Below are 72,089 nucleotides of genomic sequence, written 5' to 3' on the forward strand. Positions count from 1 at the left end.
TACTGCACTTCTTTGAATCTGTAGTTTTTAGCGTGATTATATTGTACTTTACAACGTGTTTATCTTTCTGAGTCTGGGTTATCTCTCTTAGGATTTTTTTTTCTAGTTCCATCCATTTGACTGAAATTTTCATTTTTGGTTATGTATATAACATTTTTCCCTTACAACCTTTTTGGCTCAGGGCTTTTTTTGGTGGGGGGCGGATTTTTAATGACTTCATGAATTTCCTTAGTGTTTATAGGACTATTCAGATAGTTTAACTGATCTTGATTTAGCTTTGGTAATTGATATCTGTATAAAAAATCATTCATTTCATTTAGATTTTCCAATTTAGTGTAGTACAGGCTTTCGAAGTAAGACCTAATGATTCATTGAATTTCTTCAGTGTCCATTGTCATCCTGGGTTTTAGTTGGGTCTCTTGACAATACCATATGCGTGGCCTTTTTGTTAATGTAGCCTGATAAATACCATCTGTGTTTGAAACATTCCCATCCATTGAAATTTAATATAATTGCTGGTATGTAAGGGATTAAGAACATCCTTGGTAATTTTTCTTGTAGCTCTATTTATTCTCCTCCTTTGCTTCTTTTTATATTAGTTTTCTTTTTATTCTAATATCACATACTCATTTCTATTCCTTATGAAATTACTATAGCACTTCCAATATATGTCTAATGATACTTTTACCTCACTACTGTTTGGAACAAGTACATTTTACACTTTAGTTCTGTTTATTATCTGTCTCCAGGCATTTATGCAGTTGATTCTATAATTCTTTATACATTTGTAACTCTGTGGGTACTAATTGTTTTGTGACATCAGTCTTCTTTAAATTTTTTCCACAGGCTTGCTTACATTTTGTAGCTCCTTCTTGGGTCAGTTTTGTTTAGCCTTATGACTTCTTAGTTAAGATTGGCTGGCTGTATTTTCTGTTTTTATTTATGAATGTTTTTCATTTTTATTTTTTAAAATATGAATGTATGAAGTATACATGCATGCATGTGTGCGTACACATGCATGGGCATGCATGTGATCTTGAGAACTTTTAGTTCTGTTCTTTAACTGTGAACTTCAGGAATCAAACCAAACTCAGGTTGTCAGTCTTGTGCTGCATACACTTTTAACTAATTGAGCCATTTCACTTGGGCCCTGAAATTCATCTTTTTAAAAATTTTATATATGGGTACTGTATATACAACCACTGAAATTCATTATTTTTCTTTTTAATTTGATACATGGGTACTGTGTTTACAGTTCCTAAGATTTCATTCTTGATAGATATTTTCCCCAGAGTGGAATTATAAGCTGCCAATTATTCTCTGTTTTTTTGAGATACCCAGCTTTTATGGTCCCCCCCCACCTCCTTTTTTTTTTTTTCAAGAATAAAGCCTTCAGCCTACCATTTGTTTTTTAAAAGCAGCTTCTTCCCCATAAGGGTGCTTTTACAAATTTCTTTCTTCTATGGGTTTTTCAACCAGTAATTTATTAAAATTTTTAAGTATGAGGTTTGACATCTTTTGTCGTTTTTGGAATCTTTTCAGTCATATACATAATGCTTCCTAATTCCTGGGATTTCAGTGACCTGTGGACTACTCGACCATCAAACTATATGCTATTTATATTACCCATCCCTTCCCTTCATTCTGAAACCCTTTCCGCAGTCTTTGAGTTCACACTTGTAAGTGATAATATCTATCACCCATTAAATGATCTTTAATTAATTTTTGCAGTTTTAGTAACAGTCACTTTTCCTTTAAAAAAATCTATAGTCATTTGGTGTGTGTCATTATTTGTGACAATCAAGCTCCATCCACGTATATGGTCAATATCCCCAAGATTATATTCCATAATAATGCCATAGACTTGTTACCTTCCACATTATGTCTGCACGGAGATTTACTTCTTAAAAGCTTTCCTTGTTAGGTATAAAATAATGGCTGTACTTTGCTACATTTTATGGTTTTTATGTTTGGTGCTGAGATTGGGGGGTAATGAGTATAGCAAACATAATTTAAAACTTGTACCCTGATAGAGCTCTATTAACCATAGCTCCTGTGAATCTGTTCTGGATTGTTTTGTTGTTGCATTGGTGATGGTGGTGACGGTGGTTGTGGTTCTTATGGTTTGTTCATCTCTGCTTAGTTTTCTTTAATTTTATTCTGGACATTGTATTTGAAAAATAATTTTAGAAATCATTTGAAACCAAACGTGATACATTTTCAGAAACATGTGCATGGGGGTGGGGGCTGTTGGGGCAAATTTGCTTTTGCCAGTCCAGGTATTGCTTAATAAAATTTCAGGTGGGGTTTTTGTTGTTTCTTTTGGTAGTAGTGGTGGTATTAGGGATTGAACTTAAGGCCTCTACATGCTAGGTAAGCATTCTAATGCTCAGTCAGATGACTCAAGACCACATTATATTCAGTGATTGATTACTGATTTATATTTATTTCTAAAATGCTGGTTCCATGCTGAAGGTGGGAAAAGAGTATCCACCATCCAAATGGATGTGGCCTGTCAGGTTGTCAGGTAAAGTTTAAATTCCCTACTTTCCTAGATCTCAAAGGACTTCCCTGATAGATCTTTGAGCCTTTAACAAAAAGGACTTTAAAAATGTATTGTCTAACTCTATTAATTGTCTGTGGTGGGAGGGTTGATTTAAATAACCCAGTGTCTTATACATAAAAAGGCTTTTGGTATGAGTCTTCATTGACAGAATTTACTTATGTCAATGACTTTGTTTTCTTCAAGACTTCAGGCTATTTTCATAGTTGTATATAAGCTTTATTTTAGATAGCTGTACATACATGTATAATTATGTAACTTTTACTCAAAGGTTACCATATTCTGTGTATATATATAAGTAAATTATTTCCTGACTATTCAGCAAGAGTTTTGAGTCCTTTTAACACTAGCAATTTCTAGTCCTTAGCAATAAATAAGTTTGTTATTTTAATGTTGTAGCTAAATGCAGTGTCTGGAATGATTATCTTTGGAATGTGAAATTCTTCTGGATTGCTGTTGAAATTGGAGTGCCTAATAGCAACTAATTTTTATTACTTTTATGGAGAAGAGTCATGTCCTGTTTCCCATTGACCATGACTTGTTAGTGTACCTATATGTGGGAATAATAGACATCTCCTGGTCAAAACAAAACACAGAAGGAAACTCTGGGAGTCTTAGGTTTGCATGACATTCAATTCCTGCACTTCTAAGATATGAGTATGCTGTCTTCTCCAATTTTGTACTGATGTTCTTTTCGTGAAATATTTTCATTATCCCTGTTTAAGGATTCTTTGGGGGACAATGCATATTAAGGAGTGGTCTCCCATGTTCCACTCACAAATCACTTACAGTTTTTAAACTCTTGAAGGAACTCTTGACTTGTACCAAATCCCTTTGAATATACTGGTTTGTTCCTGTTTATTCTTTTAATTATCCATGCTTTTTGTCGTATACTTTGGGGTTATTTTTCTTCAGCAAACTTACTTTTCTGAATACATTTCTCCCTTTTATAAGCTTCATTCTCAACATACAAAGTGTGCACATTTCACTAGCTCAAGAGAATAAGGGTATGGAGTTTATGCTTGTGTGCTTCATCACTTACTACAAGTTTATTTGAGAATTCCATCCATAACTACACTTACTTTCATCATCCCCCCTCCCTCTGCCCTTTCAACTCCTCCATCAAATTCTTGACCACTTTTATAATTAGTGTTGTGGTTTGGAGCTGACCACTTAGAATTGGGGACTCATTCTGTAGAAATCTCATTTTGCTTCCTTCAGCAGCCATTGACTGCCTATAGCAGTTCATCTTGGGGTGAGTTTGCAGATTTTATACAGGCAACCATATTGCTGGGAGTTTATAGGTACCACCACATCCCTGTCCTGTCCAAAAGACACTTTGTAGCAGATCATCCTGGGTCCCCAGGTTCTTAGAGTTTCTCTCTGTCTCTTCTTCAGTGTTTCCTGAGCTGTAGGTTTAGATGTCCTACAGATATCTCATTTGGGGCTGAGTATGCCATGGTCACTTACTCTCTTCATTTTTGCCAGGTTTTGGACAGTTAACATAGCCTCTGCCAACTGAATTTAAAAAAAGAAGGGCTTTGATGAGGCATCAATGAGAGCTGTTTTTATCTTGGGGTAAGGATAAGTATTTAAAAGGCAGTTGAAAACTAGATTACTTAAGTAGTAGTAGCTTCCCCTCTAGGGCTTGTGAACTCTCCAGTCAGAGGTTGCGCTAGGTTGACAGTCCCATACTTGAATTTTTTTCAATTGAGTGGGTTTGGGTTACAATTAGACAGTTGTTGATTACTCCTTAGAGACAAATGACTCATTTCATTTCTAACAAATATATAAACGTACTAGCTTGTTTTTTTTTTTCTGCTTCTAGCTGTTTCTCTGTATTCTGAATGAAATAATTAAAATAATCCTTTTTCCTCCTATATTTTTCTTTTCTTTATTGATTGAGTCATGGTCTTTCTATGTGGCCCAGGCTGATCTTGAATGCGATTTTATCCTTTGCTTAACCTCCCAAGTACTTGAATTGTGTGGACCATCACACTCAGTTAAATCATTATCTTTTAGATATTAGTTGAAATGTGTTACTTTTTTCTTGAGTATAGTGATTCTTAGTTGATTTCATTTAACTTTATGAACATACACAAATTAAAAAGTTCAGCACACTTCTAATTGCTGTAGTTGACAACATATTGCTGTATTTGTTTTTCCCCATTGCTTTTTCTTTTTTTTCAAACACTGAAAGCATAAACAAGATGTAATTGCACTCCAAAGTTAATGTGCCTCATAACATTTTTTTATGTAACTGCAATGACATTATCATACAACATACCTAATAATACCCTAGCAGCAAAGGCAACACTTAGTCCATGTGAAAGTTTCCCCAGTTAAGCCTCTTTGCAGTTTTTTGTGATCTCTATCAGCTCTCTTTCCCCATTCTGGTGAAAGGTTAGTTTGTTCTTTTATCCTTTGTATTTCAAATGGGCTGGAAATTATCTATCTGCTTTAATTAGGTTCAGCTTATATTTTTGGAGGTGTGGCAAGAGCACTTGCTGTCATTTTATGTAGCATCATACCAGAGAGCACATAATATATAATTTGGTCACTTCTGTAATTATTAGCTTTTTTTTCTCTGTGGGAATCCTTATTCTGCTTCTCAGGTGCTAGTTGCTTCAAAATCTCTTGTCAGTTTTGTATTGTTAAAACACACACACACACACACATCCTAGTTTGGGGATCTGCTTTCATCTTTAATGCTTTGTATTGTTTCACTAAAATTTATGATAAAGCAATTTTCTTCTTTCTGAAAGAAGTTAAAAGTCATTCTCAGAATGCTAGATTAGTGATTTTGTAGGTTACACAGAAGTATCTAGTCTCCTAGTTCTGAGTGAGTTATCCTATTCTATTGAGATTGAATGCCATTAAAACAAAACCAGAAAGAAAAGACCAGACCATGTACCTATTTCATGCTGATGCCCTGTAGTTAAGGTATGGTGCTCAGTTGAGCTGTGGGAATGCAAAGTCCTGTAATTTATTGGAGACTAAATCAGACTCACTATGGAGTCATTTAAATTTTAAAGACCCAGGGCCTTAAAAGATCCCCAGCACAGTTTTGTAATCAAATGCATTAAATTTTAATGACTACTTTATCTGGGAAGCTGCAGGGACCCCCTGATGGTTTATTCTTCTTGCTAGCTTTCTCTGGAGCCAAACTCTCAGCACAGCATTTTGCCTTTGCAATTTGGACCTGTTCCTTAGGCCCTAGAGGTGACTGATGGGAGCAACCTATCTCAAGAAGCCAAGGGAATGTTTTTTCTTCAGTGTTGATTAAATGTAAACTTAATTCAATGAAATTTCATGTAGTCAAATGACCATTTACATTTTCATGACCTTTCATTTCATTGTGTACAGTTATCATTTATTCATGTTCCCTTTTAAGCCTTTCACTGTTTTTAATCTTACCTCTTTGGTCATTCTTCCGTTTATAGGACAGTGGTGCCAGCATTTTCTTCAAGTTATTCGCCCTGAATTATAGCATGTCTAACCTTACAAGGTGTTGTAGATGAAGTTTTGCCAATTGAGAAATTGAAGGTAAGACATTTGTATAACTTTGTTGAAAGTGGATCTTTATTGCTCTTAACATATTTCATCTTTATACTGATCCCCATAATTAATCCTCCCCCATTATGCATTTAAAGGCTAAGCTAGGTGATATGTGCCTATAGTTCCAGCTACTTGAGATACTCAGTTAGTATCCTTTGAATGCACAAGATGAAATAATCACATCAAAACTAAGCCAAACTAAGCAACCTGTAGAGCAAGGATAACAAAAGAAAAAGATGCCCACGTGACTTCTTTTATTTAAATTCCAGCCTTATACCCTAAGCAGCTGTTACTGCCTGTTTAGTAGTAAAAATTATAAGTTCTTTGGATAATTCATTTAGTGTTAGATACTAATCTGGCCCATGGCTCAGATCTCTATTGGTTGCAACTATTAGAATATTGAAGACCTACCCCAAGCATTAACTGTATACATACGTACATACATACATATCTTCTAAATTCTCACATCTTGTTCTATAACAAAATTGAACAAACAGTAATGCCAATATCTTAAACAACGGTATCAATTTTTAGTTGTATTGTAGCCATAATTCTGGCTTTGAATCTGGTAAATCTGAATCAGTTGATTATATAATGCTATCAGCTTTCATTACTACATATCTTATCTTTTTCCCTTTGAGAATTTTCCTACTCTTTTAAACGTATTTCCTCGTGTGTGTGTGTGTGTGTGTGTGTGTGTGTGTGTGTGTGTCTTGCGAATTAAACACTGAAGCTTGTTTAATACAAAACTGCCCTTTCCCCTTCTTCCCTTCAGTTATTTTTAGTAAACCATGAGTTTTGATTGTGCTTGAGCTCAGGGATTCTTTCTCATCTTCACTATTATGATATTGAGGTAGATGATCCCTTGTCATCAGGGGTTGTCCTGTATACTGTGGGATGTTCAGGAGCACTCCTGGCCTCTGCCTGACAGATTCTAGCACACTCCTTATTATGATAACTAAAGGTAGCTCTAGACATCAAATGTCTGTATAATAAAAGTATTTTACATACATGTCTGCACAGACAAATGTCTGCATGCCACGGAGCACATAAAGAGGCCAGAAAACAAGTTTCAGGAATCAGTTCTCTCCTGTGGGTACAAGGCTTGTGTAACAAGAGCTTTTTACTACTGAGCCATCTCACCAGCCTTCCAAATGTCTTTTGCAGGGCAGAACAACTGATGTAGATGATATATTAGAGCCTTCCAGCTTTATGATTATGTTGTTTTTATTTAAAAGAGAGCAGGACCTACTCTGTAGGTGCCGCTTCAATGCCATTTCTTCCATGAAGCTTTCTGCAGCTCTCTTTTCCTTTGTCTTACCATAAGCAAAGTTTTCTCTATTTCTTCCAGTGTGTTTTCTTAATCTGAGGATTTGGGATTTCTGTATTTTTCATTTCAGTTTTTCTTAAATGAACAACTATTTAGGAATATTAGATTAAAAATTGTTAAATAAATGGTTTTAAATACTGTTTTTTGTTGACTTTTCAAATCTATCCACTAGAAGATTTCCAGAGAACTTGATTCTGGATTAAGAAGACCAATAACTCATTTTAAAAATTTGTAGATATATTATAAGACTCTTTATGTATATTTGAAATAGCTAGATAGGAACACTTTTGGGCTGTATTTGAAAGTCACAGAAATTAATAGCATAAGCTGTTTCAGTTTTCATGTAGACATTTTATCACACTTTTATTGTGTGTATATGTGTGCATGTGTGCCAAAGCATGCATGTGGAAGGTGAGAGTACAGCTTGGAGAAGTCTGTTCTCTTATTCTTCCCTGTGGGTCCTAGGGATTGAATGCAGGTTGTCAGGCATGATGCAAAGCACTTTTGATTACTGAGCCAATGTCACTGGTCCAAAGAGGTTTTTTTTTAATCAACTAGAAAGCTTCTAGTTATTAAAAAAAAAAAAAGCAAACAGGGATAGCAGTAAATATTTAAGTAACCTAGAATATTTATCACACTCTAGGCCAATTATTAAATCTTCCAATAATGAGAAACACATTTAAGTGTGTGTGTGTATGTACACACACATAGTAGAAACCAGTTTTTTACTTAGTATTTATCCGTATGCATTGAACTTCATTATGTTTCAGTTATCTTTGTTTTATCTTAAAGAATAGCCATTGTCTAGTACTTTCATCTAATATAGAAATCGGTCATGACCCCTAGGATTTGAAAAGCACAAGTAATACATATGGAGATTATCTGCCTCTAGTGTATGTCACTAACAGGTTGTCTTGTCATTCTTTTGAAATAATGTCATTTAGGAATTAAGCCAACGAAGACATTAGGATACTTTAACCAGAGCATATGAAATTTCCAACTACTTTGAATTCCTATATTTTGACATTTCTACCAAGTATTTATAAATTTTAAGAATGTATAAATTATTTTACCCAAAATAGCTTGTCTTTATTATGTTCAAGAATTATATTAATAAAACTTAGGAGAGAATAAAAACTTAACAGATATATTATGTGAAGTTCTAAAAGTGGTACCAAACACTTCGTGATTTTTATAGGCATTTAAAGGGGGAGAATACTATATTTATTGAAGTTCCTGGTAGAGTAGCATGATGTGGGCTGGATTTTGTGTTATATCAGAGGTTATTGCACATGGTAGAAATAGCAGTAAGTTGGATGGTGAATACTTGTACCTCATACTTAAAGATCATTTTTATTCAAGATAAAGTGAGAAGTTTTAAAATTATATATTAAAGCTCTGGAAATATAAATGGGATATGATATTTTAGTTCTATATTTATGAAATAAAGTATTCTCAGGAGATTAATTAGAAACTTGCATGTACAATAACTGTGATAGAACCTGACATTTACTCTAACATGATGATATTAACCTTGGATTACTAGGTTTACTGAGAATGCAGATACTTTCTAAATTACAGAAAGTGTTCACTATCAAAATAAGTGAATAAGGTTACTATTCTCAATATAAATCCTTCTTTGTAGAACAGAAACATGCAATAGCATTTTCAAATTAAATAATTTACTTACACAATTAAAAACTATTTGTATATCATAGGCCCAGGTTTAATCCTTTCTTGTCTAAATAGAATGAGAGTTTAGGATTATAAGTTACAGCCAGGTGTGACAAAGCCTCAAAATAGGCAGTAGACTATGCCTTTGTCTTTTAAAACTGCAGTTTCTTCTATGGAACACTGTAGAATTTAATTACTTTAGAGAAAAATTATCTAAAATGATGAGTCAGCTTGTGATGATACTTGGCAAAGAGCCACATGCTCTAGTCTAATATCATGTCTGCCAGTCTTGTAAGTCACCGTACATTTTCAGTTGAGAAACTAATAGCAAAAGGGTATCTTTATATTTTCTCAGATTCCTAGACAACTGAAAAGAAGGTCATTTCAGAGCTGGAGGTGTGACTAAAAAAACTCCTGTTCCAGGACTCATAGACCATATTGAGGTATATTTTTTTTCTCCAGTTTTAAATAGACTTTAATTTTTAAGAACAAATTTATTTCACAGAGGAATTGAGAATATAGCACAGAGTTTCCATATATTATACCTTATATTCAGTTTTTGCTATTATTAATAGCATATATTAGCATGGTGTCTTTGTTATAATTAATGACCCATTATCATTAATACCTGTAGTTTTCACTTTATTCACTTTTCCTTGGTTTTTAATGAGGTGTGTTTTTTTCTTTGTGTTTTAAGCTTCCATACAGGAAAATGTATAACTTTTGGCTGTTATATTTCCTTGGATTTCTTTCGCTGTCACACTTTTTCAGACTCTCCTTTTTCTCTTTGAGACCATGGCAGTTTTTAGGGGAACATGCTGATCAGGTACTTTGTAGGGTATTCCTCAGATGTTTTGCTCATGACAAGACTGGGGTTATGATTTTTTTTTTAGAGGAAGGCTCTAAAGATAAAGTGCCATTTGATATTCTTTTCAAATCATATCCAGACTGCATGCTATCAGTATGGTTTATCACTGCTCATATTGACCTTGATTCACCTGGCTGAGAAAGTATTTTCCATGTTTCTCTGCTATAAGGCCAAACTTTTGTCTTCATCTTGTTCTGTATTTTTGCTCCTTGGAGAAGAAGTAGTGTATACATTACACATAAGAAGAGGGAAGTTATGTTACATCCACTTCGAAAGAAAATGATCTACATAAACCATTTAGAATTCTTATGCATGGGAGATACAGCTCCCCCCTTCCCAATTATTTTAACATTTTCTTTTATCAGTGTGGGATTATTTAGTTTATACTCTGGCTATAATCTAACACTACTTTATTTTGATGTCCTAGTTATTTTAGCTGTGGTCATTGGGAGTCCGTTCAGTTTTCTCCTGTGTTACTTAGATGTGACTCTATCATTATGAGACTTTTGTTTGTTTGTTTTTTTGAGTACTTTTTTATTTTCCAGCACTACAAAATGCTTCAAGCTCATCATGTATAATCCCTGATCTAATTCTAGAATCATCTATTCCTCTAATGGGTTGTGATTCGGTCTGTTAGAGAATGCTACTAGAAACTTAGCTTGTATCTAGATAAGTGGTTTTCTTTTTTTTTCCATTTTTTTATTGGATATTTTATTTACACTTCAGATGCCATCCCCTTTCCCCATTCCTCCCCCCTTAGGAAACCCCTATCCCATGCCCCCTTTTCCTTTTTGCACTTATACATTTTTTTAAAAAATGTTAATCAAAGACTTTATAAGTTTGGTATTGCTCAATCAGAGGTGTAACCCACTACCCAACCTAGATATATCAACTATCTTTGACTGGTGGAGATACATGAACATCTGCCTCCCTGTCTCCCCCCTCTTTCTCTCTCTTATTACCTAGCTTCTCCTCTCCTTCTTCTCCTCCTCTCCTTACTCCTTCTCTTCCTCTCAGTACTCCTCCCACCTTAGCTCCTCCTACATATCACCCTTCCTGTTCAAATGAAACTTTTCTCTCAAAATACAATTAGAGCATAATTATGCCAGTGAAGTACAAGATAGTCCTAATACCCAGTCCATCATTTTGTTGACTAACCAGAACCTCTGTCATCTATCCTAACTAAAACACTTAGTTCTGAACCTGGCTTTTTCCTTGGCTTTAGGATGAATGTCAGCTGCCGACCATCCACTCAAATCTTTTCTCTCAAGGTAAATAGCCAGGATTGGCTATGAGGCTATAACTTTTCAACCCCATCAGAAATCCAGAATGACTGAGTTAACTATAATTGTGGGAAGCACAAAGCATAGCTTCTAAAACTTAGCTAATTTATAGAGACCACTGAACACCTGGAAAGCCCCCATACTACTGAACGTTGGAACATCTGTTTTTCTGCCTTCTGGCCCAGGATCATCTGACAGACCTTAGTGCTGCAGAATTATTAAGGGCTGATTACTCTGTCTAGGCAGATATAATCAGTCGACTATTCTGCAAGTGTGTCCTTTTCTGGACAGTAATTTGTCTGTAGATGGAAAGAGGCAATTCTTGTCTAGTGGCTGTCTCACCACAACTGGAGTAACTCCAAAGACGCTCAATTTCTTCTTAGAATTCAATACAGGAAGCTGTCAGGAGCAGACAGGTCTCTAATCAAAATGAACATTAATACAGAAATTTTGTCACGTTAATTCTGTGGATTTCTGATGTTTTGAAAATCAACTATCCATGTAAGGTAATCTGGACTGTTGCCTGTTAACTCCACTCAGCTATTTCTAAATAAAACATAGAAAACACCCTTATAATAAACTCCAAGCCATGAATTTGCTATAGTCCTAGATAAGTGGTTTTCAACCTTCCTAATGCTGAGACCCTTTAATACAGTTCCTTGGGTTGTATTGAAAACCCAACTATATATTTATTTTGTTGCTGCTTCATTACTGTAATTTTGCTGTTGTTATAAATTGTAACATAAATATCTGTGTTTTCCAATGGACTTGAAAGGGTCATTAGACACCCAAATGAGTGCAAGCAACCCTCTGAGAACCACTGTTCTAGATTTTCCTGGCTACAATTTTGTGGATATATTTTACTACACACACACACACACACACACACACACACACACACACACACAGAGAGAGAGAGAGAGAGAGAGAGAGAGAGAGAGAGAGAGAGAGAGAGAGAAGCTTATGTTTCAGTATTTCAGCATATAGGTTACATATAACAAACACTAATTACTTGGGAATGTTTTAAAATTAGATTTAACATGAATATGCTTTTATTTGTTTCTAGGGCTATATTTAACTTGAAATGTTTTTGTTGATTATTTTAATGGAAATACCATTTGAGTTTCATTTCTTTTACAAATATAATAAAATATGGGCCATGTGCCACAAATCTGTGACTATTTGAAATTAGTTTTCACTATAATGAAAATCCTATACGATGCTTATTTTAAAAATTATCAGAGGTTCCTTTTAGGAGAAACAAGTGATTATTTTCCTATCTGTTTTTACATATGTGTGCAAAAAGTCCTGAAATTGGAGATATGTCTTTGAAACATCTGCTTTTTTAAATTCCTCCAGTAGTGGATACTTCCTGTTTCCATTTAATATGAAAAGTTCAGTCTAGTACAAGTACTCCTGTTTAAAAGAAATATTTATTTTAAATTTTCCTTTAAGAGTTAAGGCATCATCAGAATCTTACCAGATAGCAAGACAGGAAACCAGTGGCTAAGAGCATAACTTCTACTTACATCCTCTGTGACTTGTTAACTATGTATTTGCCTCTGTGCCTCAATTTTCCCCAAGTATAAAGTCCCTCATGGGAGGGACTTAAACGAGGTAAAGGACTTTATATGATGCTTGGTATATAGATAAAATTTAATAACTACTATTTAAATTAAACCTCCAGAGCAGCATGAAAGTGAATGAAAGTTCAAAGGCAGTATGCTAGTATATATACTTGAGTTTTGTTTAGTAGTTATTACTTGGTCAAAACAGTCAAGAAAATGAGTGAATCTTAGCTGGGTACAATAGCACATTCTTGATACCAGGACTCAGGAGGTGGAGGCTGGAGCATTAGTTCTGGGCTTACCATAACAGCAGAGTAAGTTAAAAAACCAGCCCAGGTTACTGGGTCACATGAAAACCTGCCTCACAGAAAAAGGAAAAGAGAAAAATATGTGATTCGTTCATTTTCAAAACACCTTAAAAGTCCTCTCACAACAAAGCATATTTTTCTTCAAACCTAGGAAATGCTGCTTCACCAGTCAATACTGTCAGCCAGGGTATTCTCTAGTGGTCTTTTACTGCTACTGACATTTGTTGATGGGAAAGGCCACTGTGCTGAACGGCTCCTCTATCCTGAGACAGTCTTGATATAATGAATCAGATTATAATATACCATTAGACATGCTAAACTGATTTTGTCTTTATAACACATTTCAGGTACCACAACTCCAGAAGGTATGCAAATAGATGAACCAAAGACAGAACTCTTATTTGTGGCTTCTAGTGAGCAGAGCTGGAGTGGATTTGCTCTTTCTAAATAAGTGGTTTCAGACAGTTATTTCCTATAGTTGCCAGATAGTCTGACTTTGAAAATTTCAATGTTGACTGACCTTTTTGTGTGAATTATCCTATTTTAAAATATCATTTACCTCTATAAAACATTGTCAAGACCAAACCTAGGACATCTATAAGCTGGATTTGGCCCCCAGACAATTGGTTTGCAACCTCTGGTATAATTATTTTAGGAAGTAAACTAAGGTCTGCCAGAGGTAGAACACTGAGCCATAATGGTATAATCCTGTATCTTTGCTGAGCTTAGAAAAGCCTGGAGAAACCAAACACTTAGGTATCAATGTCATTTTTTAGACTATGTGGAATTGTGGTTTAGCAGAGCTATGGGGGAGCTTCCTCTTGTTGCAGGGTAGGAATTCTTTGGGGAGAAATTCTGGGAGCATCTTTTTTAGTAACAGAACCCACTGTAGATTGTGGGGCTAGGCCAGTACTCCTGATTTAGGGAGATGGCTTTGCAACCAAAGAACCTCTCTATGATGCCACTGCTAAGCATAATTTCTGTTCTTCTAATCTTGCCATCAAAAATTAGGAGTCCCAGTCATATGTAACATATATAAGTAATCCCAGCACTTGGGATGTTTAGACAGAGAGACCACTGTTAGTCATAGGCCAGTTTAGGCTAAAATGTGAAACACTGTCTTTAAAATAAAGAGGGCTGGAGAAATGGCTCTGTGGATGAAGCACTTGCCTCAAGTGTGATGACTGATGTTTGGATTTCTAGAACCAACATCAAAGCTGGTTGTAATCCCAGCACTGAAGAGACAGAGACGGTATTCCTGAGGCAAGCTAGATAGCTAGACTAGCTGGAGTGGTTGAGTTGTGGGTTCAGCAAGAGATCCTGCCAATAAAAAAGGAAGCACAATCAAAGAAGACATCTGACATTAATTAGCTCTAAGCCTCCATACACATGTGTACATACACATACCACACAGATTTAGTTCACAAAACCGAACAGAAAATAAAAGCTCAACAACCTTAGAAAGTCTTCTGGTTCATGTGATCCTATCTGTTGGATTAACTTTTTAGTGAAGAAAAAGGAAATTATTTTAAACATTATAGAGTATTCAAGAAAGTATTATATTTGAATGTTTTTGTGCCACTATGGAATACTAAACAGTACCATTTTGGTACTTATGTAAGGGAATGCCTAAGGCAGAATAGCAAGCAAGAATACATGAGTTTGCTGTTCAAAGACACTGATCTGAGTATAGCAGAAATTTGTTAGTTGTTTAATTGCTGTATTTCTTTAGCAGAACAGTAGTACTTGTTTTTTCCTAATCCCATGTTCTGTCTAGTGTCAGGTCCTTGATTGTATTGCAGTGTCAAGCCTGGGTTCCGTCTCATGGAGTGGGGCTTAAATTTAATCATACAGTGGTTAGTTACTCCCACATCTTTTGTTCTGTTACTGTGCCAGTGTATTATGCAGTTAGTTCACCATTGTAGAGCAAAGGATTCATAGCTGTTTTGATGTTTACTTGTCTCCTCTGATAGCATGCAGAGTACCTTCTAGTACCGTAAACACTAGTCAGTAAGGGTGAAAGCTCTAGGTAGGTACCAGCTCAACTTCTCTGTTGTATTCAATGAGTTATGTTTTGTCTTCAGCAATATGGCCTTACAATCAGTTTGTGGAGAGCAACCAACTGCCTTGGCAATAGCCTGAGTTATTTTGGGGTGGGGGCATCTATGAGGCTCTGGAGGCAGAAAGATTGTAAGAGTCAGTGGGGATGGAAGACACCAAGGAAACAAAAGACTTCTGGATACCACAAGGCTGGTTTACACATGAATTCACAGAGACTGTGGCAGCCTGCATAGAGCATGCAGAGTTTCAAGCTAGTGGAGTCTACAGCACTGAGAGAGGAAGTGGACACAGTCTCCCCCCCCCCACATCCTTACCTGGAAGCTGTATTTAATTGACAACCACTCACAAAAGAAAAGTAAGTTTTCTCCAGCAGAATCTCACCAATTATATAAACCACATTTAAATACAGGCAGGCTCTGTCTAGCAGTAGATGGCCAGCACAACTTGGCATGCTTTTAGTTTTGTTGATTGTTAGTGCTGTTGTTTGGGGTGATAGCACACACCTTTAAGCTTAGCAGAGATAGAGACAGGTAGATCTCTTGTGAGTTAAAGGCCAGCCTGGTCTACAGAGCACATTTTTTTCTGATAATGCTTTGTCTGTGTATATTTATTTTCTTTAACCTTACAGGTCTCTTGCTTACATATTATGGTTTCTGATTTTGTGTTCTTATGGGATGTACAAGTGTGTGTACATCTGTCTATCTTTCTTGTCCTTTTTCTTTGGTTCTTTTATTCTTGCTTGTTTTTTTCCAGTTACCTATTGGTTTTGAATGAGAATGATAAAATATTGTATATTTTGGTGGACGGTGGGGAGGGGAGGAATTGGGGGATGGGAAACTTTGATCGGAATAGAGTGTATGAAAATAATCTGTTTTCAATAGAATAGTGAGTAAAATATAAGCACTGGAAAAATAAAAACAAAATTAAAGAATACATGAAGAATCCCAGTACAAAAGGCATTTTCTCTAGCTTTGCAATATATATATATATATATATATATATATATATCCTGTAAAATCAGCTTATTAGTTTATACAAGAATTCTTTCTTTGCTTCCATATACCCAGAACTCCCTGTTTGGATGACAAACCAATAAGAATTTCACTCTCATTTTTTCCTCAGCCATTGATAGACAGAAAGTTATCTCTGACTATATACACTGGAATTGTTCAAGATACCTACCAGGAACAGTATGTAAAACCAGACTTTGGAGAATGTAGGTTTTAGATTTTAGTTAGTATTTTGCCCTAAGTATATTCTCTGAATTCATTTTGTTATTTGCGAAGTGGAGCTAATTATAGTTACCCTTGAGGGCATAGTTGTTTAGTAAAGAGAGCTAATAATAGTGATAAATTGAATGGAAAGTTTGTGCTGACAGAGCACTCTGAACTCTGAACGTGGATGGAGCCTGTGCTGTGGCACTTGAAACCAATTCTTGTCTTTTCTTCTTTCTCGTAATAAGACAACTATGCTGGCTTTGCATTGTAAGAACTTCTAAGTAGGGTCAGGAAATTATTAAAAAGTGGTCTTTTTGAGCTACTATAAAATCTTAAGCCTTTGGATGCCTCAGAAGTTCTTCATTAAATTTTCAGTTAAATAGTCATGAATTGTTTTGGATATGGCCTCAGTGGTAAGAAAGTTGTTCCTATTTCTGTAAATATGGACAAATTTGATTAAAATCATTCTTATTAAATTTGTTCCATTCCTCTTAATTTCACTTAAAATCTACTAAACACCTAGTCTCTGCTAGGCTTTATACCTAGTCAGTGGTATACACTGAAAAGTTTTACAGGTTGAGTCTCTTTAACACCAAATGCTTGGGACCAGGAATTTTTCTGGATTCTAATTTTTCTTCATTTTTGTACTGTTTGCACAGAGTTTATGTTTTGCTTGAATAATCTCAGTCGGAAAATCTGAAACTTGAGAAGTTTTAATGCCTGAAATTGTTTTGTTGGTGCTAAAAGGGTTTCAGTATATTCACACATACACAGCACACAGTATCTATGTATATTTTCTATTTGAAAGTAGGTTGCATGTCCTTTGCTGCCAAGGAGATTTACGGTACATTTTTCATGCAACTACAGTAGAGTTATTGGTGTATAAAATGTTCTTCTTTTCAACCAATAAGCTTAAGGAGATACTTGGAAGATTATATATGAATATATATATATATATATATATTAATTACATACACACACACTTCTCCCAAATTTTCCCTGAGTTTAGCATTCATTAATGATACATGAATCAATACTATAATGGATGCAAGTTCTCCCAGCTCTAACAGTAGCCTGCATGCTTATCATTTGGATTCTACTGTGGGAATAATATGTATGTATATTTAACTTTTTATCATTTGTGTTAATTCTAGGTGCTTGATTTCTATAGGCCCGTAATTCATCTATGTCCCTCCTCCCATCTCTCCCTTCTAATCTGAGAGAATGGAGTCCCACCCCCTGGGCATCCCCCCACTCTGGCATATCAGGTCTCTGCAAGTTAGGCAGTTCTTCTCCATCTAAGGCCAAACAAGACAGCCAGAGTTAGGGGAATGGATTCCACAGGCAGGCAACAGCTTTTGGGCTAGCTCCCTATTCTAGTTGTTCAGGACCTACATGAAGACCAAGCTGCACATCTGCTACATACATGCAGGGAGGCCTAGGTCCAGCCTGTGTATGCTCTTTGGTTGATGGTTCAGTCTCAGAGAGCCCCACGGGTTCAGGTTAGTTGACTCTAATCTTAGTTATCCTAGGGAGAGCCCTTTCCCCTTCCAGGCCCTCAGTCTATCCCTTAACTCCCCAAGCTCCATCCACTGTTTGGCTGTGAGTCTTTGTATAAGTCTGAGTGAGCTGCTGGGTGGAGCCTCTCAGAGGACAGTCATGTTAGACTCCTGTCTTCAAGTATAACAGAGTATCAATAATAGTGTCAGGGATTGGTGCTTGCCCATGGAATGGGTCTCTAGTTGGCCATTCCCTCAGTCTCTGTGCCATCTCCCCTCCCTCCATTTTTTGTAGGCAGGATAAATTTTGAATCGAAAGTTTTGTGGGTAGGTTGGTGTCTGCATAGCTCCACTGGGGTTCCTGCATGGCTACAAGAGGTGGCCTTTTTAGGTCACCATTGCTAAGTCTCAGCACTCCACTGCTGTGAGTCTCAGCTAAGGTCACCCCGTTGATTGTTAGGAGCCTTCCCTATCTCAGGTTTCTGGCATGTCCTTGAGATGCCCCCCCCAACCACTCCAGCTGTAGATTTTTATTCATTCTCATGGCCATCTTGCCATCTCCCCTGTCTTTTCCCACATATCATCCTGAGACCTCCCCATCCCTTCTCCCATCCAGTTCTTTCCCTCCAGCTGCCTCCTATCTTATTCCCCCTTCTAAGTGATATTGAAGCTATTTGTCCTAATGACAGTGTCCTTTGCCTAGCCATTGGTGTTCTGTTTAGTAATTTGTCCCTATACTAAAGATTTCAAGGCTATTCTCCACTTTCTGTTCTAGTAGATTTAGTGTATCAGGTTTTATGTTGAGGTCTTTAATCCATTTGGACTTAAGCTTTGTGCAAGGTGATAGCTATGGCTCTGTTTGCATCTGTCTACATGCAGAGACATCCAGTTAGACTAGTACCATTTGAAAATCCTTTCTTTTTTTACATTTTATGGTTTTGCCTTTGTCAAAAATCAAGTGTTCATAAATAAGTATGTGGGTTTATGTCAAGGTCTTTGATTAAATTACATTGATCCACCTCTGTTTCTTTACCAATACCATGCAGTTTTTTTTTTTTTTTTTTTTTGCATTTTCCACCATTTACTCTTGTTATCAAAAATAGTTCAACTCTTCTTGCAAAACAAAAACAAAATTGTACATACTGGACACATACATCACATTTTTCTTCCTATGGCTTTAGCCCACCCCCGCCCCACCAAAAGAGACCAAAAATTTTTTTTGGTTTTTTTTTTTTTTTGGTTTTTTGTTTTTTAAAAAGCCCAATGACAACAACAAAACAACTACCTGACCACATCCACAGAAAATGACACCAGGATACACTACAAAACAGGAGGTGTCATCTGCTCTGTGTCCAAAGGATTCTTCCCCATGTCTTTATGAGGCGAGTAACCATCATTGAACATGCTGTGTGCCAAATCAAAACAACTTCAACACATCAGATCTCACTAGATGGTGAATGCAGTAGAAACTGGAACTTCCCTAGCAGTATTTTTCTTAAAATAAGCACTGCCAAAGCAGCAGATCTTTGAAATCACAAGGTTCTCTCTACACCTAGTCAGTTCTTGTTTAATCTGGGCTGTGCTCTTTCAAGCAACTGACTAGACTTCCCGTCAACAGTTTTTATTACTATTGCTCTTTAGTATAGCTTTTGGTCAGGGATGGTGATTCCTCCCAAAGATCTTTTATTGTTCAGAATTGTTTTAGCTATCCTGGGTTTTTGTTTTTTCATATGAAGTTGAGAATTGCTTTGTCAAGGTCTATAAAAATATGTTGGCATTCTGATGGGAATTACATTGAATCTATAGATTGCTTTTGGTAGAATGGCCATTTTCACTATGTTAATCCTGTCAATCCATGAACATGAGGAATCTTTCCATCTTCTTTTATCTTCCTCAGTTTCTGTTTTCAGAGGCTTGAAGTTATTGTCATAGGTCTTTCACTTGTTGGGTTAGAGTTACACCAAGACATTTTATATTATTCATGGCTATTGGGAAGAGTGTTGTTCCCCTAATTTCTTTCTCAGCCCGTTTATCATTTGTATTAAGGAAGGCTGATAATTTTATGTCCAGCTACTTTGCTGAAGGTATTTATCAGCAATAGGAGTTCTCTGGTAGAATTTTGGGGGTCATTTATCCATACTATCAAATCATCCACAAATAGCAATACTTTGAATTCATCCTTTCCAATTTGTGTCCCCATGATCTCCTTTAGTTGTCTTATTGCTCTAGCTAGAACTTCACATATACTATATTGAATAGATAGGGACAGAGTGGGCAGCCTTGTCTTGTCCCTGATTTTAGTGGGATTGCTTCAAGCTTCTCAATTTAATTTGATGTTGGCTATTGGCTTGGTGTGTATTGCTTTTATTATGATTAGGAATGTGCCTTGTATCCCTGATCTCTCTAAAGACTTTTCACATGAATGGGTGTTGGATTTTGTCAAAGGCTTTTTCAGAATCTGAGATGCTCCTATGGGTTTTTTCTTTTAGTTTGTTTACATTGTGTATTACATTGATAGATTGAAACATCCCTGCATTCCTAGGACGAAGCCTTCTTGATCATGGAGGATGTTTTTGATGTGTTCTTAGATTCAGTTTACGGGGGTTTCTGTTCTGGTTGAAGCCTGGTTTTAATCTGTGGTCATCTAATAAGATACAAGACCAAGGTGTTACTTCAGTTTTCTTTTATTTGTTGAAGCTTGCTTTGTAACATAATATATGGTCAGTTTTGGAGAAGGCTCTATGTCGTGCTGGGAGGAAGGTATATTCTTTTGTGTTTTGGTGGAAATATTCTGTAGATGTCTGTTAGGTCCATCAATTCATAATATCTCTTAATTTCATTATTTCTCCATTCAATTTTTGTCTGGATGACTTGTCAGTTGGAGAGAGTGGGATGTTGAGGTCACCCAGTGGAATGTGGAATTTGATGTGTGCTTTAAGCTTAAACAATGTTTTATTTTCTTTATAAATGTGGTTTTTTGTGTTTGGGGCATAGATGGTCAGAATTGAGATATCTTGATAAATTTTTTCTTTGATTAGTATTTCTTTTGATTAATGTTGGTTGAAAGTCCATTTTCTTACATATTAAAATGACTACTGCAGCTTGCTTCTTGGGTCCATTTGTTTGGAAAACTTTTTTTCCCAGCCCTTTACTCTGAGGTAGTGTCTATCTTTTTTGCTTATGTGTGTTTCTTGTATGAAGATGGGTCCTGTTTACTTATTCAATCTGTCAGCCTGTATCTTTTTATTGTGGAATTGAGTCCATTGATATTGAAAGATATTAATGACCAGTGATTGTTACTTCCTGCTATTTTTATGTTGTTGTTGTTGGTGGTGGTGGTGGTGGTGGTGGTTGTGGTGGTGGTGGTGGTGGTGTGTGTACTCGCTTCCTTATTTTCACTGGTATGGATTTACTTATTTCCTGTGTTTTCTTGAATGTAGTTTTCTTCCTTAGGTTGGAGTTTTCTTTCTATTATTTCCTGTTGGGCTGGATTTTAGGATAGATATTGTTTAACTTTGAATTTGTCTTGAAATACCTAATTTTCTCCATCTGTGGTGATTGAGAGTTTCTCTGGGTATAGTAGTCTAGATTGGCATATGTGGTTACTTAGAGATTGCAAGGATCTGTCTAGGCCCTTCTAGATTTCAGATTCTCTGCTGAGAAGTCAGGTGTAATTCTGATTAGGTATGCCTTTGTATGTTACCTGGACTCTTTCCCTTATGGTTTTTAATATTCTTTATTAGTTCTATAGATTTTGTGTTTTGATTATTATGTGGTGAGAGGACTTTCTTTTTATGGTTTAATCTAATTGGTGTTTTATAGGCTTCTTATATGTTTATAGGCATCTCTTTCTTTAGGTTGGGAAAGTTTTCTTCTATGATTTTGTTGAGAATATTTTTTGGGCCTTGGAGCTGGAACTCTTCACCTTTTATTCTTGTTATTCTTAGGTTAGGTCTTTTCATAATATCATTTCCTGGATGTTTTGTGTCAGGAAATTTTTAGATTTAACATTTTCTTTGACTGATGTATCAATTTCTTTAATCGTATCTTCTACACCTGGGATTCTCACTTCCATCTCTTGTATTCTGTTGATGGTGCTTGCATCTGTTGCTCCTGTTCTCTTCCCTAGGTTTTTTATTTCTAGGATTCCCTCAGTTTGTGTTTTCTTTATTGGTTCTATTTTCATTTTCAGGTCTTGAACAGTTTTATTTTCTTCATCTGTTTAATTATATTTTTTCTGTGTCATTTTGATCGGTTTATTTGTTTCTTCTTTAATTAAAGACATCTACCTGCTTGTTTGTATTTTCCTGTATTTCTTAAAGGGATTTATTCATTTCCTCTATAAAGGCCTCTGTTATCTTTATAAGATTGGATTTAAGGTCATTTTCTTTTGCTTTGGTTATGTTAAGATACCCAGGGCTTGCTGTGCTTGGAAGGTGTCATATTGCTTTTTGTTGATTGTAGGGCCTTTAGCCATCTGGATGGCTTTGGTCCCTGGATATTCCTTTTGTAGTAGGTATTGGGAGGGGGCCTGGTATGGAGGCCTCTGATGGGTATCCTTGGGCTATAATGTTCCTGATCAGCAGTTCTGATGATGAGAATAGGGGTTCAGTGGGGATTATAAGATGCTCAGGGCATCTGTGTGCCCCAGAGGACTCAGTAGGCAGGGAGGATGGAGGTGGGTAGAATCTAACCTATATTCTTCCAGATCAGTAGGTCTGGTGAAGCTGGGCAGAGAAGTGGTGGGATGATGCATTGTTGTCTTTTTTTAAACAGTAATTTCTTTGGCTATTTTACATCAAAAGAAATAAATTAAATGTCTGTTTTCTAACATTGGACCAAGGTATAATTCTTTTCATTTCTTGATTTTAATACTTGATATCTGAGTAAAATAAAATGTAGACTTAGGCGTAACCAAACTTTTATTTATTTTAGAAGAAAATGACAGAATTTTTGGAAGATTATTACTTTTGGAAGGCCTGTTAATACCCATTTCCTAAGAGATAGTTGACCAACATTGATTCTGGCATGGCGCAAAACAGTCCACAGCTTGATATTCAGGTTCTCCATGATCTTCGACAACGTTTTCCTGAAATTCCAGAGGGTGTGGTATCTCAGTGCATGTTACAGGTACGTTTCCTGCAAGTGATGGTAATATAACAAAAATGTTACAGTTTTCCTTGTTAGAGTTGGCATGAGTTAGAGTACTTGTTGGAGTACTACATTTGGTAGTGCATATTTTATAGGATTTCTCAGACTTAATGTTGTTGATATTGTGGGGCAGATAACTCTGACTGGTAAGTTCTTTATTCATCGTCCCTGAGCCCTACCCACTGTATAACAGTAGCATTTTTACAGTTTTGACAATGGAAAATGTCTTTATGAATTGCTAAATATTCCACAAAAGGTATAATCTCACCCACTTAAAATCCTCTGAAATTGGGAAGAATAAGCACATGTAGCAAAAAAAAAAAAAAAAAATTCCTCCAGCAAGAAGAAATAGTGGGTAAATTTGCTTGCTGCCAAGCCTGATGTTAGAAGTTTGATCCCTGGAAAACACATGATTAAAAAAAAGAGCCAATCCCTACAAATTCCTCTGGCCTCCAAATTCACACTCTCCTCTCCCAATGAATAAATAATTTTTAAACAGGTTGCCATTAATTCTTGAATCCTTAGAGTTTCTTTGATTTGCTCCTAGATACCAAGCTCTACGTTGTATGTGTTCAGAGGATGCTCTCTATTTTAGAACTATATGCCTAGTCCCCAGAGATACATTTTAAATCCCAAATTTACCTTAGCTTCTGTAGAAAAGCTCCTTACGCCCTCTCTTCAATTTTTTAGTACATAAGTACTTACTAGGTATAAATGTGAGACAACTTTCTTTTGTTCAGAAACATTCCCTTTGTCTTGTTCTCAACACTGAAATCCTTTATTTTTTTAGTTACAGACTGTATTTTTACCCAGGAGACAACAGATAAAAGAACATTACTCTTCCATCAGTTATCTTGGTATTATCCTTCATGGTGTCTCAGTGATTTAGATTCTGACACATCTGTATTTGGTTGACATGGGGAGCAGTACATGATACATAGTCTGTATTCATGTTCATACTCCCTTACTGTAGTGTGAGAAGCTGAGGATGCAACAGAAGTCTATGTACAAGGAAGGTTAATTACAAATAGAGACCAGACAACCCAGGGATTTCTGTTGTTTACAAATTCTTTACTAAATGTAGGCCTTTTGTCCCAAGGTTATTGTGCTGTATGTGGTTACTAACATATGCCCACTCCTAATCTCAGCTCTTTTGGTCCATTTGTGTTTGTGGTTGAGAAAAAGCTACTTCCCAGTACAGTAAAACCAAGCCAGAGTTGAATCTTCCAGTGGGAACCATTCTCTAGAATTGACTTTCTTTACCCATCTTAGGACCCCCTCTAGCTCCAACATGGTTAATTTGGCTTTTCATTATTTGTACTATCATGGCCACTTAACTAAAAGAATAAAATGTAAAATTCAGCCCAGTGAACACTGGCCTAAATCTTTTACTTTTTTCTTTTTTAACATTAACAGAACATTACTGTGGACATTGCCTACCTACTGGCTCCAGGAAGTACCTACATTAATGCATCTATATTATGGTACATGCCTGTATCAGGAGGCTGAGGCAGGAGGAGTACTGCAAATTGTGGCTAGCTTGGGCTATGTATCAAGACTTTGTTTCAACTCCCACCACCCCAAAAGCATTTGTGTATACAGTGACATACATGAGCCTAGTAGTTTGCATCTGAAACAAAGGCCTTAAATCCTCTTTGGACTAGCTTCCCTTAGTTTATATCATTTTGAGAGGTATGATACATTGTTCCCTTAGTTCTTTTAGAAGTATTTCTATATGTCTTTTTAAAAACTTGTACTTATGTGCATGTGTAGAGGCCACAAAAGGCCCTTATTTGCCCTACTCACTTTCACTTTATTCCTTTAAGTCAGGGTCTCTCCTTAAATCTGGAGCTAAGCTGATGGTCAGCTTACCTCAGCAGTTCTCCTGTCTGCTTCTTTTGGCACAAGGGTTACAGGCACAACATAGCCACATAGCTTGTTATGAGGGTACTAGGATCTCATCTCAGGTTCCCATGCTTACACAGCCATGTGCTTCCTCACTGAGCCATATAGTCCCATACTAGCCTTCTTAAATAGTTTTACCTGTTACTAAGCCACTAGCCCCACATTTTCGGAAAATTAAACAAAAGGGTTGCAAGTTAGATGACAGCCAGGGGACCTTAATGAGACTGTTTCAAAAATGAAAATAGGGTGGGGGCTGTTACTTAGTGATAAAACATGTATAAAGGCCTAGGTTCAGTTTCTAGTTCTGCATAAGAAATTAAGACCCTTGTATCCAACTAAATAGCTTAGGACTCTGATGACGCTTTGAAATGTTTCTTCTTTTTTGTCAAAACATTTACCAAGTCAAATATGACATTTGAGTCTCCTCTGTAGTGTTTTTATAGTAGTTCTATAACAATAATACTTTCATAGTCTGTATTTGTAGTTAAAATTTTCTGTATAGAATTTACATATATTTTTACTTTACACATACCTATGAATATGTTGATAGTCTAACTTTGTATTGTTTGTATTAGGATTCTTTTTGTAAGATTACTATTAGTCTTCCAGGTTTGTTATGTAAAGAATAAGGTTTCAGGGTTATTCACAAAAATACAAAATACTAAAGTATGTTCTCCCCTAATTTTATACATTTGTTGAAATTTTGAAATAGTTTAATTTTTTATACATTTTTCTTTTCAGTATCTGACCCATTCTAGTTATCAGTCTACCTGAATATTTGGCTCCAGATTTCCTTTATTTTTATTTTTTAAATTACTTTTATTACTTTTTAAAATTATTATAAAATTACTAAATTGTATGTTTATGAATATTTTTGTACATGTGCGTCCACATACGTGGTGCCTACAGAGGCTAGAGGAGAGCCTTGAATCCTTGGGACTGGACTTAGATAGTTGTAAGCCATCATGTAAGTGCTTGGAATTGAGCCTGGGTCCTCTGGAAGAGGATGGATGCTGAGCCATCTTTCCAGGCATTCCAGATTTGGTTTTAATAGGTAGCTTCTCCCCTTGCTCAGCATGATTTTTTCAAGACAAGAAAATAAATTTTGCAGTCTTAATTCATCCTAAACTTCAATTAGTACTTATTTTCTGTAGTATTTTCAAGTACTTGATATAAGGCAAATAAAGTTACCTATGTTTTTCACAAAGCAAGTTTTTAAATTACTTATTCGTTTTGCAGATGTCTGCTTGACTATAGATTTTTTTTTAAATTAACTTCCTAAAGCTCCAATTTAGTAATATCTTTTGGCAACACAACTTTTCCTATGAAATTACTGTGTAGAAAGAACACTGGGACTTGAGAGCAGGAACCTAGAATTGGTTGTATGGTTAACTAGTTCAGTACCTCTTATGAATCATGCCACTTACCAGTCTTCTTTCTCTGCATCTGGAAATGTGAGTGGGATTGTAGATGAATTCTAAATTTGTCTCAACACTACTGTCATTTCATTGCATGTCCTGTGCTAGGCTTAATATTTTGAGTCACTGCAGAAGTAAAGTATTTCCTTTCATTTTTATGTAAAATTAACTTATGTATAATAGCATATATGTTTGAGTTACAGAGAAAGTCATGTTCATTAAGAAATTTGTTAATTATTTCGAAAGTAGTGAGTAATATGTGTTTTACTCTACAAGATAAGAATTACAGAAGTATTTTAGTGGAAACTTACAATGTTTTAAATTTTTTTAAACTAAACATTTGATTATTGCCCATTGAAATTTCTATTGCAGTTACTATCTGTACATAACTAAAAAGCTATTTCAAGTATATTAAATCGCTGTTCAGCTGGTACAGACTTGGCATAGTGAATTTCATTAAGGCAATCTGGATGTGGTTGCTTGTTAAATTCTTATTAATTCTGGCAAAATTATAAAGGCATGAGTCAAACTATGGAATTTTGCTTGTTGCTCATTTTTCTTTGTTTAAATCGTTGTAATTGATACACATTAATGTTATATATGTGATCATAAATTTGGATGAAACAAAGGTAAAGTCTTTGACATTTTATTGTTTAAAATCTTCAAGAATATTATTTTTTCATTTTGTGATTTTGGTGCTTTTTGAAACTAAAGGATGGTTATTTTCATTTTTATCAGGTTAAACATTAATGATGGATGTTACAGCAATTGTGGTGAATCCAAGAGTAGCACAACATTTTAAGTTGTTGAGCTGCAACCAGTATAAAATGAGTCCTGGATTTGGAATGAGAAAACTTGGGGTTGAGTCACAATGTTCATTAGTAGGTGCCTTACATTTCTGTAGCAGTAGTAGTAGAGCTAGCAATGTGAGCTAAATGCTTATTCTTTGTATTGTTTAATATCCATTTTGTAGGACAGATGACCATGATGGGTTTTATGGTTAAAATACTGCTCTCAATTCTGTGACAGTATTTATATAACTGACTTCCATTCTTAAGCTTTGTTAATTTTCACAATGTTGTTTGTACCATTTTCTCCCATAGAATAACAACAATCTAGAAGCCTGTTGTCGAGCCCTTTCCCAGGAGAGCAGCAAATACTTGTATATGGAATACCATAGTCCAGAAGACAATAGAATGAATAGAAATCGCCTTTTGCATATTAATCTGGGTATCCATTCTCCTAGTAGCTACCACCCAGGAGATGGAGCTCACCTTAATGGTGGTCGAACACTGGTACATAGCTCAAGTGATGGACATATTGATCCTCAGCATACAGCAGGCAAACAGATGATATGTTTAGTTCAGGAACCACACTCAGCTCCAGCTGTTGTGGCTGCTACTCCCAACTATAATCCATTTTTTATGAATGAACAGAGCAGAAGTGCAGCTACTCCACCTTCACAGCCACCTCAGCAGCCATCTTCCATGCAAACAGGAATGAATCCATCTGCTATGCAAGGTCCTTCACCACCGCCACCACCTCCGTCCTACATGCACATACCTCGGTATAGTACAAATCCAATTACTGTTACAGTGTCCCAGAACCTTCCTTCCGGACAGACTGTACCAAGAGCTTTACAGATTCTTCCACAAATTCCAAGCAATCTCTATGGATCTCCTGGTTCTATTTTTATTAGACAGACATCTCAGAGTTCATCAGGAAGACAGACTCCTCAGAATGCTCCATGGCAGTCCTCACCACAAGGCCCAATGCCTCATTACAGCCAGCGTCCTTTACCTGTTTATCAACATCAACAGAACTATCAACCTTCTCAGTATTCTCCCAAACAACAACAGATTCCTCAGTCAGTTTACCATTCACCACCTCCTTCTCAGTGTCCTTCACCTTTTAGCTCACCACAGCATCAAGTACAACCACCCCAGCTGGGTCACCCAAGCTCTCATGTGTTTATGCCACCCAGTCCTTCAACTACTCCACCCCACCTATATCAACAAGGACCTCCTAGTTATCAGAAACCAGGAGGTCATTCAGTAGCCTATCTCCCTTACGCAGCATCTAGCTTACCCAAAGGTTCCATGAAGAAGATAGAAATTACAGTTGAACCTTCTCAAAGACCTGGGACAGCAATAACTAGAAGTCCGTCACCTATCAGTAATCAACCATCTCCAAGGAACCAGCACTCACTGTATACAGCCACCACGCCACCTTCAAGTTCCCCTTCAAGAGGGATATCTAGTCAACCAAAACCTCCATTTAGTGTTAATCCTGTGTATATTACATATACACAGCCAACTGGACCTTCGTGTGCTCCATCACCATCTCCTCGAGTGATACCAAACCCAACTACAGTTTTTAAAATTACTGTAGGCCGAGCAACAACTGAAAACCTTTTAAATTTAGTGGACCAAGAAGAACACTCTACAGCTCCAGAACCTATTCAGCCCATTTCAGTGATACCAGGCTCTGGGGGAGAAAAGGGAAACCACAAGTATCAAAGGAGTTCTAGTTCTGGATCAGATGACTATGCCTATACACAAGGTAAACTTTAGACTGATGTAATTTCATATTATAGTTATGTGTGATAAATGATTGCACATAAAATTAAACATATTTAGTTTCAATTAAATGTTTAATATGTAGTAAATATTGACTGGTAGTATTACCAAGAGTAAAAATTACTGTTTCAGAGTCATCTATTCACTGTCTTAAAATATAACTCTGCAAATATGAGCGTTGTAATCTTGTAACCTAATAAGACTTTGGCGGATATGATACTTTTCATTGGTGAAAAGTACAGAGAAGTATAATGAATATTGTGAAAAGGATACATACAACTTAGACTGCTTTGTCAAATTAAAGAATTTGAGTCTTCTATAAAGAGGTTGGAAGGGCATAATGTTATTTATAAGTGATATTATAGGAAGTAGAATTAATGAAAATGTATTGTCTAGGTAAATCAAAGTTTATAAAGTCTATTCAGATTTTTTTCAAATTGTGCCAGAATATATATGGGAATTTAGGAATCTTTCAGTATTTGAAAAGGGAACTGATTATAATTGTGATTCCAAATGCTTTATTAATTTAGTGTATGTGCGTATGTGTGTTTATGAATATGAGTGCAAATGTGGGCCTGCTGTGACAAGTGTGGAGGTCAGAGGTACCATTCTCAGGAGTCAGTTCTTTTCTGCCACCTTGTGGAATTTGGAGATGGAACTCAAACCTGCATGCTGCTGAGCCATCTCACTGGTCCTTAAGCATTTCAACACATACAAGTATAAATAAAGGCTCCCAGGAAAACTAAATGTTACAGAACAAGAGGTATGAACAGATGATGCCATTTTGGTGGCAGTTTAGAGCTAAATTAAAGCAGAAATGAATGTGGCACAGTGTTACTAAGACCTTAAGGTTAATGCAGATCAGATGAGACTGCTGTTCATTAACCGTGCATGTAGAAATTCTCCTGTAATTTGTGTGGTGGTGTTTTCTGCAATGACTTTATCTGTCATGCTGTAGCCTTGCTGTTACATCAGCGAGCAAGAATGGAGAGGTTAGCAAAGCAATTGAAACTTGAAAAAGAGGAACTAGAGCGGTTGAAAGCTGAAGTTAACAGTATGGAGCATGACCTGATGCAGAGACGGCTTAGAAGAGTCAGCTGCACCACTGCAATTCCCACGGTAAGTCATCTGTTGTAATATATAGTGATAGGAAGATATGGACATTCTCTGTTAAAGCCATTTGCTTTTCTTTCAAATTCCAGACCTGGCTGAATTTTTTAAAAAGTAATGAATGCAAGAGATTTGCCCCAACCAGTTCTTGTCAGATTAACTAAATGCACTTTGATTACATTTGCACTTGCATGGTATTATGACTATTCTCAAAGACTGACAGTTAGAATATAGCATTTATTGCAAGAATATATGATAACAAAAGGCTTCATATTCTTTCAACCATAGATTGTATATTTTTCTAATTGTTTAAAGTGAGTTTAAATAAGTTAATTACTAATTTTGAGAAAGTACTGGTGGTAGAATTTCTTAAGACATGATAGTTTCATTGTGTGTAATTGTAGAAACTAAGATGTTGGGTGTGGACCATTAATGATCTTAAAAGAAATTACTCTGGTAAAGAGTTTTTATATTTTTAGCCTGTTGGTTAATATAGTTGATTCTAATAATGTCAAATAACTTTGAAAATCATTAAATCTCCTTTGAGATGTCACCTTTTCTGTGATATAATTGATCTTTTCACTATTCATATAGTCAGTGTTTATGAATATGATACTATGTTAGGTGCCTATTATTTATGTGCTGGTGAAAAGAAGTAGACTTCAGTGGCAATTGCTCTATTTGATCACAGGTAATGAAAGAAATTGTCCAGTAACTGGTTTATGAATCTACTCAGTACACATTTCCACTTTCTTATATCATCCTGGAATGACCTTCCAAAGCTTCAAGTGTGTAGATCCTGTCTGTTTTCAAGGGTCTTCATTTTCTTTCTCTCTCTAAACTGGCCATTGAATATATATGTGAAGATTCTTGTCCTTGGGATGGCTACAACTACTTTCTTGGAGACTTTGTCCTACATTATAGATAGAAAGGAGGAAATGGGAAGTTATTTTTTAAGGGAAAAGAGTATAAGATAATTAAGGCTTGAATTCCAGACAGTCTTACTTTCAAGACACAGTAAGTAAAGCTTTCTTGCTAAGGCCTGAAATTTCTAATGAGTTTACAGAGGTTAATGAGCATAAAGGCAGAGTGCTGAATAGACCTTGAACACTCTGTCAAGGTACTTGAGCTTTGTTCTACTGCTACAGAGAACCAATAGAAACATTTTCAGGAAGAAGATTCTTGAGAAAAAGGCATATTTGATAAATAAAGACTTTTTCTGCTATTAACTATATTCCTCAGTTTAGGCATTGTTAAAAAGGAGAACTTCAATTTCATAAAGCACTGAAAAAAATTACAAAGTTAAATCAGTGATGTGAATGGAATTAAGTATCTTTTCTTTTGTATTAAAAATCTTCATTGATTCATCTGTTGAGGGAAGTCAGCAAAGGGTAGTTAGGCAACTTACAATCATTTGGGTATCAGTAGTTGGTTGTTGTTTTTTTTTTTTTTTTGTTTTTGTTTTTTTTTTTTTGTCAAGGCTTTGTTTTGAAACACCTGGTCCATTATAGCTCCTGCTAAATAAATCTTAGTTTTAATTAGAAGTACAAAACTGTCTTATGTGGTATTAATTAGTGCTTTAAATATAAGCACCCACAGTTTATACTGAAGGTTTTATTGCTGAGTCATTGTTCTTTATTTTTTAAAAAAGGAAAAGTTGGTAGACCTTCCTGGGATTATAATTTCTGGTTTATAATTTAAAACTTACAAATGAAATAGAAAAAAATAGTTGAGTAAACCAAGTGTAGCCATCCCTCACCTAGAGAAAAGAGTTTCTTTCAATGCCTTATCTTTAGACTGCACACTAAGACAGTGGTACATGGCTGGGGGTGGGGTGGGGGTGGGGGGTGGGGTGGCTACTGTGGCCATGAAGGTTAAGTCATCGAGTGGGTTTGCAAGCACAAGTTTAAATATTGCTTTCACTGCTTGTGTCAGACATATAGCCTCGGATATATAACATCTGGGCTTTTTTTTTCTCATCTCTAAAATATATATGGTAGAATACCCATGGTAAGGGATTTTCTTTAGAATTATATAAGGCATGTTAAGCAATTTATACAATATCCAACAAATAGCAAGAATCTTTATAAGCCAGCTTGGTAACAAAAGTGCTGAGAATTTTTTCTTGAAATAGATAAAACAAATCTGAAGCATTTTATAAAACCAATTTTGTTTTAAGGTAGCAATAAGGTAATATATAATCTAGTCAGAATTTGCAGTTTATTAATTGAGTCTCATTTGAAGGAATACCCATATAGGATTGGGAATCAGAATACATCTGATACTTACTAGCTATACTGACTTCTCATTAAAAGGAGGTGCTATAGCTATGTTATAATATTGTCCACAGAAGGAAGCAATGTATGTAGTGCCTTCGGTGTCATTAAGTACCCAGCAAGTATACCAGAAAACTGACACTTTTCCTAACGTGCATGCATTGCTACTTTCAGATTTCCAAAAAAAACTTCTTACCAAGTTTTACATAAAAATAGGAGAGAAATGCTTGGTTGATGAGACTAGAATGTGCATTTCTTACCAGCTATATGTATAGTTGCAGAAATTTTGAGGAGCTATGAAATAATGTTTTTCAAATGATAGTGTATTTTGATAGTGTCATTTTTCTTTACCTTGCTGTTTATCACATTTTATGAAAAATTTCCTCATCTCTCGAAGAGGTATGAATATGAGAAATAAATGTTAACCTTTTGCTAATAATATTCATAGAGGAGACAGAGTTTTAAAGTTTACCTTGAAAAACAAATAAGATTTTAGTATGGAGAGAGCTGCCAATTGTTTCATCCCCCAAGTTAGTTATTTATCCAAATCCATTGTTATAATTGAATTTTGGGGCTACTGCACTGCTTTGTGTCCTACATGTATGATTGGGGCCAAGGCACCAAGAACCAAGAGTGGTTTTCAATATTGGTGTCTATAAGACTAGTTTTTAAAGTTCCAAAACCAGTTGACTTAAGGATTTCTACTACCTTTTCAAAATAGCATGGAAACTTATTATTTGGAAATGTCAGGTACAAGCATTCTATTGGCCTATATGTACGTCTAGATTATAAATTATTGTGAATATCAATCCTATGTGCAAACACTGTGTACTTTTGATAAGTAACCCGAATCAGAAACAGCTACTCACCTCCCCCTCACTTGAGTATAACATATATTATTAATATTTCAGTCCTTAGTTACAAAGCATCACTATTTGGGCCTACTGTGGCTAAAACTTCTCTCTTTCTATTGCAAAACATATAAGAAGGCTAAGTCCCTAGGTACTTAACTCACAAAGTAGGGATTGTTTATATATTCCTAGGAGGATGAAATCATCCATGTTGATGCTCAAGCATGTGTTTTTTACCATTTTAATCTCACTTGGCAAGCAGTTTACACATTAACATCACATACTTTGTCCATAGGAATGAAGGAAGAAGAGCAGTTCATACTAAAGGATTCCAGATGGTTCTTGTTGATAACACTAGAATTCTGAGGGCCTAGAGCTTTTTCTTTTTTTTTTTAAGTTAAAATGCAGTTTGATATTTTTTCTTCAAAATATTTGAGACTAAATAAAAATAGTTATCTGTAAGGACATGAGGTAAGTGGGCACAAACCACATGTAAAATTAGCAGTCTTCAAATGCTCTTAAATAAGTAGGTCAAGTACAAATAATATCCAGAAGTTGCTCTTAAGCCTTTTTCCATCATTGTGTTGAACTTCTGGTCCCTTCTTGTTTGTGGACATTCCCATTTACTCTGTTAGAATCTCCCAACAGCATAAGGCATCCTATCTGCTCTCTTTTAGTGTCCCATTAACCTGTTTAGTCTTTGGCAGAATGCATGTTTTTAACAGAACCAATCTTTTTCAATCTCTCTCTTTGTCTCTGTCTGTGTCTGTCTCTCTCTTTCTCTTACACCTCTCTCTTCCTCCTTCTTCTTCTCTCCCTCCCTCTCCCACATTCTCTCTCTCTCTCTTTCTTTTAGTAGGTAATTTATCATTCCGCTTTGTGTACTTGAAATTACCTTAGTACTTAAGCAAATACCTGGGCTATGTGGGAAATGCTTCAGTATCTATACCATTAGAGTCCAAGCCCAGAAATTGTAAAGAAATTAAGAATGATGTGGGAATTCAAGGCTCATAAGAAAAACTTGGGTGGGTGGTTTTTTTTTTCAGTTACTGAAAATACCCTACAGATTGGAGTGGGCTGGACAGACTAATGTAGAGGAAACAGAGAAGTGTATTGATGCCTGATATTTCTGTGTTAATGTATTTCTTTTCATCTAGAAAAATAAATATCTCTATAAATTTATACAACAAATTTGTATAGTTTCTTGCTCTACCACTTAAGAGCTTTATGCCATTAGGAAACATAACCTCTCTGCTGTTTTCTCATCAGTAAATCCATGCAATACTACCTTAAAGTTCCTTTTAGCAGAAGGAGTGACAGAATTCTGGTAAACCTGGTACCTGAAGCTAAGTAAACACTAAATTTTACCAGGTTAGACAAGACTAAAATGATGAACAGTGCTAATTTCAAAGGTTGGTTGTTGCACTTCGCTGTACCACAAAAACATAAATAAGGTATTTTCTGTGCCCTGTTATTACAGTGAACTTAGCTTTTATGATAGAACAGAGTTTAGTTTGTACCTGGCCACCATACATGCTGTTTGTTACTATGTGGCCACATCGATGAAGATCTTCAGTGTACTTTTGACTTCAAAAGCATACACAGACATGCTCTATATAGATAGACAAGGATGGGATTCTTAGTTATACCCCATCAGATCAATTAACATGAAAGACAGTTCTTAAATGTTGGGCTTGATAATGACTTTCCCACAATTGCTATTTTGGGTGCTTTCTTACTAGCCTGAGGAAATGACAAGATTGAGAAGCATGAACAGACAACTCCAGATAAATGTTGACTGTACACTGAAAGAAGTTGACCTCCTTCAATCTAGAGGTATAGACTTGATTATTTGGTAAACAATAAGTCATAGTGTGGAATTTAATCTGCTTAGATGGCAATACTTTTGGGTTCATAGAGTTAAAGACAGGTTTTATATAACTATTGTAAGAATGGCTTTAAAGAGATTCCCACTCTAAAATGGATCAAGGTGTCAAAAAATAATGTTACTCTGGCAGTTTTATCATTTATTCTCATTGTTTTATATTGTAATATTGCATTTTTGTCATTGAATGTATTTCATAAATTGATGGGTATTATTCCTAAGACATAGTTTATATTATATGATAGTCTTTGAAAATACTGTGACTGAAAGGGAGCCCAGAGTAGGATATCTGAGTTCTTGGTTTTAAAAGAAGTTCCCTATGTTACAGTAAAAGCTCTCATAGCTTCCAGTTAGCCAGCTCATGAAATTACAAAAAGACTGGCATTTCCATATACTACTGCTCCCATTGATGACAGGTGCTGCATATGTTAGTTAGCTATGCTTCTGAAGCTAAAATTAATATTTCATAACTAAAAATAATCCACAAGAATGCTTCTCTTTTAAAAGCTGTCTTTGGCTTTTATAGAGAGTCCAGCATAAAATGATAGGAACCATAATTAAATTTGAATGGACACTAGTAGAAAGGGAAAACTTTGTAAGAAAGTGTCCTTAGTGTATCACGTGCTGTATTTGGGATAAGCCAAAATGCAAAATTATAAATCAAGGCTCAACAAACTAGGGCCCTACTGCCTGTTTTTATAAATAAAAGTTTTAGTGAAACAGATATGCCCATTTGTTTACCTAGTGTCTGTGGCTTCTTTGTATTTTAAGGACAGAGTTGAATACTTGTAACAGATTGTATTGCAAGTCTACAAAACCTTAGTTACTATCTGCTTTTTGACAGAAAGTTTGCTGACACTTGGCTTTAGGTTATCGTGAACATGGTTTGTGTAAGACAGTATGAAGTATCCTTGTTCAGCATCATAATACAAAATTGAAGATGCAGTGTAGTGATACAAATGAATGTTTGCATAGCATATACCATCCCTGGGGATTTCAGTCTCCAACACTTCCACAAGAAAAATAGAAAAACGCTGCTATATTTATGTTACATTAAAGGTGATGTGTAATTTTACTTAACAATCCTTTTCTCTGAATCCACCTACTCCAAAACTTTAGTATTCTTAATTGTGGCAGTTAAGAGAGCTTCTGGGGTACTTTAAGAGTAGTATATAATAACAGTGTCAAACAATTGAACTAAAGATAGGAACCTTCTGAACATGAAAGTTGAGCTATGAAGCCAGGTTCTCATTTTCAAAAGCCTCATTACTCTTAGGTAGCCTACTAGCTTTATCAACCACTGCTAATCTATGATTGCATCAACTTTTTAAAAAACTGATATAGTTTCTGAAGCAAAGTGAAAAATCAATGACATTTGATTTGGATGATTACAACATGAACTGTACATAAGTGCCTGATAAAATATACTTGCAGCAATTAATGTCAGGTAGCATTATGTCTTTCAGGAGCTATCAGAACTTTTTAAAATTCTCTTTAAAATAGCCTGTTCAAGTGGATGAAACTGGATAGTAGGACCAATTAAGGTTTTTGAAAGAAGGAGCTGTGTTTTTGGTATGAATTGACCAAATGGGGTCTTTTTGTACTTAAGATTTAGAAATGCTTAAGGTATCCAAATATTGTATTCTTTTTATAAACTGTTTTTTTTTGGCAGTAGGGGATACACTTTGAAGTAGATGCAAATAAATCATTGCATGGCTTGATGAAAAGAAGCTTAATATTTGATTTGTAGTAAGGAAAATTTTCATTGGAGGGAAAAATCAATACTTAAAAACAGGAAACTTGGTACAGTACAGCATCCTCTGTATCCAAGCTCAGGTGGATTTGGGTACAGCAAGCAGAGTCCAGGAGTGAAGGGGAGAATCAGAACCAGCACCTAATGCAATCTGACCTTGAAGGAGTCACAGGGTATGTCACTGATATTGACATAGTAAGCCAGAGTGAGCAAATCCAGAGAAAATTTTGTATCAGCAGTTCTCCAGGCTTGTTTACTCTAAAATTTGCACAATATTATCATTGATAAGCCCACAGGGTTATGTAGCATATGCATTTGGCTTCTTCCTTAGATGGCTTTATGATAAATAATGAAAAGAGGTGTCACAATCTTTTTTTCATGTTGTTTTTTCATTAGACCAAACAGGTCTACCATTCCTTGTTTCCACCTACTGAATCATGCTTACAGATGCTAGCCTTACATTTAGAAATATCCCTTTAGGTAATATATTATAGAAAAACAATGCTCTACTAGTCTGCTTGGATCTTTTCTTATAACCATATTGAAAAGAGGATTGTATAATGACATTTGAAACCCTAGAAAACATGTTCTTTTCCTACATTTCATCAATGTATTTTCTTTTTAAAAGATCAAATAACAAAAGCACAACTCTTAAATACCTGTGGTTTCTTCTTTTCTTTGTAGGAAACTTTGATCCAAAAGCCATGAATAATTTTTATGACCACATAGAACCTGGCCCAGTTGTACCACCAAAGCCATCTAAAAAAGGTGAGTAGACGTTATAGCACGAATACTGTAGCAGTTGAATAGATTTCTGAAGAAGTTTCTATTTGAACTATTCACTAGAATATGGTCCTTAGAAAAAGTTATCTATATTAATGTGACAATAGTAAAATAGTCCCCAAACTTTAATTTTTTACTAAACACTAAAAGTAGTGTTAGAATTGTTATAAGACATAATAGTGATTTCTTTAACATAATAAAAACTATACTTCTGAAAGGAAATTCTTCTAGAACAATGAGGATCTTGAAAAATCCTCAATAGACTTTATATATAAGAATTCTTTTGCTGCTTGAGAATCAGAGTGTAAGCTTGATAGGGACATGAGTGTTTTCTCCTCAAGAACAAAACAAGTCCTATGTTGTTTTCAGTATCTTACAGGAAGTGATTGGATAGAAATTGATTGCTCATTTTCTACCCTCTTCTTAACAGGCCTTATTAATTTATATTCTCAATATACAACTAATGGTTAAAGTTCATATTTTAATCCTTTTGCATTAAGCAGTTCAAGACACTTTGGTTATGAAGACATTGAATAGTAGAGAGTGCATAAATTCTATTTCATTTGTAGATGGCAGCTTAGGAGTTGGTCTCTTTATTGTTTTATACTACCGTGGATGTTTCATCTGACCTACATTTGAAATAGTGTAGTGATTTCTAAAAATGACTCAAATGACTCAAATGACGTGGATGACTGCCACGTATTAAATTTGGCAACTAACTGTGGCAACGTTATATGTACTTTCAAGCCAAAGGCCTCTGGATTATATATCATTGATCACTTTAGCCTTTTAGGTTCATAAAATATGCATCTTTAAACTTGGTTTTGCCTCAGTACCTTCTAAGGTGATTTTTCTTACAGATAATCTAGCAGGTGAGCTACAGTTAAATGATTCAAGGGCTGGCATAGAAGAATTGACTAAATTTATCAAAAATGACCAAAAATCCAAGCAGTCTACCACATGTAAAATATTGAAATTTCTTGAATAGTGTCATCTCCAAGGAGATAGATACAAAGCCATAACTTTTGTGTTCGAGGACAATGAACTGTTGTCTTGGTACTAGAAATAAGGCTAGGGCTTTAGATGTACTAAGAAGATCCTCAACTGAGTCTTCTGGCCCTTCATTGTTAAATACTTTGAAGGAAACTGGATGTTTGTTTTTGGTGGTGAAATTTCAGAGTAGAGAAACGTGAAAGAAAATTAGTAAACTTCAAGGTAGACTGATCTACAGAGAGGAAAAAAACAGAAAGAGACCATGAATAGAAATAAAAGATGGGTTATTCATTAAAACTAGTAATGAAGGAATGTGATTAATATCTTCAGGCCAGTAAACTGTGAAACCTAGAGAAACATCATTCTTGAAAAATGAAAGTATAAAGGCCAGATTTTTGAAATAGGTGAAATAGGAAATGTTAATAGCAGTGTTCATATTATATTAAAACAGAGTATATTGGTTTTTTTTTAAAGTCCCACAAACATAGTTTCAGAATAACTGTCTGCTGGTCAGTGAATTCTTCAAAACATTTTAAAAGGGTAGGAAACAATTTTGAACTTAAGTTTTAAAAAAATAAGGGGAGACTGCTTCACATTTGTTTCCTTAACCTTCCAAATGAATCCTAACTCCCCTGCCCCTGTTTGCTGCATTCTCCAGCAAAGTAGTGTATTTGCTAATTTTAATGGACCTATCACCTCTTTGTATCCAAAGCTCAATTTATCTTAGAGTTCATTGTTGGATTTCATCTGAAGTTAACAGAGCCTGATTCCAAATCCTCGCCCATAAAGATACTATCAATCCATTCCTACAAAAGAAAAAGTGACAAATGCATGAAAGGGCTCTGCCCATTGGCCAGTTTACTGCAAATGGAACTCAGTGATACTGATGGTGGGGAATCCGTGTAGTCACAATGGGTCTAATTTCAAGGAATTTCCTAAATATTCACTCCTGTCCCAAGGAATTTATACTCTACATGTAAAGTCCTATCTCTCCTTATGAATAAGATTCTACTTTAAAACTTTAGTTAGCTTAAAGTATATCTTGAATATTATTGATGAGAGTATAAAATGGTACTATTATTTGCCAAGTAATTTTAAACCTTTAATCACAGATTAATTAAAAGCATTTCAGTGTGAAGTCAGATATATTTTCTGTTAGCACTTTATGTCATTTTAAAGGTGGCCCTCCTTATAAACTATATGCTAGCTACGAGGTTTTCAGATGTGCACCACAACACCCAGCATCATTTTTTGGGAAACACGTATAAAATTAGTGCAGATTGGCTTGTAATACTGCTTGCTTAAAAACAAAACACTAAACTGCTTATATGCTGGAAATCTAAGTAGAATCTATAATCTTATCTGAGTAATGAGTATGCTAGAGAATTAGAGGACAAAGGAAGAGAAGCAACACAAGAGGATTGGGATTAGCATGTGCAGTTAATGAGAAGCAACACAAGTCTTCAGGTAACTCAGCAAATCTCCCTGTACCCTCATTGCAAGAACAGTGAATGACCTGGGTGTCATAGGACCTGAGCAGTGGCCTAGCTCTCAGTCTTCAGATCTAATCTGTGTGCCACAGAGAGGTGATCTGTTCGAATCCTGACCTGTGTACTTTCCAAGATGATTATGTGAGTCAGTGAAATGAAGGCATGTGCCTTTCAAGTCTAAGACACAGCTTCGCCATTTTCTTTGCAGCCTAAGGAAACATTTACTCTGCTTTTACTTATTCTGCTAATAGAATTCCAGCAAAGCGCTTAACCACCATTCTTAGGATTTGGGAGCAGTGCTTTCCAAAGGTGGATTTTACTGAGGGATTACATACAGAAGCAGGACTGATTAGAAAATACAAGGTCTTTCTTTTGCTCTTAAAGGCAAACAATATGTAGTGTGCTAATGGCTGTTCTTAATTTAATACAATGGTTGCTAACTAATACACTGGGGGTGGGTGTTATAACATGTATTCTAGCATGAAGTTGAAATCCCTGAAATGAGTTGGAAGCCCATGTTTGTCACTACATTGTATTATTTTGAGTTGCTTCCATGTTTCAAGAAGTAGTATTTTCTATGCATTCCAGTGTGTTCTCTGCCTTTTAAATGCTGGGATTACAACAGTGTACTACTGTTGTCATCACCTTTGTCTTTGTTATCTTCTTCTTCTACTTTACTCTTCCATCTTCTTTCTCTCTTTTTCTTTCTTTCTTTCTTTCTTTCTTTCTTTATTTCTTTCTTTCTTTCTTTCTTTTATTTTTTTTGGTCCTTTCAGATAGGTTCCCATATAACCTAGGCAGACAATTTTTATGTATAGTTTATTTTTAGAAAATAAATTTTTACTGGGTGGTTTAATCAAAACTAAAGTGCAGTTTGCTTTCATATTTCCATTTAGTTGCTGTCACTGAGTTTTACTCCAAGTATATTTTTCTGCTGTGACTTGATATTTGGGACAAATGTTTTGTGTAGCTTGTAAAGAAGCATTATGTTTACATTTAACCTCAGAGACAAATGAAAGGTTGGAAAGGTAAATTCTCTCAGCTGAGTGAGTAGCAGGAGCAGTCCTTGTGAGCCCACTCTTCCTGAAAAATGATCTTATCCTCTCTGAGTACCATTGCCTTTTCTTCTGTAGACTCCTCAGACTCCTGTGCAATTGAGAGAAAAGCCCGAAGAATTAGTGTGACTTCCAAAGGACCGGCAGATATCCATGAATTCCAGGCAGCAGCTGCAGATGGTTTGTACCTGTGTCTCTGGAGTATGTTAACCTATAGAAGTTATCATAACTAGAACATGCCTCCAGGTTTACCTTTGAAAATTACAGTTTATGTGCATAATGCTAAATGTTTAGTAGATCCTTGGTGCTTGTTAAAAAATTGTTTTAATAGATGTTTTTCCTAATTTCTTCATGTTTTATATGCACATCTTGATTTGCATATAGCCACATTTCTCATGTTCACTAGCCACATCTGAGCACCATACTGGAGAAGCCAACTCTCTAGTAATAGTGCATAGAAAGCAAGGCAAAATAATTTTCAAATGAGTTGCAAGTTCTGGATTTGATAAAGCTTCTCACACAAATGTCTAATGCTTCTTCAACTTTGTATGCTGCCATCTAACTGAAAGCAGGTCTCTACAAATATTAATATATGTTATATTGGATTACTTTTATAGTACACATAGTAAATGTTAAATCACACTTAATTTGCAAATGAGAAGGTAACATTATAAGAAGAAACAAGATGCATGGAAGTACCTTGTATATTTTTCCCTTACCATTAGATTTATTTATTTTATGTATATGAGTACACCATTGCTCTATTCAGACACACCAGAAGAGGGTATCAGATCCCATAACAGATGGTTGTGAGCCTCCATGTGGTTGTAGGGAATCGAACTCAGGACCTCTGGAAGAACAGGGCGTGGAGAGATGGCTCACTGGTTAAGAGTACCTACTGTTCTTTATCATTAGAATATGTTTGGAAAAGTAACTTTATTATTTACCATTGAAAGCCTTTCTTTTTTGTTTAATATGAAAAATTAAAAATAAATTTTACTTTTTTTATTTTTTTATTTTGTATTTTATTTACATTTCAGATGCCATCTCCTTTCCCCATTTCCCCTCCCTAGAAAACCCCTATCCCATGCCCCCTTTTCCTTTTTGCTTTTATACAGTTTTTTAAAATGTTAATCGAAGTCTTTATAAGTTTGGTAATGCTCAATCAGAAGTGTAACCCAATACCCAACCTAGATATATAAACTATCTTTGACTGGTGGAGACACGTGAACCTGCCTCCCCTCTTTCTTTCTCTTTCTCTCTCTCTCATCACCTAGCTTCTCCTCTCCTTCATCTTCTCCTTTCCTTACTCTATCTCTTCCTCTCGGTACTCCTTCCCCCTTAGCTCCTCCTACATATCACCTTTCCTGTTAAAATAAAACTTTTCTCTCAAAATATAATTAAAGCATAATTATTCCTAATTTTACCAGTGAGGTACAAGATAGTCCTAATACCCAGTCCATCATTTTGTTGACTAACCAGAACCTCCATCATCTCTCCTAACTAAAACACTTAGTTTTGAACCTGGCGTTTTTCTTGGCTTTAGAATGAATGTCAGCTGAAGACCATTCTCTCAGATCTTTTCTCTCAAAGTAAATAGCCAGGATTGGCTATGAGACTATAGGTCTTCAACCCTGTCAGAAATCCAGAATGGCTGAGTTAACTGAAGTTATGGGAAGCACTAAGCATAGCTTCTAAAACTTAGCCAATTTATAGAGACCACTGAACACCTGGAAAACCCCTATACTACAGAATGTTGGAGCATCAAATCTTCAGCCTTCTGGCCCAGAATCATCTGACAGACCTTAGTGATGCAGGATTATTAAGGGCTGATTACTCTGTCTAGGCAGATATAATCAGTCGACTATTCTGCAAGTGTGTCCCTTTCTGGACAGTAATTTGTCTGTAGATGGGAAGAGGCAATTCTTGCCTAGTGGCTGTCACCGCACAATTGGAGTAACTTCAAAGATGCTCAATTTCTTCTTAGAATCCATGACAGGAAGCTGTCAGGAGCAAACAGGTCTCTAACCAAAATGAACATTAATATAGAAATATTTGTAATGGCAATTCAATTCTATGGACTTCTGACGTTTTGAAAACCAACTATCCATGTAAGGTAACCTGGACTGTTGTCTGTTAACTCCTCTCAGCTATTTCTAAATAAAGTATGGAAAACACCCTAACAATAAACTCCAAGCCATGAATTTGCTATAGTCCCTTAACTCATAGGCTAACCATCCCAAATCAGTTTAAAAAGTTAAAGAAGGACTGGGTTTAAGCCTTGTATTCCTAAATGTGTTATACAGGCACAATGTCCATGAGAGTATCAATATTCAACTCATTTTTATATTAATAAGAGGCTCGTACCAATGAAAACCTTAAATTTGAAATCAAAGTAAATTTTGTACCATTTAAGAAATTATAACTTCATCTTGATAATAATTATACAGATTTCTACCAATAGGTTATGGCTATGCAATAAGTCCTAGCTAATCCTCCCTGTTCCAACAAAACCACTACTTTTCCCTAGAAAGACAGACTAATATTAACCACCTTAGTCCCCAAGCTCAGGGAATAGGGGCGCTGACTCTTCTTTAACTTCTTCAAGCTGATTAAGGGCGTTGAGATATTAGAAGAGGGGTGGGGGGAAGAGTAAGTTGATAAGCCTCTGATGCTGTGTCTTCACTGAATCCAGATGGAATTCCAGGACATCGGAGGTTTGGGCAGGTCTGCCCAGCTTGCTTGATGAGTAGATACACCAAGGCTGTGTGTTCTGCAATATACAATTCTCAGAACAAGTTTTAGTATCAAGAAAAAAATTTTTTTTCCTAGAGGGCTGACATTTTTTTTAAAGATGTTGGTTCTAACAACTTTTTTTCCTTTTTAAAATTGGTTGTAATATTTACATTTCAAATTGTATCCCCTTATCCCATTCCCCCCACCACCCAGGAACCCTTTATCCCATCCCCCCTCCTTGTGCTTCTATGAGGATGTGATTTTCCAGTTCATTGAAAGCGTTTCTATTTTCTATTTTTAATTTTATGCCTTTTAAGCACTTTGTCTTTTATATGATAAATACTATACAAGCAGTATTGATTAAAGTATTTGTGAAGCTTTTCATTTTTATGAAAATATAAACTATTGTATAACTGGAAACCTACTTCAGACCTTTATACAGTTTTTAGTGTATATGCTACAAAACAGTGTGTTTCCTACACACCCGTTGATCTAAATAGAAATATTTCTTTTTTAATAAATATTTTTTACAAGGTAATCTACAAACTGCTTTTAAGTATGCTATAAAGAAGACTGTTCATGCAAATCAAAGTAAACATTCTAAAATAGTGCTTTGAAATGAGTTGGGTAGATTTTTATATGCACAGATTTTTTTTCTGGTCAGTTACCTCATAGTGATTCATGACTTGACTTAAAATTAAGTCAACATGGTACAGAGTCACCAATAAGTCATCGTAGACTGAGTTTATGAGGTTCACTGGAGCTTATTAGTTATTTACATCGTTTTGAAACCTTTTTTTCTACAAACTATGTTTGGAATTGACATAAGAATGTAACAGCTAACAGATTTGTTAACCTTTTTCACTCTAATATTATGTATGCGATATTGTGGTATAAAAAGTCAACCATTGAATGAAGAAGCATGATGTCCCCAGTAGAAGAGATAGAGAAGACTGAAGGAGTTGAAGGGGTTTGCAACCTCACAGGAAGAACAACAATATCAACTAACCAGATCCCCAGAGCTCCCAGGGACTATACTACCAACCAAAGAGGACCAGCTTCAGCTACATATGTAGCAGAAGATGGCCTTGTCAAGCATCAGTGGGAGGGGAGGCCCTTGGTCCTATGAAGGCTCCATGCCCCAGTGTAGGGAATGCTAGGGCAGTGAGGTGGGAGTGCATGGGTATGTGGGGGAGCACCCTCATAGAATCATTGGGAGGCAGGAATGGTATAGGGGGTTTCCAGAAGGGAAACCAGGAAAGGGGATAACATTTGAAATGTAAATAAATAAAATATCCAAAAATTTCAACTGTCCTAAGGGTATAATTGTGAATTTTAGAGCCTGTCTATTAAAAAACTCTATAGCAGTAGTTTATGTATAGTAAGGCCGCTAAAGGTGGCAATTGAAACATGTCCAGCTCCTGTTTGTGGTCACAAGAACCCACGTAGAGAACACTGGAAACCCTTCTACCCAGCGAGCTTCCTTCTGAATAGGGACTCTTCCAACAAAGCAAAATTGCCAGATGAATTCTAGGAATACAGCGCTTTTAACCATAAGGTCAGAGAGAATTAAGACCTAACAGAAATATAGGTTTTGAGTTTTTATTTTCATGTAAGAGGCTTGCTTTCTTAAACTGCTAGTTTGATGTACCTGGTAACACAGACCTAACTCTACATTTTACATTTCACTTTTTTTGTAAACTGGGTTTTCATATTGCCAGTTATAGGCATTTTAAAAACATAATATATATACAACTTTTTTTGGCAAGGGTGAATAATTCTGAGAACAAAAGAATCATGTATATAGGATGACTCTTAGCTTTATAAATAGCTGTAGAGTCTTCTTTTTCACTCTTCTGGGAACAACTATGTCTTGAATTTTACCTGCCATTGATGAAGCATTAGTATAAAACACACTTGTATTCCTGGAAGCAGATGTCCTATGGAAGAAGATATTCATTTATTAGTCTGTGGCCAGTATTTGCAGAGAGGAAAGTGTGTGTGTGTCTGTGTGTGTGTGTGTGTGTGTGTGTGTGTGAGAGAGAGAGAGAGAGAGAGAGAGAGAGAGAGAGAGAGAGAGAAAGTTCTCTGAATATGCTGTCACATGTTTCTCAATGCTTTTCTTTCATATTTGGCTGGAATATAGCTTAATTATTCATGGGTATTAAACTAGAAAGGCCATCTTTTCTGTACTTCTCCAGATACTCTTCTTACAGCACAAAAATCAGTGTGTTTAGAACAAATTGGAGCATGTATCTAGCTTCTGTGCAGCTGTGGTTTTCCAGTGGTGTGTTTACTAATTAGCTTACTCAGTGGGTAAGATTTAAAGCGCTTCCTTTTATTTTGTGGTAGTTTGTCATTTCAGTTTTGGTCAGTTTGGGTTTTGCTTGGAGAAACAGCTTGATCTAGCTCCCTTTCTCTTAAATCTCCTCTTTCCTCAGAACATTTAAGTGGCTGCAAACAGAGTCCTCGGATCCAGCCTCGAGATGAAGATTATGAAGGGGCTCCATGGAATTGTGACAGCTGTACCTTTCTCAACCACCCAGCACTGAATCGCTGTGAGCAATGTGAGATGCCACGGTACACTTGAGTTCAGAAGAATTGACACTAGGTTGAGAGTGAAACTTTGAGCACTCACCGAAAGAAAAGGAAACTTTGGGATTGTATTCATCTGCCCAGCCTTTTCATTTCTTGATTGCACAAGGGGAGGTGGGGGAATGGCGCCCTGGCCACTGGCTCGCGAAAGGAAAAATGGGAAGTTCTTTTCTTTTCCTTTCTTAACTCATTACAGAGTGAGAGGTAGAAGGGGATACTTGAATTCACTCCTGCAAGAATGTACACAGAGATGTTAAGGGCTCTTCTGTGGAATCCCAATTGTTACACTTACTGCTGAGTGGCTCTTCATTTCTAAAGGTGAACTTTGGGATATGGTAGGACATGTTACAGTTTATGCAGACAAACTGTGAATTCCAGAGCAGACATACTTGGTCACAGCTCTCTGGAAACCAAGGCTCCCTGTGCCTCTTCCTGTTGTTTCTTGTGAAGATGTGGACAGGAAAAAGCACCCAGGATATGTTTTATTTTCTTTTTTGCAAAATAATAAGTTTATTTGTAATTGCTGCTTTTTTTTCAGGGGTAATTTCAAACACACATTCATATGCAAACAGGATACTTTAAAATGTGATTTGTAGTAGTCAGGAATTAGGCATATCATGCCCTTTGTGAGGAAATACAATCAGAGGTAGAATTACCTCTTTTGCTTGAACAATGGTTCATCAAGCTGCATTGACACTGGTAACTAAGACCTACTTATGCCACATAAATTATTGTATATTTTCTTAGGTTATTGATTTTGAAAGTAATGAAGTATGATTTTATAAAATGTCATTCTCATAAAACCGTGCTTTGCCAGTAGCACACTGAATGTATGCCAAATGCAAGTCCATTCCAAAACCATTGGAAATCCTAAGCTTAGTTGTGGTTCTTAAGAAATGTTTGCAGTATATAGGGCCCCCCACTTCTGGTTTGTAATGAATACATAATGTTTACAGCACAGAAAATACTTTGTGCCGTAGTCCTAATTTAGCTGAAAAAATCAATATGAGCTATTTATTTGCACATGTGTTAACTAGCCAATGAGAGGGAAAGTGAAGTTGGCCAACATGATAACGTTGCATTAATGAAGGAGTGAGACAAGACTACTCAAGAAATACTATTGGTCTGGGGATACAGCTCAGTGGAAGCACGGTAGCCTGGCATTAACAAGGTGCTATAGGTTGAAAAAAAAACTACTGTCAAAAGAATGATGTATACAGGGAGTTTGACTTTTTTTTTAGTTGAATGGACAGATCATACTGAATTTCAGCAGTTCAGGGAATACTAAAGCACTACTTATGAAACAATACAGGCATGGATACACTGAAAAAGATAATAAATCAGGCCACTTGTTGTGATGTATTATGAGAAAATTAATAATAGTATATTTAAGTAGGTTCTTTGCCTTAAATTTCCTTCTTGGCTCAGAATTGAATTTTGGAATTCTTCCCCATTTTGGTGAACATAGACAGCAATAAAGTTGCTAGGTTTTTCCATCTTGAAGAATTTCACTTGAGGTCATAACCTTAGGAATACTAGGTCTGTCTCCAACTCCTGTATACACAGCCACTTTGTACTGTCATTGTATTCTCATTTAGCAGTAATCTCTACCAGACCTGGAAAAACAAGCTGCACTCAATAGCATATTGAAACCAAAGGCATAGCTCATTGTAGTTTTCTATCAGTCATTATTTTCTACATCGCATCTAGCCTTCCTAAGTGGAGAATGCCCCAAATACATCCATTTTTCTCAAGAAGAGCATGATTATGTAATTATCTCTCACTCAACTGCGGCAAAACTGTGAAAATCACAGTGGTGGAAAAACACAGGCACAAACCCATGGACTTGGAAAGGGTAAAAGGCTTGTAACCTGGGTTTCCTGTCAGTCCCCAGAAGCAGTCTAGCAGTCCTACTGTTCTTTAAGGCACCCTTGCCTTTGTGTAGTTTTTTGTCTCCCTTAGAGATGGACAGCTCTACTTGCTGTTATGAGACAAGTCAGGAGGAACATATACACTACTTGATATATCTAACTAAAGGCGTGCAAGTGTTCATAGTAAGATGCTGAAATACCAACAACGTGGCACTTGTCAGTTGAACATGAAAGAAGCATGTGTGAAAAGTCTGATGCTTTATTAAAACCATGTAGTTGATATTAAGACTATTGCATGAAAGCTCACCAAGGTCAATAAGCTGTTAACATACAGTAGATGCATGGTTTCAGGCCTTCAATGATATATCTAGCCAATCATTGCTTTTACCTGCCAGGCAAAATGAGGTACTAGTTCATTTGTTTGGTATGGAAGTTAGGTATGCGACATCAGAGGGACTTTAAGTTTGTACATGTTACGTTTTAGTTGTTCACACATTCTAAATGCCCACAAAGTTGTATTCAGTTCCTAAAAATGAAGAAAACAACTTGACACTGACGAACTTGATACATTTAACTGTATCATATATAGACCCATATATAAACTGCTCCTTATCTATGACCGCTTTGAATAAGAATTCATTGAACCATCCAGGTGGTTTTGTTTCTTTTTTCCAGAGTGTTCTGCTCATATTGGCAACCATAAGCAGGTGGCATATGGTGGTAGGGTAGAACTTGGTTGGATACTGCTACAGAGGAGTCCATGCCCTTTGGGTCAGTTAGTGCACTCTTATTTTCGTGTGAGAGGTTTGCTTTCTTAAAATGCTAGTTTGATGTACCTGGTAAGACAGACCTGACTCTACATTTTACATTTCACTCTTTTTGTAAACTGGGTTTTTAGAAAGCATGTTAGCCATTGTGTTAAAAGAACACTGTCTCCTTAAATTTTAGAGGTCTTAAAGTTTAAAGTGGAAAAAAAGGAGTCACAAACTTGTAAGGATTGTAAAATGCTTGCATTGATTCTAATCTAGTTTGGGGGAAAGTGGAGGCAGTGGATATTAAAGAAACAAAAGAAATGCATTGTACAAATATGTAGTTTTAGTGCAGGTTAATGATGGTGGAGGAAAGTGTTGCTAATTTGTTTTTTCCCAGGACGAAATGGGAAGTGTGATATGCAGTTTAATTTTTAAGGAGCTGGTCTCAATTTTACTACTTTCTACTTATGAAAGAAATTAATGTTTCCTTAAATTTTTGTCATTGGTTTGTCACAATTATCTAGGGGTTCATATCCAACTCTCTGTGGCAACTCAGTTTTATATAGTCTTTTTAAAAAGTAATTGTTTATGTATTTCTGACAGTGTGAAAAAAGAATATGAGGCATAGAACTTTCTTTTAGAAATATCGATGATGTATCCTGGAATGTGAAGATGTCCCTTGAAGATGAAAAATGGAATTATTTTACTATTGTACCATTGTTAGACCTTGAATGAATCCATGTTACAATGTGTGTCTGTAGATTTGTAGAGAATGGGAAATGACAATTGAATCATTACTTTAAAACTTCGAATTGGGCACTGCCTGCGTTGCAGCACTACTGTATCTTTGTTGAGAGAATTAACAGTATTTCCCTGCTGTGAAAGTTAATTCTGATGATGTTTCACATTCACTTGACTGTTTTTCTGTATTATTTGCATCCCCAAATATTTACTACAAGTAAAATCGTGCATGGCTTGGGCATTCAGTGATAACCGAATGATGTGTCAGTCTGAGTTTTTAAAGCCATGAAAAGTTGCTTTGAGACTGAACAGTTCTGAGTTATTTATAACAGCACCCATTGTCCATGTTTCTTTCCCCACTGTAAAAGAATTGATCAGTTTCTTCATTAAAGCAGCAAAAAGTTAATTAAATCTTGTACATACCATGTCTCTTAGATTTGTGTATGTTGTGAAGGACATTATTTTGAAAAGAAACTGTACAAAGGCATATTAAAAGGCCATGCATGCACCGTACCTCCAAGCAGTACATATTCAGAAAGTCAGAGTCCTGCAAAATAAATTAATAAACTAAAAACAAGCTCTACATTCTGCATCTTTTCTGTGAACTAACTCTGATTCTAAAGACTCATGTTTCTACATTGCAAAAGCTAATTGGTGCATTCCCCTTACTTTAGAACATACAGTAGCTTTAGATTTGAACTGGGTATCTTATGAGGTGCTCATTAACCCTGACTTGAAAGTTTGGTCAAGGTGTGGATATGTAAGTTTTATAGAAAGCTTGGAAAAGGGTAAAAACTCCAATGCTTCATTCCATTCAACATTATTTATACAAGAATGAGTAATTTGGGTTTTTAAACTGTCATTTATAACTAGTTTTTCGAAGGTAAATGAATCACAGAGGCCCTAACACATTTGCCTGAAGTCTACTGAGCTTTCCCATCTTCTGCAGAGAAATCACAGATGGATTATAACCTTTGCTTTAAATAAATAGGGGTTGCTAGGTGTCTGATATGTTAAAATTACAAACATAAGAACAGTTCTGTAATGATACACAATTTGTTCCTGCCAAAATTCTCAGTCTATCAGTTCATTTGTGAATACACTAAGCTAAGCACATTGTGTTCCTGGCATCTTAAATATTGAATACCCAGTGTTGAATTCCCTCAATAGGTATTAGACTTTTTAAGCTTTCCTCAGTTATAAATAGAACACTTGACATACATAGCTCATAAGTCTTTTTACATATACACACAAATGAATTTGCATATTCTTCCTCTCCACTGTTTTTTAATGCATTACTTTATTTATTTTTTTAATCAAACCGTAATTTTTACTTTTGTCACACGGGGATTATATATACAAAAAGGGGAAATGCAGGATGTGGGGAAGGGGATGACACAGAAGCATAGGTGTTCAGGGGGAGTACAGATATCTTTCAGAACAGGGTATCAGCTGGGTGAAGGTTCAGGGAACATGTTACTATGACTCTGTCTATGAATCACTTGTTTCTCATCTAAGCTGGTACTATCCACCAAGGTTACCTGTCCACAAGGTCTTTGGCTATTAGTTCTTATCCAGGCTGGTAAATTTCCACCAAAGCTGCCTGTTTACAATATCTTATAGCTATCTGTTTCAGTGTTTTTCCACAGAGACCAAGGCTTTGTGTTAGCAGGCTGACTTAGGCCTGTAGCTGATTTTAGGCCTTCAGTGTATAAGCAAGGCTGCCCCTGACATCTCCCTTTTCCAAGTATAGAAGGACCGTGGCGATTTCAGTCTTACAAAGGCAGGGATAGAGGCCTGACCTCCAGTAATTAAAAGGGACCTTGTAATAGCTCTGGTCCTCCTGTTGTTCAGTGAGGCATGAGGGCCATACCTGTCCCGATGTCTTTTTCCTGGAGAGGGGATACTTTTGACATCAACCCCTATTTAGTCAGGTTTGTCCCTCGGGAAACCCAGAAGGATATTTTTAATTTTTATTTATATTTCCTTGCAGTATTTAGACTTGCAGCCTAAGCAATAATTTAAATTGCCAGTCAGAGGGGTTTCTGGGTGGCCCCTCTCTGTTTGGTCTAGGGGTGGGAGTCCCCTCTTTTAGGTTGGGTGGAGATGGGTTTTGGGAACACCCTGGATAGAGTAACAACTTCGTCTTGAGTCTCATGGTCTTCCATAGCTAACTTATGATAATGTATCTGAATAGGTTTTGCTGTCAGAATTATCTGTTTCACAAAGTTAGCCTATTTAAGGCCCAGGGACCAAAAGAAATAAGCAAAAGTAACCCAATTATCGGTCCCAAAATGGAAGGAATTAGGGTTGTCAATCATGAAGAGGTTGAAAACCAGTTCTCGTACCAGCTCTCATCTTTCCCTCTCTGTTTCTCTGTCTTTTCTCAAGGCCTTCTCTGACTTTTCTCATGTTCTCTTTAATCATCCCTATCTTGTCTATGTAAAAGCAGCATTCTTCTTTAAGGGCTGTACACAGTCTAGAGCTGTACACAGTCTTTTCTATTGTAAAAGAGTAAAGTCCAATGAAGTCCTTTGTAATTTTTGGAGATCACTTCAGACAGTGAAATGACGGATTTCTTCAGATTATTGATGTCAATCTCTGTTATAGCTGTTTGATGTCCTTGTCAAAGGCCCATCGAGGGTCTGATTAGTGTAAGTCCGGAGATCAGCATCAGGATTAGAACTTGCAACAGCAAACACCATGGGTGATTCATTTTTACCTGGAAAAAAAAGGGAATTCTCAGGGAGATTTCTCTTCCCTGGATGTCAATTGTTATTCATCTTATTTATAATTGGGCCTGACTTTGTGTGGGTATCTATTTCATTAATCTTTTTGGCAACCATTTAGCTGTGCCTTCTTTGGCATCAAACAGGCATATCAATCCTCCGCCCCATATGAGAACTGGGTCCAGGCCATTCTATTTAAAGGTAAGAGGGTCCTTCCACATAACTGTAGCATAGTTTTTATTGGTCTCAGCATGACAAAGGCAATAAGCAACAGCTCTGTCATGAGATTTTAGATTAAGAAAATTAAAAATGAACAAGGCATGATGGAGAGTATTTCTGGGAGACTTCTGGGGGTAAAGTTCTCACTCTTTTGTTTTAAAAGCCAATTTTTCAGAGTTCTTGTAAAACCAGGACAAAAGCACCAGTAGCTGTTCCCCCCATACTCAGAGATTTATTCAGATATTATTTTAAAGTTTTATAATCTGTTTTATAGTATCTTGTCTCTGAGGCTTATAAGGATTTCTAGTAATATGGGTAATAATAAATTGTTAACTAAACATCTCAAATGTCTGTTAACAGTCAGTTTTGTTTATCTTAATCTGATATGGAACACCAAGCATAAAAGATACTATAGGCAATACCTAATTATATTTTAATTGTTTCTCTTGTTAAAGTAATTGTAACTAGAAAGCCTGAAAAGGTATCAAATCACATATACATATTTTAATTTTTTTAAATAAAAAAATTAGTAGTATCTACTTATCGTGATTGATTAGGTATAAGTCCTCAAGTATTAACACTATTATGAAAAAGTTGAGGACACTAAAAACAAATTTTGTAATTAGACCTATATACTCTCTAAAGATGTCAAATTGTCTCAGGCTATTATTAAAAGTAGATCTATAAAAATGTTTTATCTTATGGTTATGTTATATAATAGATGACTTTTTAAATCTTAATGATGATATTATAAACATTTTAAAAATTATGTCCATGATTATTAAGCTCTTTTATAATGAGACTGTTACTAGGCCTTTTTCTGGTAGTCAGAAACTGTAATAAGAATTTTGTCAGTCTCTCAGACAACATCAGTTAATTGCTCCTAGACAAATAATCATACTTTTACTCAGAGCACATTTCAGGAGGTTATAAAACAATTTGTCAAAGGTCAATGAAAAGGGAACCAACAATTTACCATAGGTGTTAGGATAGAAAATAAAATATTGTCTGGGCTTATCTACACAAATGTTCACTGATAACCCAGTTGTAGTTCTGTGGCTATCTTCTTTTGGATTTGTTGGAAGGGGATTACTTTCTTGTTCTTTCTAGGGTATAATTTCCCTCCTTGTATTGGAGCTTTCTTGCTATCCTTTGTAGTGCTGGGTTTGTGGGAAGATATTGTGTAAATTTGGTTTTGTCGTGGAATATCTTGGTTTCTCCATCTATGGTAATTGAGAGTTTTGCTGGGTATAGTAGCCTGGGCTGGCATTTGTGTTCTTTTAGAGTCTGTATGGCATCTATCCAGCATCTTCTCGCTTTTATAGTATCTGGTGAGAATTCTGGTGTAATTCTGATAGGTCTGCCTTTCTCCCTTACTGCATTTAATATTCTTTCTTTGTGCACTTGGTGTTTTAATTATTATGTGATGGGAGGTATTTCTTTTCTGGTCTAGCCTATTTGGCGTTCTATAGGCTTCTTGTTTGTTTATGGGGATCTCATTTTTTAGGTTAGAGAAGTTTTGTTCTATAATTTTGTTGAAGATTTGTATTGGCCCTTTCAAGTTGGGAATCTTCACTCTCATCTATACCTATTATCCTTAGGTTTGGTCTTCTCATTGTGTCCAGGATTTCCTGGATGTTTTGTGTTAAGAACTTTTTGCATTTTGCATTTTCTATGACAGTTATGTCAATATTTTCTGTGGTATCTTCTGCACCTGAGTTTCTCCTATCTCTTATATTCTGTTGGTGATGCTTGTGTCTATGACTCCTGATTTCTTTCCTAGGTTTTCTATCTCCAGGGTAGTCTTCATTTGTGATTTCTTTATTGTTTCTATTTCCATTTTTATGTCCTGGATGATTTTGTTCAATTCCTTCACCTGTTTGGTTGTGTTCTCTTGTAATTCTTTAAGGGATTTTTGTGTTTTCTCTTTAAGGGCTTCTACATGTTTACCTGTGTTCTCCTCAAATTCTTTGATAGTGTTATTTATGTCTTTCTTAAAATCCTCTATCATCATCATTAGAAGTGATTTTAAATCTGAATCTTGCTTTCCTCGTGGTATGGGGAATTCAGGACTTTGTAGTGTGGGAGAACTAAGTTCTAATGATGCCAATTACCCTGGGTTGCTGATTCTTATGTTCTTGCATTTGCCTTTCACCATCTGGATCTTAGTGCTACCTTCCCTGTCTCTGACTGGAGCCTGTCTTTCCTATTATCTTGGTTGTATCAGAACTGTGTAGTCTGGGTGTTACTGCTGCGATAAGAGCTGGGGCCCATGATCTGCTCAGTGCTTGGGCCTAGACTGGAAGGAACCAGTGTTCCGGGCCAAGAACGAATTCCTGCATCCTAGTGGGTCCCAGTTATTCCCTGTTTGGGGCTGGTGTTGCTTTCTCCTTACCTAAGATACTGCCCAGGTTTGAGCTCCTGGGAGGCCCACTTCCTCTGGGTTCTGTGAGATTGGGGGCAGAGCTGCCACCTGGGATCTGCTCCTCCTTCACGGTCGTAAACCATTTATTAGCCAGAATGTGTCCATAAGATCACCAACCATTTAGTTAAGTTATACTAAGTCTTACAGAGAATGTATAGGAAGAACATGGTATCCCAGCCCTTAAAGAGGCTAAAGCAAGAAAGAGAATTGTGATTTCAAGACAGCCTGGGCTATAATATTGAGACACACTCCCCAAGAGTATATGTAAATATTTTTATTCCTCCCATTTTCCATAACCAGGTTGTCTTTTAAATGGCTTATTCTGAAATAGTTACTTCAAATATTTGCTTACCACACTGGTGGTGTTCTGTGGTGCTCATTTTTGTAGTGACATCCCTGAGGACTATATTACCCATATTGTGATTTGTCTTCAACTACTGGTCAGGGTCTAGGGTTATATCTCACTAGTAAGGCACACATGCCATGTGTGAGCTCATAGGTTTGATGCTCAACACCATACCATCACAAAAAAGAAACCAGATTCTGACAAACTTTATTTCCATAGGGAAGGTTAGGGGATTTTGTGTGTGTGTGTGTGGGGGGGGTATTGGGAGATGCCCATGTTCCTTTCCCAACTGTACTGCCCTCAGAAACTGTGAGCTGGATGTGAAGGATCAACCCTGAAATTAATGGGAGCAGAGACAGGACAGTAATGAGTTTAAGACCCCAAAACTTGAACATACTAAAACAGGTGTTCTATTGCTGAAGCTCCTTCCCCAACCTTTGAGTAAACTAAATTTTGCATGTTTCCAATTGTCGAAAGCTCCAGTTGTGTCTCTTGTCCTACCTTTTGCAATTGGTTGGAGGAAGCCCCATCTTGGGCACCCACCTGCTCTGGAATATCAAGTCCTAGCAGTCTAAGTGAATGGTCTCTCACTGAGGCCTGACCAGTCAGTCCAGCTAGGAAAAAGGAGATCCAGTGGCGGGCAACAGAGTCAGAGATAGCACAAGTAGTGTGTTGTTTGTGACTTTATGGTCACATGGCAGTGCTCTGGTATTTCTATTTGATGAGAACTGGTGGCTGGGAAATGGAAAACTCTTCTGAACCTGACAGGACTGCTACACTAATGAGCTTACAGCAACTGTGGTTGCTGGCACAAAATCAAAGCCAGTCAACATTCCACCATGGAGGGGGAAGGGGCTCGCAGAGTTACTGATGACTGCTAGGGGAGTGAAAGTCAATTTTCTTTTAAGTATGTGGCCTCTTGTAAGTTGGCCATACCCCGGTCGACAGCCACATACTCATTTGTATATGGACAGTGCAAAGGGGGCTTTGTGGGAGTGTTGCGTATGTGTGTAGAAAGGGGTAGGGGATGATGTTAGAAAAGGGATGAGGAGATCAATGTGGGAGGAGGGAGGAGTTGGGACTAAGAGTGAGGAAGGAGTATGATCGAAATACTGAAAAGCAGCTTCACTATCCTTACCTTGCCTCAACCCCACCACACATGAGTTTGTACATCTGTATAAACTCTTTAAGAACTACTGTGTGCCTTGTTCTCTTCTCCCTCTTGACCCCCTTCCCCTCCCACTTCTCCTTGTCCTCCATCTCTTCTCTTTTCCCTCTCCTCTATTTTGTCTATCTTCCCCACACACCATTCCAGTCTGAAGCCTACAGCATTTGATGGAAAGACTGTAATTTAATTTTAAAAAAAGGACAAAACTTAAAAATTAAGTTTCAAGTATAGGGCTTTGAAAGACATCAGGTAGGTGGAAGGACTTGAGCTTAGGATTCATAAGCTTCATGACAAATGGTTCTACACTGGTTACGGTTCTTACCACCTAGATGAAACAATTTCCTTACACTTTAAAAATGATGCACAATTCATACATGATATTACATATTACTGTCTATATGTTAGCATTTATTTGCATTATATCCTCCATATGTTTTTGCAAACCGTTTTTGCCATCAACATTCTAATCAGAAAATTTATTCTTTTTGATATACTTCGATATTCTAGTTTTTCAAATTGCCATATAGAAAGAAACTCAATACGTAACAAAACTGGTTTTGTAAAAAGCCAAAAAGAATCCCAAAATACATTGTGTGAGATTCTCAAAGAATTAATGAAAATATGTTAAGAGCAGAACTGGATGGATGGCCATGGTGCCTCAGACTTGGTGTCTCAGCACTCAGGAGAGTAGACCAGCCTGGCATACAGAGTGAGACACACCATGTGAAAGAAACAAACCACAACTGCAAATGAATGGGCATATGGATATGCAAGCATGGTGAGATCATACACATCGCGAAGATATTGGTAACATAATAAGCTGGGCATGGAGTATCAAGCCTATAATGCTATCCCTCAGGAGGCTGAGGCAGGACCAAGATTGTAAAGCCAGCCTATGCATATCAAGATCTTGTCTGGAAAACAAAAACCTTGCCAACATTTATAGCCATTTCTAAATCCCATTCCTCAGTTCTGTTTTCTTTTAAGGCAGCAGTAATGGTACATTAGTCTGGTGCATAGTTCAGGAAATAAATATCTCAAGCTATTGGAGAAGAGGAGGAAACAGCACACTGCCCTGTATATACTATCTGACGATGAATTAAATGGCCTCACGTGGCAAAGATGGATAGATTTTTCAAGGTCTCAATTTCACCTTTTCTCAAGTTCTACGATCACAACTAATACAAACATTTTTCAGGGTTGAAAATAGGGAAGTGTGCCCTCTGGGGATCAGAACTAGGAGGAGGCAGATGGGGATATATTTGAGACAATTGCCAGTGCCAGCCAAGCCCTTGCTCTACCCATCAATGAAAATCCCCAACAGGGCTCATGGCAAGCCCAACCCTGAGCAGCAAGCCAATGAAATGATGTGAGAGCTGCACAAGAAGTAGACTGCAGCGTTTGCTTTCTTGCTCATTTGACACCAGCACTGACTAAAAAGAGAGGCACTTAGGAAAACTTGTTTCCCAACTTGTTGAGCTGCATAACGCACCAAGTCACTGTAAGCCCCTACCATGAACAGAGAGAGAAAACCTGCATGACCTGCTGAGTATTCCAGCATTCCCCACTTTTGCTGCTTACTGAGAGGCAAAAAGAAACAAACCTAGCACCCAGCAGACCAATGAACTTCCCAGTCTTTATAATAATCGAATAACTTCCAACCAAGAAAAATAAAACTATAGAAGGGTAAAACTATTTTCATTTTTGTTAGACATTAAAGGGTATAACCAGTGGGACCCATGTGGCATTTATAATTTTTTTTCTTTGGTGAGACAGTATCTCATGTAGATCACACTGCCGTAGAACTTACTATATAGCCACAGATGACCTCAGGCACGTCACTCTATTGCTTTAGATGTCACAGGACTGAAATTGCAGGTGTTCATCCTGTGCCATGTACACAGTCCTTGGCATGGAATCCAGGCCTTATTTCATGCTTGGCAAGCACTCTCCCACTGTACTGCATTCCTAGCACTTCTAAAATCTGTTAGTCAGCAAATACAAGGGCTGAGGTTGGGGACAAGGAATAAACTTTTTAAAAATAGAGTCTTCATTCCAAACAACTTGAGTCAATACTGTAGTCCTCAAAAAGGGAAAAAGTCCTATCAGGCAAGGTAGCATTCAAATAAAAATAAAAGTGCTTGTTTTTTTTCTAACTTGTACAATGCAAGGACAAAAGGTGTGAAGCAATGTAAAAACAAGATTAAACGGATAAAGAGATGAGGAGCTGACAGAATCAAAATTGTAGGAGTCGGGAGGTTGCTCAGTGGCTAAACTGGGGCCTTAGCTTGGATGCCCAGCAACCATATAGAAAGCCTGGTATGACAGCATGCAACTGTAACCCAATTTCTAGGGGACAGAAACAGGCAAATGCCAGGGGACTTACTAGCCAGACAGTGTAACTGAAATGGTTGCCAGGTACTGTGAGAGACTCTTTGTCTCCAAAAATAAGCTGTGGCGCAATTAAGGAAAACATTCTGACATCAGTCTCTGCTTTCATCTCTTCATCTCTCTCTCTCTCTCTCTCTCTCTCTCTCTCTCTCTCTCTCTCTCTCTCTCTCTCTCTCTCTCTCTCTGTCACACACACGCACACGCACACGCACACACACAAAACTCTATGTCCAGGAAATTAAATAAGGAGTACCAGAAGGAACAGAGGAACATGCAATACAGGAACACAGACAGCTAGCCCTCATATAACAAGGTCTCAGTCAGTGGACGGATGCCGTGTGTGACAGGGCTCTGATAAGATAATGGAGCAGCTGAAAATTTCCTATTGCTTCATGATAGGCATGATCATAGCACAATACATTTTCCACATTTGTGGTGATAGTAAATGTACACGTCTGCGGGGCTGCGCCTATAAAATAGAGCCGTGCAGTTATTTCCAGTTCACATTTGATAATAGTAAAGTCCTGTGTGCCTGACCCATTATTTACTAGGCTATATTTTGAATCATTATTTTACAAGTACTCCCACCTATAAAAATGTATTTAAAGTAGCATTCTGTACTGTGCCTTCAGTGCTTTCATTCATAATAGCTAACGCAGTTCTCGATTAGAGTTTGGATTTGTATTCTCTATCCTATTTACAATAATGCAATTTCCTAACACGTCTTCAACTAGATCCCTGTCTATAAGTGGCACGTGACTATCTAAGAAAACTTAGGGAAACCAGCACAAGGTAGAATTTGGAATATTTTAAAGATTATTTTTATGTGTAGGACTAAAAATAAAATAAAACAAACAAAAAAAAAAAAACAAAAAAAAAAACCCTGAGAGCCTGAAAGCTGAATAAACATTTCCCACAAAACGAGGCAGTAAGAGTGACACCAGAGACTTCCAAAAGTGTGAAATACTCAAACACACCCCTTAGATTTTGAGATGTAAACATAGACTAAATTGTGAATATTATGGAAATTCTTATTAATCTTCATGTAATCAAACCATATACATCATAGCAACTATTTTAAAGAAATTTATTTTTCAGATTATAATTTTATCATTTTCCACTTCCATTTCCCACCTCAAAACTCTCCCATATAATTCTTATTGTCCTCCAAATTCATGGCTTCTGTTTTCATTAACTGTTGTTATATACATTTGCACATCCGTGCATATATACATATGCATATCCGTGTGTGTGTGTGTGTCCTACTCAGTCTATATAATGTTGCTTTTATTTATGTTTTCAGAGAATGTGGTGTTTTGAACATGGCTGGCCCAGGGAGTGGTACTATTAGGAGGTGTGGAATTGTAGGAGTAAGTGTGTACTTGTAGGAAGTGTGTCACTGTGGTGGTGGGCTTTGAGACCTTCCTACCAGCTACATGGGAGCCTGTCTTCTCCTGTTCATCTTTGGAATAAGATGTAGAAATCTCAGCTCCTCCTGCACCATGCCTGTCTGGACAGTGCCATGCTTCCTGCCATAATGATAATGGAGTGACCCTCTGAACCTGTAAGCCAGCCCCAATTAAATGTTGTCCTTATAAGAGTTGCCTTGGTCATGGTATCTGTTCACATCAATGGAAGCCTAACTAAGACAAGGAGCATCTATTTTTAAATGTCTATTATTTGTCAGAAGCAATTTCTGAAATGGAATTACATAAACTACATTTTTTTTCTGATTGTAAGGCATTAAATATAAAATTACTAAAATAAATAAATAAGTAGGTAAATAAAAGAATAAATGAATAAACCCACCCCAAAACCTACAGAGCTCTTAAGAATGCTTAATTCAAACATAAAGTAAAATGAAAAAGTCATCTTGTTCAGGCAAATCCACAGAGACTTTATAATAAAGACAGCATCTCAAACGACAAAGAAAATTTTCTGTCAGAAAACAGCATATCAAGAACACCAAGCCATAGAGTTAGTTCAGAGACTGCGAATGTTGCATTCTTTCTCGGTACATATAAACTCTCCACATCTGTAGCAGACTAGGTTGCTCAAATAAATAATTGAGAATTGAAGGTGATGTGTCTCATGAGAGATACATTCCCAGCTCAAGATGTCTCTTTGCAAATTGTGAGAATACAATGGGGGAAAGCACAGCTCAACTGTATGCTGAGCAAACACTGTGTAACGCAGCCAGAGTCAAGAATCTTCATAGACCTGAGAGTTATTTCCACATGAGTGAAACAACTCCCTGAGCTGGTTTAGCACACACTAGGTAGCCAGCCTGGCTTCAAACTCACAATCCTCCCACCTCACTCTCCCAACTGACAGTATTTTCTTTAAATCAATACCTAGTAGTGAGATGGCATGCTGATATGGTAGTTATCCTTTTAATTCTTTCTGGAACTGCCATACTGTTTCCCACTATGCCTCTGCTTCCATCTCTACCAACAGTGTGGTGTGCAGGGCTTTCTTTTTTTCCACTTTCCCTAAAGTCAGAAAGAAAGATGGCTACCTTCAGCACGGCCATGCAACATGGCACAGGTAATGCCAACTGAAACAGCTGAGAAATGAAAAGTACTCATATTGGAAAAGGAGTAAAACTACCTACCTTGGATCTGGTCCAAGAAGGCAGAGTAAGCTGCTCCAGAGACTGACTTTCCTCAGGAAAAGCCAAGCAAAGCAAAATATGTAAACAGCTGAATGTACCAAGGTGTCGTCCCGAGAACTAAGAAACTGTGTAGTAGTACTTGCTTTTTTATACTATAGTAAGAAAAGCTGCAGTGAAGGAAGCAAACAGCAAAGACTTCTTCAGCTAGCCCTTCCCCAACCCCAAGCTGTGCCTTATATAGAGAGATGCCTTCTGTTTGGAGGTGCAGGGATTAAGTTCATAGCTTAGACAGGAATCCCAATACTAGGCTATCTGTGGTAAAACTCCACACCAGATCATCCACTGAGGTCATTGTCCTGAGCCTCTGAATTCTCCTTAGATAGTCAAGGGTCTGCTATGATCACCCCTGTCCTCAAGCTCAGGTAGAATGGGGACATAAGATTCTGCTGTCAAATGAAGCAGAAGAGTGAACTCAGGAATTTGCCTTAGAGCTCAGTGATGAGTCTTCTGCTGTAAGGGCCAGCAACAGGAGAGGCCCAAACACATGCTCATGTGACCTGTATATGCACCAGGCAGAAATATGTCTTATAACAGAATGGTCTCTCGTTTTAGCATCACTGCCAGTCATTGGAGCTACACAGATGAGGGTGGTTCCAAATCTCTATATAGATGCCTGGGAATGTTACCAGCAAGACGAGGCCTGCGCATAGGCCAATGACTATGGATGAGGCATCTGGGCCTGTCTCAGATTGTGATGTAGGCCTACAGAGTTGAACTACTCCCTTTAGGTACCTGGGATCATGTTGAATGACAGATCAACTGCAGATTTGAAGCTAATCTAGACTTGGTGCGTCCTCTGCTGCTGAAAGTGCAACACAGACAAAGCTGATAAGAGGTGAATTTGGTCTTAGGGTGCCATCTAGTGCTGACAAGGAAATGTCCATCTACTTAGAGAATCTGAGCCGAAGGCTTGACATTTCTAGGACAGATAGAAATAGAAACAAAGCCTCATTACAAAAACTGGACTAAATGTTGATGTGATCATGGTTCAGATGATGGTACATGCTGATAACCACTAAGCTTTCAATAACTCAGTGAAAACTATATACAAAATAAGGCACCAGATGCTAATTATAGAATAACCAATATACGAGAATTGGGGGGGAGGAGGCAGAGACAGACAACTGACTATCGTGGTGGTTCAGTTTTTATTAAAATATAATTACATCATTTTCTTTGTTCCTTCAAAATCCTCCCATATATCATCCCTCAACCATTTCCACACACCCTTTTATCCATCTCAAATTCCTGCCCTCTTCTTTATTAATGGTACACACACACACACACACACACACACACACACACAATTTATGTAGAATCACTAGTCTTCTGTTAAATGGACATAGTATTGAATTGACTTCTAACAACTTATAGTTAGACCATAGGCCAATGTATCTCTTAACCCTCATTAGAATAACCTCTATTTGCAGTAGATGGTAAGTCATACAGAGAACCACAACTGATCAAGGTTCAGAGAAGAGGACAGAGTGCTTAGCCCTAACTATGATATCTGTTCCACATCCCTTCTTCCTTCAAAGCCTCCGATATCATTGTGGAAAAGGCATTTGTCAGAAAAACTGTAAGAGCCAGAGGTTGTGGATGGCAGTGTTTGAAGTCACAATGGTTATGACTGCTTGCACAAGACCCAGTCAAACTCAAGCAAGACAAAATTTCAGCATGGAGAGGGAGGTTTTACCCCTAGCTGAGGAAGTATTACCAACCTATAGCTGCTAGGAGAGTCCATCTTCTCTAAGAAGATATGGTATCCCTTGCTATAACAACTGTTCTCCTGTGGAAGGTCACTTATACAAGAATATGGGTGGTATAAATTGGAATTGGTGGATTTACAAAATGAAAATAGGACATAAAGTTAGATGGTAAGGAAAAATGGGGTAGATCTTGGAGGAGTCGAGGAAAAAGGATAAATATGATCAAAACATATTGTATGAAATTATCAACTAAAAATTAAATTGCAATAATAAAGATGAATTCTTAATTTCATAGTATAAAATTCTAAGTATAGTTGTCTTGTTTACTGGATATTGTGGATGGCAGTGTTTGAACTCACAGTGATTATGACCTATGCACAAGACCCAATCAAGCTCAAGCAAGGCAACATTTCTACATAGAGAGGGGAGGTTATTGTCAGTAGCGAAGATATGTAATATACTGTCCATTGATGGAAAATAGAGATATTGTGATGCCCATACTCAGAAATAATATTATTTAGCTATAATAATACAAAAATTCTACCTTGTGTGACAACAGAGTGCATGATTTCTCTTAGAGCGATATTATCGAGAATTTCTCTTAGAGCGATATTATCGAGAATCCTAAAGAGTCAAGTATGTAGCTTAGATGTGGAGTGCTTATAGCATGCACAAGGTCATAGGTTGGATTTACAACACCAAATGGAAAAAAGGCAAACATAGACACTAACTAGTGTCAGGATTATTATGGGCTAGGGGAATAAGGAAATGAAGAACTGGGGATAAAAATTGCCAGATATCATGAGATGTGCATGAGTTTAATATTTGGCATGCAAGTTATAGCTCATAATTCTCTTATAAACATAAAACTTAAGAGACGAGAAGCCTGTGGATAAGATGGATATATGGATGACCTTGATGGTAATGATGATTTTCAAGTGCATATTTATCCCCAAACTCTCATCAAGATTAAATATGCATAGCTGTTTAGGTATCAATCACATATCACCAAAGTGGGTTACAAAGTAAGATACTAGAAAACTTAGTTCTGGAGGCCACTCTAACTTAGGGAAACAGGCAGGCTGTGTATCTTCTTGTGTCCTTCAGCTCCTCCAAAACTAATCCTCCAGTCTCATCCACAGCTCTGTAGTAGGCCTTCTGCCTCTATTCCAAGGGGACTAAGCAGATCCAGGTAGAACACCCTCATGTGGAATTCCTCAACCTGCCAAGCTCATTTCCATCCTATACCCAGAAATGTGTTTTACCTGGAACCCAGCCAGTGACAGCACCTATCAGAATCCAAAGCAATTTCCTATCAGGAAATACATAGCTATCACACTCTTCTAAGAACTGGAAAGGACACCATGAATCAAGGAACAAAGCACTCACCCAACAGAGACAAGAGCAGATATATCAGCATCTTGAATTATAACTGCCCCAATGCCAGATGTCAGTATAAAAACACAATCAATAACAGCCAGTCTCCACCAGAGATCATCAACTCTACAATAGTAGACCCTGAGAAATGCAACATAGCTGAAGCATAAGATAAAGATCTTAAAATAGCCTTTATGAATATGATAAAGGTCTGTCTTTATTTAGGCTTTTACTGCTGTGAACAGACACCATGACCAAAACAAGTCTTTAAAAGGACAACATTTAATTGGGGCTGGCTTACAGGTTTAGAGGTTCAGTCCATTATCAAGGCAGGAGCATGGCAGCATCCAGGTAGGCATGGTACAGGAGGAGCTGAGAGTTCTACATCTGATATCCAGGCAGCTAGGATGAGGGTCTTAAAGCCCACACCCACAGTGACACACCTACTTCAACATGGCCACACCCTTTAATAATGCTGCTCCCTGGGCCAAGCATATGCAAATCATCACAAGGTTTTTACAGAGGAAATGAATAAGTCTCTTAAAGAAATCTATGAGAACACAAATATGGCTTGTGGGGGGGGGAGGATGAATAAAATGGCTTTAGACCAGAACGTGGAAACAGAATAAACTAACCCCAAACGGAGGGAAATTTGGAAATGAAAGATCTGGGTATTTTAACAGAAATCCCAGAAGGAAGTTTCATCAACAGAATATAAGAGATGGAAGAGAGAATTTCAGGCAATGAAGACACATTAGAAAAAATGGATGTCTTGATCAAAGAAAATGTTATATCTAAAAAAGCATGCTGGCACAGAACATCCAGGAAATCTGGGACACTATAAAAGACCAAATACAAGAATAATAGGAATAGAGGAAGAAGAAATCCAGGTCAGTGGCACAGAAAGATATTTTGAACAAATTCATAGCAGAAAATTTTCCAAACCTAAAGAATGAGATACCTGTACAGGATGAGATATGTACAGGAACATACAGAACACCAATTAAAGTAGACCAGAAAAGAACATCCTGTTGGTACATAATAATCAAAACAGTAAATATACAGAACAAAGAAATAATATTAAAAGTTTCAAGGAGAAAAGATCAAATAACATATTAAAGCAGACCTTTAGAATTATAGTTTATGTTTTAAAGGATACTAAAAATACAGAAGGGCCTGGAAAGATTGCTGCAAACTATAAATGCCAGCCCAGACTACTACAGCCAGTAAATCTTTCAATCAAAATAGATGAAGAAAATGAAATATTCCATGATAAAACCAAATTTAACCAAAATCTATCTACAACTCCAGCTCTACTGGAGAAACACTTAAAGAAATGTTCAACAGCCTTAGCCATTAGGGAAAACCAAATCAAAACTATTTGAGATTTCACCCTTAAGCTGTCACAATGTCTAAGAGAGAAAGAGAGAAAGAAAGAAAGAAAGAAAGAAAGAAAGAAAGAAAGAAAGAAAGAAAGAAAGAAAGACAGAAAGAAACAAAGAAACAAACAAAGAAAGGAGGAAAAGAAGAGAAGAAAGAAGAAAAAAGAACAGCTCATGCTGGCAAGTATGTGGAGGAGTAAGGGGACTCTCATTCATTGCTGGTGGAAGTGCAAACTTGTACAGCCACTATGGAAAACAGAATGAGATTTCCTTCAAAAGATAGGAATCTATTTACCTCAAGACCCAGCTATACCACTTGTCTTAGTTAGGGTAACTATTGCTGTGATAAGATACCACGACCAAAAAGCAACTTGGGGAGGAAAGGGTTTATTCTGCTTCCACTTCTCCATTGCTGTTGGAGGAATTCAGGACAGGAACTCAAGCCAGGCAGGAACCTAGAGGCAAGAGCTGATGGGAGGCAATGGTGGGGTGTTGCTTAATAGCTTGCTCTCTGGCTTATTTGGCCTGCTTTCTTATAGAACGAAGGACCACCAACTCTGAGATAGCACCACCAATAATCTGCTAAGCCCTCCCCCATCAATCACTAACTAAGAAAATACACTACAGGTTTGCACACACGCACACACACACACACACACACACACACACACACACACACACACACACGGGAAACAGAGCCCCAATTGGCCATCTCTTGTCACCAAATAGTTTCTAGTACTGGGAATGGGTTACATCTAATTAAATTGTTGGCCAAAGGGGTCCCCTGGAAATCCCAAACCAACCCAGGCTATGGCCAAAACTATAGGTTGCTCTCCACAAAGTGAAGGCAAGGCCCAATTACTGAACACAACATCTACACAAATCACTGAACATGGAGAAGTCGAACTGGTGCCTAACTAGTGCCTTCATGCCTACTGACTAGTGTTCACGGTACAGGAAGATACAATATATGCTACCAAAGGAGAAATATAAACACCAACCCAGCCACAAACCATTTGATCTACAATGGTGTTATGCCTGCAAGATACACTAGGGCCACAATGACATGACATTTGTGGGAGTAACCAACCAACTTCTGATTTGACACTGGAATTACTCCACAAGACCGAACCCATGCCAGACACTTCTGAGGTGCCTTCTTTATTTTTTTAGTTTTTATTTTATTATTATCTTTTAGAAACCTGTTTGTTGTGTAATGAAAGTTAGAAATGGCATTAGATCTGGATGTGAGGGGAAGAGGAGAGGAACTGGGAGGAGTCAAGAGAGGAAAAACTACAAGCAAGATACGTTCTGTGAGAAAAAAAGGCTATTTTCAGTAAAAGAAACAAGAAAAGCTAAGATATTTCTACACCTATGTTTCTTCAGTATTACTAACCATACCCAAAAAAGTCGAACTAACCACCAATAGATGAGTACAGATACAAGCTATGATGCATATGTATAATGGTAACCACTCAGCCTTAAAGGGGGAATTTCTCACGCATGTTGGAATGTGGACAGACATTGAGGAAGATGTGCTAAGTAGCATACGATAGTTACAAAAAGGCAAAAAAAAAAAAAAAATCCACATGAAGTGCCCAGTCAAATATTCAAGGGAAGAAGCAGAACAGATCAAGAGTTTCTGTTTTGCAAGATGAAAAAGCATTGGTTATTTGTTGCAAAATAATGGGAGTATATTTAATATTTATGTTGCATTTTAACAAAAAAATGTGGCATTGATTTTCTAAAACTTAAAAACAAAAATACTTCTTAAAACTATAACATACTAATGAAAGGACTATGGTCCAGCCAGATACTAAGACACCAATTAGACACCTAGCACCCATTACCCTTATGGTGGCTCACAACCGCCTATGGAAAGTCAGTTCCAGGGGAACTGACATCTTCTTCTGGCCTCTTTAGACCAGTGCACATGTGGTGCACTGAAATGCATGCCAACTAAACATAAAGAAAATTAAATAAAAGTCTGCCATGGTACTGTGCACTTATAATCCTAGCACTGGGCAAGCTTTCATAGGGGCATCCCTAGAGCTTACTGACTGACCAGCCTAGCCTAATCAGTGAGCTCCAGGTTCAGGGAGAAACCCTGTCTCAAAAAAAAAAGGTAGAGTGTGATTGAGGAAAACTCTAAATATGGACCTTGGGTTTTACATGCACATGTACACACATACATACACAGACAAATATATTCAAGATGTATGTGAAAATAATATCCATGTCCAAACAAGTATTAAATTATGTAGGAAAACCAGTATAGAAAGCAAAAGTTTTCTCTAGCAATAGAATGTTTCCTGATTTGTTCTTGATGCCACAAAAATGACGCCAATGCTGAATAAGTAGCTAGAACATCATCTCCTAGAACCACATATCTGTGTGCCAGCCGAACAGATTTAAAGATGCTTAAACTATGGAATACTTCAGAAACTTCAGTTGTTTGATGACATGTGGATGGTATTTTCCTATAAAAAATAACTGATCAGGAGTTAGTTTTGCTTGTTTTGTATTTCAAACAAAGGAATTATATGCTGTGAGTACATTTAACTTGTATAATACTTGGCTGTCATCATGAGGCGTGTGTGTGTGTGTGTGTGTGTGCGCGCGCGCGCGCTGCACGGTGAAGAATAGCAAAAAAAGATAGCCAGGCCTGTAATGCAAGATGGTGCAGGCCTTTAATATCAACACTCCACAGACTGAAGTAGAGATAGCATGAGTTAAAGGTCATTCTGGACTACATAACAAGATCCCCTTTCTCCACATCTCTGTCAGCATTTGCTGTTATCCATTCTGACTGGTGTGAGGTGGAATATCAGGGTCTTTTGATTTGCATTTCCCTGATGACTAAGGATGCTGAGCATTTCTTGGTTGTTGGTTGCTATATGATTTTTAAAAATTATTTACATTCCAGCCATTGACCCCCAAGTACTCCCTCCTACAGTTGCTCATCCCACTTACCCTTGCCTCCAAGAGGATGCTCCATCAATAGGCCTCTGCCTTCACTGGGGCCTCAAGTCTCTCAAGGATTATGCACATTTTTCCATACTGAGTCCAGACAGGCAGTCCTCTGTCATATATGTGCCTGGGAGCCTTGGACTAGCCTGCATATTCTCCTTGTTGGTGGCTCAGTCTCTGGCAACACCCTGGGGTCTGGGTTAGTGGAAACTGTTGGTCTTTCTATGGGGTCACCCTTCCCTTCAGTTGCTTCAATCCTTCCTCTAATTCAACCATAGGAGACTCCAACTTCAGTCCAATGGTTGGGTGTGAATATCTGTGTCTGTCTCAGTCAGATGCTGGTAGAGCCTCTCAGAGGGCAACCATGCCAGGCTCCTGTCTTCAGTCTCCTCTCCATTTTTGTCCTTACATTTCTTTTAAACAGGATCAGTTCTGGGTCAGAAATTTTGACTGTGAGCAAGTAACCCTGTCCCTCCACTTGGGACCATGTCTATCTATGGAGGTGGACTCTTCAAGTTCCCTCTCCCCATTGTTGGGCATTTTGGCTAAGGTCACACCCCATTGAGTCCTGAGAGTCTCTCACCTCCTGGATCTCTGGTACTTTCTAGAGGTTCCCCCACCTCCGACTCCCCAAGACTACATATTTCCATTCATTCTCATGGGACTCTGGGCTTCTCTCCTGTACCCCTCCCCATACTTGACCCCATTCCCCTTTCTCCCCTCCCCTCTCCCACTCAGATCTCTCCCTCCCTCTGCCTCCCATGATTATTTTCTTCCCCATTCGGAGTAGAATTGAAGCATCCTCTCTTGTGCCTTTCTGCTTGTTACACTGCTTATAGTCTCTGGGTTGTATCCTAGGTATCTGGACATTTTGGCTAACACTTCTCAGTGAGTACATACCATGCATGTCCTTTTGGGTCTGAGTTACCTCACTCACGATGTTATTTTCTAGTCCCACCCATTTGTCTGCAAAATTCATGATGTCATTTTTAATAGCTGAATAATATTCCACTGTGTAAATGGTTCCTCTTTTCTCTAACAGGGCCCTGTATAGTCAGTATTTTTAGTTGCAGAACCTCACACCTGAATGTTGTTCAGTGCAAATAATGCAGTAGCTTTCAAGCACTACATAACTCATCTTCCAAATTTCTCATGAAGACACCACCCTGTCACCCAACTAGTTGTCACACACGCCTGGTCCCCAAATCTAGCTTTACTGTTCATTGATATTTTTCACCTTTTCTAACGGTTTAGATTGCTACCCCCCAGCAATCCTTTAAAGCTGCTATACGATATAAAGGAGCTCAGAATGTAGCTCTATTAGTAGTATTTGCCTAGCCCTCAGTTTAGATCTCCACATAAACTGGATAATATCGCACATACCTGTGCCTCTAGCAGTTGGAAGTGGTATTAGGTGGATCACAAATTCAAGGGCATTGTTAGCTACATAGTGAACTCCATGTCAGTCTGGGGCACATGAAATTCTGCTTTGTAAACAAAACAACACAATAGAGTAAAGCAGTCAGACCTTAAAAATTGCTGGTCAAGGAGCAGCTATAAAATATTTAGATTATTTATCCTTCCATATATTTTTCAAATTATTAGTTGCTCACTAGTTCCTTCGCTTTGATCCCTTACCTCTATTAAGTCATCGTTGACAGCTCAGTTTTGGCAATAGGCTTTGACTCAGGAGCATGTTTTCCATCAATGTAGGCATATCTTCATTCCTAAATGGCCACAGGCATCTCTTCTTCCTTTCACTACTGGCTTACTTTTTGAGACATCTTCACTATTTCTGTCCTCTCTTTCCTCCCCTGTTTCTTCCCATCTGCCCTCTTTTCTCCCTTCCAATTTAATTTCAACTTTCCTTTTATATATTCATGAATGATTTTTATCAACTATATAAAACATAGGAACCACAAGTGAGAGAAAATGTATGATATGTGTTGTTCTGAGACTGGATTAATTAACTTAATGTGATTATCTCCAGTTGTGTTCATTTGTCTACAAATGAAATTGCATCATTCTTCTTTCTGAAGAAATTGATAATGCAGCTCTTCTCTTTTTACTAAGTATATGTAAGTGAATATAAATCACACATGCATATGGTACAATCATTTACACTTAGTTATTATGGTTAGGAGTGTGCCTTTTATTAGTTTGAAAAATAACAGGAATTGTAGCCTTTCTGTGGTGTCTATCAAGAGATATGAAGGTTTCAGAGGAAGAAAAAACAAATTCACATGGCATAGCTTTTTAAAAACAATAGATGGCTGAGTAATGTAATGGCTTGGAACAGTAGACACCCATTGGTTCTCTTGAGTATATAATTTATTGTAGGCAGTTCTTGTCCAGGCTAGCTCATCTAATTTCTGAAAGTACTGCACACTCAATTTAAACAGAATTATCTGGTATAGCCTCAGTCATGTGTCTCATGCCTTTTACGATAGTATGTCTCAAAGTACCTCAACTGTGAAGGCTCATTTCTGTCCCATATAGTGTCCAGTCTTTTTCAAAGTGCATAATACCAAATCATCTAGAACTTTATAAGCTTTTGCTTCTGTTATATTTACTAATTTCCTATTAAACATGCCACTTAGTATATATATATATATATATATATATATATATATATATATAATTTTATATATGTCATATATATAAGACTATATAAATATATAAGAATATAGATATAGATATATAGATATATACATATAGATATACAGAGTGCATGTTTACTGAAACTACATGGCCCGGCCACCTGCTGGTTATGTTGTATGGGAAATGCAGGTGCTTTTAACATTATGTCCCAATAAAGATGAATAG

At 36.9% G+C, this 72,089-nt stretch overlaps 1 protein-coding gene across 3 annotated transcripts; it reads left to right on the top strand.

The window, feature by feature from the left end:
- The first annotated feature begins 22,920 nt into the window (after positions 1-22,920).
- Positions 22,921-50,456, top strand: Tab3 (TGF-beta activated kinase 1 (MAP3K7) binding protein 3). 3 transcript variants are annotated; one of them, XM_076918884.1, is made up of 8 exons: positions 22,925-23,059; positions 27,142-27,284; positions 27,507-28,965; positions 29,941-30,101; positions 34,962-35,055; positions 37,542-37,625; positions 41,257-41,358; positions 46,356-50,456. In XM_076918884.1, exons 2-8 carry the CDS (start codon positions 27,153-27,155, stop codon positions 46,502-46,504), a joined length of 2,181 nt encoding a protein of 726 aa, XP_076774999.1. In that variant the 5' UTR covers positions 22,925-23,059; positions 27,142-27,152; the 3' UTR covers positions 46,505-50,456. The 3 variants fall into 3 exon arrangements, 2 of the variants coding, with proteins under 2 accessions (XP_034341757.1, XP_076774999.1); XM_034485866.2 differs by lacking the exon at positions 27,142-27,284 and having other exon boundaries at positions 22,921-23,059; XR_013106034.1 differs by lacking the exons at positions 34,962-35,055; positions 46,356-50,456.
- The last annotated feature ends 21,633 nt before the right edge of the window (positions 50,457-72,089 follow it).

Source organism: Arvicanthis niloticus, chromosome X (assembly GCF_011762505.2).
Source record: "Arvicanthis niloticus isolate mArvNil1 chromosome X, mArvNil1.pat.X, whole genome shotgun sequence".
NCBI classification, from domain to species: Eukaryota; Metazoa; Chordata; class Mammalia; order Rodentia; family Muridae; genus Arvicanthis; species Arvicanthis niloticus.

Excerpts from the sequence above, each read along its gene's own strand:
- Tab3 (XM_076918884.1), top strand. The coding sequence starts at position 27,153 with ATGATGGATGTTACAGCAATTGTGGTGAATCCAAGAGTAGCACAACAT. Across the intron at positions 27,285-27,506 it reads TTGAGTCACAATGTTCATTA|AATAACAACAATCTAGAAGC; the intron begins GTAGGTGCCTTA and ends TTTCTCCCATAG. Across the intron at positions 30,102-34,961 it reads GCACCACTGCAATTCCCACG|CCTGAGGAAATGACAAGATT; the intron begins GTAAGTCATCTG and ends CTTTCTTACTAG.